At 62.8% G+C, this 56,074-nt stretch overlaps 1 long non-coding RNA gene across 2 annotated transcripts; it reads right to left on the reverse strand.

Moving 5' to 3' along the window:
* Positions 1 to 12,453: 12,453 nt before the first annotated feature.
* Positions 12,454 to 18,800, reverse strand: LOC118655644. Of its 2 annotated transcripts, none has more exons than XR_004967324.1 (3): positions 18,487 to 18,800; positions 14,266 to 15,363; positions 12,454 to 14,098 (listed from the first exon to the last, which is right to left on the reverse strand). It is a non-coding gene; the product is annotated as an uncharacterized LOC118655644 (long non-coding RNA). The 2 variants fall into 2 exon arrangements; XR_004967323.1 differs by lacking the exon at positions 18,487 to 18,800 and adding an exon at positions 17,624 to 18,191.
* Positions 18,801 to 56,074: the final 37,274 nt, after the last annotated feature.

Raw genomic sequence — 56,074 nt, forward strand, 5'->3', positions numbered from 1 at the left:
GGACTCAGGTCCCAGGTGCCATCAAATGATGGCAGTCAGGGCTCAAACTTACGTCTTTTTGAAAAAATCCAGCCTTCCTCCCAGTTATCAAGGTCGTAATTAGGACTGCCCTGGCCAGGTGTGGCTCAGGGAAAAGTTTTGGGTTCAATTCCCAGTTGGGGTGTGTACAGGAAGCAACCAACCAACGTTTCTCTCTAACATTGATATCTCTCTCTCTCTCTCTCTCTCTCTCTCTCTCAAAATCAATAAAAACAGATGCTCGGGCGAGGAAACAATATATATTTTAAAAAGCTAGTCTGGCTCTGCGAGTCGGTGGGGCTGCTCAGAGTCAGACGTGGGGCAGCGAAGGTGGCATCTCAGCCGTGGGTGTCCCGTGGCTTCCGCACCAGTTGCCAGCGGCAGTGCTGGCTGCCGCCCTGCGCCAGGCTTGTCATTTCCCGCCTCCTGCCGGCCGCCTGCGTGCCCAGGTGCCCAGCGTCCGGGTCCGACCTTCCCGCCCGCCGCCCGCCGCCCCGGGCCCTTGCTCCAGGCGACCCCCCGCCGCCCTGGGCCTTTGCTCCAGGCGACCCCCGTCTCGCTCAGGTCACTCCGCCGTGGCTCAGACGCCACGGTCCAGAGGACTGGCCCGCTGCCTCTCGACGCCGGCTCTCTGTCGCTTCCGCCGCCTCGTTCCCCTGGGCGTGCTGATCGCTGCCGGGACCAGACGACCCAGCTGCTTGTCCTGTCTCCTCCCTCAGCCGGCCGCACACCCTGAGAGGAGCGGACTCTGTCCGGGCTTGCCGTGTCCTCGGGGCCCAGAACAGCGCCTGACACACAGCAGGTGCTCGGCATTCGCGGCGAGGACAGTGGGTGAGTGGACTGCAGACCAGAGCCGGTGCAGGCAGACAGGCCTCGGCACAGGAAGGGAAGCGGAGGACGGCCTCCCGCCCCGCCTCCCGCCACCAGGCTTGCCGGACAGGAGGGAGCGGCCACCAGGCTGGGAGCTTCCCGCCAGGGCGGCTGGGGCCCCGACTGCTTTCTGCAGAGTCGCCTGGGGGGTGCCCCTCCTCGTCGAGAAATGGGGCATCGGGTTCGCACTGGGCTTGTCAGAGGCGAGAAGGAGGCCAGGCTGCAGCCGAGGTCACGCCAGGGGAGACCGGCAGGACAGACGCAGATGGGAAGGGCGGCTTTTCTCTCGCTGGGGCCTTTTCTTTAAATCCTCACCCGAGGATATTTCCCATCGATTTTCAGAGAGAGGGGAAGACAGACACATTGATGTGAGAGAAACACGTCGACTGGTTGCCTCCTGCAGGAGCCCCGATCAGGGCCCGGCCAGGGCGGAGCCTGCAACTGCGGTATGTGCCCTTGACCCAAATCAAACCCGGGACCCTTCCGACTGCAGGCCGGTTTCTATCCACTGAGTGTAACTGGCTAGGGCTGTTGCTCCAACATACCTTTTTAAAAATATAATCCCATAGTGATTAATATCTCTCTCTCTCTCTCTCTCTCTCTCTCTCTCTCTATCTATATATATATATATATATATATACATACACACACACACATATATATATATAATCCTATTTAATAGGAGAGTAATATGCAAATTAACCATCACTTTGTGACAAAGATGGCAGCACCCATAGCCACAAAGATGGAGGCGCTGGCCAGAGCCACGGAGCCAGCGGACACACAAGCCCACGGGGGTCCGGACCCCAGCCCCAGGCCCATGGAGGCCATGGTGCTGGGCTGCTGGGGCCGGAGCCAGCGGACACACCCTGCATCCCTAGGTCCCCTCCTCTCATTTCCAGGAAATAAAATGTCTGCTGTGTGCCCACCTGTTGGCACAGCCCCTGCCCACCACGGGCGCCTCTCCCCCAGCAGGCAGCGCCATGCGGCTCCCGGGCACCCGCCTTCCCATACGTTACATGGACAAATGCGTGCAGGCAAAGCCAGGAATTCAGGCCCCTGACGTCAGCTTCCAGCTCTCAGGGCACCGTGGGAGACCGAGGGGAGGGGTGGGGACGGTGGGAAGGAAGGAGGGGAAGGGCACCAACCAGCAGTCGCTCCAGCCCTGCCCAAGTTTCACTTTTTGTCTGTGGGTTCGCTCCCGGGCCCCACGCGAGCTTTCCCAGGATGAGTAGCTTTAGCGAGCAGGGGGACAGCCCAGCACTGCAAGGTAAGGGCTGGTTGCACGGTCCGGGGCGCGGGACACGCTGTGGGGCGCGGGGCTGGGCCTGTCCGGGGCTGGGGACAATGGGAGGGGGAGTGCCTGGGCACCTCCTCCTACGCCTTAGCCTCCGCCTCCAGCCGCCGCTGCCCCCGCTGCCCTGGCTGCCTCCTCCCAGAAGTATTGTTGCAAACCCCCCTTCCTTCCCCCCCACCCTCCACCCACGGGTGCCTCAGGAACCCCCAGCCTCCCTGGGTGCGAGCGCCTCTAGGGTGGCACCAGCACAGGTGCAGGGTGTGGAGTGTGCGCCCTGTCCGGGCGGAAGGGCCCGCAGTGCAATCACGGGGTACACGCCATTGAAGGGAGACCCCGAGTTTTTGGGAAGCTCAGATCGCGGTCTGGGCGGGGTTGGAGCCCTTCCCTGTGTGATCCCAGCCTGGGCCTTTCTGGGCGCCCAGCGGGCGGGGCCACACCCAGCTGCTTAGAGCTTTCGCAGAATCCCAGTTGTCCCCGTGGAAGGGGCCTAGGAATCCAGTATCCACGCCCCCATTTTACAGTTGGGGCAACTGAGGTCCAGAGAGAAGGAGGGCCTCCCCAGAAGTCGGTCACTAAAGGCTGAACTGTAATGAAAATAAATGGCCCCAATTCCTAATTTCTGTTCTCTAGCATTTCTCCAGCACCCACAGGCCGGCAGGGGGGTGCTGTTGGGGGCGATCAGGCCGGCAGGCAGAGTGGTTAGGGGCGATCAGGCTGGCAGGCAGGTGAGCAGTTAGGAGACAGCGGTCTCGAATTGCGAGAGGGATGTCCTACTGCCAGTGTGGGATCAGGCCTAAACTGGCGGTCTGACATCCCCTAAGAGGCCAGGCTGAGGGGAACCCCCCCCCCCCCCCCGTGCATGAATGGCGTGCAGTGGGCCACTAGTACATATATATTTAACATATTTTTGTTGATTTCAGAGAGCAAGGGAGAGGGAGAGAGAAACATCAATGATGAGGAGAGTCATCGATCAGCTGCCTGTGCATGCTCCACACTAGGGATTGAGCCTGCAACCTGGGCATGTGCCCTTGACCCAAATGGAGCCCCAGACCCTTTGGTCCACAGGTAGACGCTCTATCCACGGAGCCACACCGGCCGGGCTGGCTCCAACTTTCCCTGCAGTCGGAGCTCCCTGTGCCGTGGGGACTCCCCGCTTTAGGAGGCTGCTCCTCGCTGGCCCCGCGAAGCTGTTTGCTGCTGTGCAGCTTTTTGGCCTTGGTCTCCCTGTGAGCCCCTGCACAGCTGGCCACCTGGGAGTCCCACTACCGCTGGGCCCCAGGCTATTTGCATCACTAGGTGGGGCCAGGACGGCCGCCCCATCAGCCTGCGGCCTTGCGCAGGCCTGTGAGGCTGCAGGCGCATGGAGCTGGTGACAGATGAGGCATCTCCCTCTCCGGGGTGCGGCTCCCTGTTCCCACAGCGTTTCATCGGGGAGTGGACGCTGCTGGAGCAGTGGCTGTGAGAACCGCGAGTGTGAGGACCGCGCTGGGAAAGAAAGCTCGGAAACCTGCATCTCGGCCGCTGAGCTCCGCGGCACAGTTCACAGCTCCCAGGGGCACGTGCGCACGCACGGCAGGGACACGCTCCTGGCCCCAGGGTGCCAGTTGCTGAGGCCTCAGTGCACACGGCGTGCGGGGCGCACATGGGGCACAGCTCACATCGAGTGGCACCTGGACGCTGCTCTCTGGCTGCCGCGTGTCCCCGTGTCGGTGTGTCTGCGGCAGGGCCTCCCAGCTTGTTGCATCAGCCTCTTCCCGCTTGGAATCAGCGCTGCTCCTCAGCCTGTTGGTGGAGAGCGATCCTCCTGCCTGCGGGCCAAGGTCCCAGCGGCCTTCTATTTCCCTCTGTCCACGCTATTCCCACGCCTCTCATCGCGTGTCGTAATCTCTCTTGTTACATGAAGCCTTTAGACTTCTCCTAAGTGATTGCTTACAAAGACAGAATTTAGAAATTGTTTATCAAGTTATTTTTAGCGGGAAGCCACACAACGAGCTCCAATTGTCGCCTTTCCAAGATTCCAGGGGCTGGGAGGGAATTCTGCCGAATTCTAGGGACCGAGGCCAGCGCCGCCCTCCTCGGGGCCGGTCCTGTGGAGGCCACCACGGCGTCTGCCAGCGCCACCAGGGCCCGGGGCCGCGGAGCGAGCCTCCTCCGTGCCACGCTGCCCGGTGGGTAAGCCGGCCGCGGGACCGAAGGCCGTGAGGCAGGAGCCCGCCGGCCTGGATCAGGCGCAGGGCCCAGCACGGTGCTCAGCAGACAGCACTGAGCGGAGTGTCTGCGGCCTCTGCGGGCCACTGGACGGATGGGTGGGAGCCCACGCACCTGCTGCCTGGCCGCGCGGGTGCCTTTGTGTCTCTCTCGGTTGCGGGGCTGTGATCTTGTGACGCTGTCTTTCGGGAGGAACGGGCTCTGCGGTCCGAGCTGTCAGAGGTCGGCGTGGCGGGCGTGGGGGAGAATGGCGCCTGCGCTGACAGCCTGGCCTCGGTCGGTGTGGAGCTTCAGCAGCGCACACGTCTGGCCTGGGCGCCGTCCTGTGTGTGTGTGAAGGTTTTGTTTTCATTTTTACAAAGACAGACTCTGGAGCTAACTGCCAGTTCAGGTTCGTATCCCGGCTCACCTGTTCGTTTCTCGCTGGGAGCCGGGGACAAGTCCCTTAACATGCTCGTCACAGACCTCCTCCGTTGTCCGTCAGCGACACTCCGTTTGTTACAGGGAGTTACACGGAGGCATCCATGGTAAACACTCAGGAAATGCCAGGTGTGACTATTGTTTTTCAAAAGGTGAGATGTTTCCAGCCTGAGGTGATTGATGACTTGGGACACATCCTGGGGGTCCTCCCCCCAAGCGGGGCCACCCTTCGTTTCTCAAGCTCTAGGTCCTTCTTACAGGTCTCTTTCTATGTTTGCCTGGAATCACCTTCCAAAGAGTTAGCTCTAAGGGTCCCTGTAATGATACGTGTTTCCCAGATTTTTACCTAGAGAAGCTCTGTGAATCCCAGAATCAATAGCAGAGCTTAGAAAATATTCCATCTGTGCTGTCCCATACGGGCCAGGAGCCACATGTTGCGATGTAAAATCAAATGTGAATTAATTAGGAATGCATGAAATGAAAGTCACAAATGCTGCTCCTCACACGCACTGCTCCTCACAAATGCTGCTCCGCTACTCGTGCTCAGTGCCACGCGTGCCTACTGGCTGCCACGTCCGACCTGCACGTGACCGAACTCCCTCACGCAGAGCTTCTGTTGGCTAACATGGCTCCATCGAGCTCCTCACCTCATCCACACGCTTGGAAAGACTGCAGTCCAGAGAGGTAGCATGGTCACCCACAGTCTCTCAGCTGGCGAAGGACAGAGCTGGACTCCATTCGGTTTGTGAAATTTCTTGGTTTCCACACCACGGCATTGGCCACGAAGACTCTGCAGATCCACAGGCCTCCCCTGCCGGCTTCGGAGTGTCCACCCCGACACGTGTCTGCGTTTGAAGGACTATCTCCTTTTACTAATTGGGGACTGCATTGCATCCCAGAGCCTTTCCTCCTGGGACTCAGGGGTCACGGTCACTGCACACAGAGGCAGCAAGTAGAGTCCATGATGGTGGCCGCTACTCACTGAGCATCGACCACACGCGCATCTCCTCACAGTGAGGTGCGCGCTGAGGAAGGCGAGACAGAACGGTTCCTTGGTGCGCAAGGTCGCAGGAGCACGTGGTGGCCTTGGGGTGGGAGCCGGGCACTCCCCACTGCACTTGCCGGGCAGCTGCTGTGGGCCTGTGTCGGGTCCTGGTGAAGCTGGCGCGAGGGAGAGGATGAGCAGGCAGCGCCGCCCAGGCCGGGAGCTGGAGGGAGCGTCCTCACGCTCTAGTACCCGCACCCACGGGGGACGGCGGGTTGGGCTTCTGCATCTCTACACCCCCCCTTGCTCCTCTTCCTTTTGGGGAAAAAGAAAGCCCCAAAGTAAGACTCTCCAATGAGAAATGGCCTTCCGACTGCCCCCCGTGCCTGCTGCAGGCAGTCTGCCCCCGCCTGGTCCCACTGGGGGTGGGGGTGGGGGTGGGGCTCGGAGTCGCTGGGATGGGCTCCCAGGACCCAGGTCCTGACTCAGGTGCAGGCGAGTGGAGGGAGGCGAGCAGAGCGGCCTCTCCAAGCTCTGGTTCCAGTTCTGAGCTCCCGCCCGGCTTTCTCATGAGGCCCCCGAGTGAAGTATGTGACCTGTCGCTGAAGATGAGAGAGTTTATATTTTTAAGAGTTGAGAGATTTAGCTGTTGATTTCATGGCTTGGCAGCCACCGGGTTCCGTTCTTAAACAACATCCTTGCCCACACTTGCCTGTGCGACCGCATTGGCACCGGCTGGGACCAGTGGTGTTTGGACTTGCTGGGCTGGCACCGGGCCCCCGAAACTGCCACAGAATGGGGCTCAGACTCCCAGGCCACCTGCCTGGGGCCTCCTGAGGAGCTGGGCGGGGCCTCCTGACCGGCAGTGCTGCTCTCCGGTCTCCACTCAGTCACCCCCTCCAGGCGCTTCCCCCTGGCGGACCAGGTGGCAGGACCTGGTGGGTGGAGCTGCCCCCCTGGTTCTGAGGGAGAAGGGGGTGGTTTCGGGTGTCAGCTCCTGGGGGCAGGGGCTCCATGGGCTCCTCCACTGCTTGCTTCTGAGTCTTTCACGTGACCTTTGCAAGGGCATAGTTTTAACCAAACATGAGGCTCACGCTAATTGGACGGTTTTAAAGTGACTGCTGTGCCGTCTCCTGAGGTTTATCTGGCGAGTATGTCACTCAGAGGTCACGGCTGGTGCGCGGGCTGGGGGCTCTGAGAAGGGGTGGGGGTGTGAACTCGCGAGCCCCTCGCGCGCGGGCCACCCAGACGCAGGCACGAAGGAATGAACTATTACGACAGCTTTTGGCGTGGGAAGCACGTCGAGGACCCCGTCTTCCTGTGTTTACACTGAGTGGAGCCCTCCTCCGCCCATCTGCCTCGTCCTCAAAGGCACCGTGAAAACCACAGGACGGGGCTAGGCCTCGGACCCTCTGGTCCTGAGTCCAACAGAGGGAGTGCTTCCACCCTCGTCATGTGCCCATGGGGGTGCCTCTGCTCCAGCCCTGTGCACAGAGGGGAGCCCCAGGCCCAGCTGTGCCTGCCGGGGGTGGGTCCCTGGCCTCAGGCCTCAGGCCTCACACGCTGAGCTGTGTCTTGTTAGAAGGTCAGCTCCTGCCCCGGCCGGTGTGGCTCAGTGGATAGAGCGTTGGTTCGCAGACGGAAGGGTCCTGGGTTTGATTCTGGTCAAGGGCAAGCACCTCAGTTGCAGGCCCCTCCCCACCCTGGCGGCAGCCAACTGCTCTCTCACATCGCTGTTTCTCTCTCTGTCTCTCCCCTTCCTTCCGCTCCCCTGAAAATCAATAGGAAAACATCCTCGGGGAGGATTAACACGAAGAAGAAGAACCTCAGCTCCTTGGGGTGGAGCCTTCCCTTCCCCTCCCCAGAGCTTCCTCACGGGAGGGAGGAGGGAAGGCCGTCCTGCGAGGCTGGAGCCTGGGTCGCTGCGCTTGTCTTGCTGCTCTCTGCTCCCCAGACGATGCACGCAGCCTCCCCAGGGCCCTCACGCCGCACACGCGCCTGGAGCCGGCGGGCGGCAGGAGGCAGCTTGCAGGCGGGCGGTTAGAATAGCCGCTGCTGCTCCACAGCCTCGGAGAAACCTTCCTCCAGTGGAAGGTGGTCGCCGGCCCTCGGCGCTCACCCGGGATGACGGACAGGTCCCTCCCTATGGAGAGGAACCTGCTGGGGACCTGCGTGCTCCCACAACGTCCGTTTAGAACCTAGAAAGGTGGAACAAACCGTCACCGCACGGGAGACACCGTTCTCACGGCTGCAGGCTGTCCGTGTCCCGGGACACGTTTCCCCTGAAAACGGCTGCTCCTACCTGGTGTCGGCCTGGCCAGAGGGACGGCCCCCTCGGGGCGTCGCTCACATGTCCCCTTCCCGCCCGCCCAGGTCGCCCCGGTACCGGCAGAGCCGCGGGCTCCCCTGCGCGGGGTCCGTCCCCGTGCACCTCTCGCCTGCGTGGGCAACGCTACAGCCGCGTCTGCTCTCCCGTCGGCTCCGCAGCCGGAAGCTGGGACAATTGCCCTCAGATGCCGTCCAGGTTTCCAGAACTGAAGCCACGACTTCCCGCTGACACTGCGGCCGTCGGCTCAGGTGGACGGCGCGGTCTGTCCGACGCGGGGCCATCGGCTGCTGGCCCGTCCTCAGGTCCGTGAAGCACACCCTGCTCATAGCGCCGTCCGCAGCCCCCGGGCAGGCACCGCGGGCTCTGACACCAAGAACGACGCGTCCCTTCCCTCGTGCGGCACCAGCAGCTCACGGAGCAGCCACGGGCCCAGAAGCAGCAGGAGCTGTGGCTCCCTTTGCGTCTTAATCGTTCACTTGAGTTTACTTTTTTAGTTTTAAAATTAACATTTTTTTTACTTATAAGAGTTTCCTACTCTAGTTGTGGAATATTTAGAAAACATAGAAGGGGATTTTTTTTAAAAAGTAAAGATTGCCCTGGCTGGTGGATAGAACATCGGCCTGCGGACCAAAGGGTCCCGGGTTCGATTCCGGTCAAGGGCATGTACCTCGGTTGCAGGCTCCTCCCCAGCCCAGGCCTGGTCAGGGCTCATGCAGGAGGCAAGCAGTCGATGTGTTTCTCTCCCATCGATGTTTCCTTCTGTCTTCCATTCTCTCTAAATTCAATGGAAAAATATCCTCGGGTGAGGATTTAAAAAAAACACAAAACAGCAAAGATGAAAGGAATCTCACCAACGATCAATAGTATTCAGTTTATTGCATCTCATCACATGGGCGTGCGATGTCTGGACAACACACACACACACACACACACACACACACACATATGTGCACCCCGCTTTTTTAATGCTTTAGCGTAAACATTTCATGTCATTGAAAATCTTACAAACATCACATTTAATGCTGACGGTTGAGTGCTTGTCCCATAATTTACCGGCCCTCCCCCACTAGTGGACATTGAGCTGTTTCTAAATGCTGGCTGTTGTAAATAAGGTTTTCACTAAACACTCTGTGCTTAAAACTTTGTTTATATTTTGCTTAATTTCCTAAGGACGGTGCTCGGAAGCAGCGTTGCCGAGTCGGGTGCGGGAATATTTCAGGGCTCTGGGTACATAGTTTCCAATTGCGTTTCAAATACGTTCCAACGTGTGGTGCCAGTTTGCTCTGCTGCTCGCCAGCTCGTGCCAGTTAGTGGGAGGCTGAGCCATCACAGCGCCCTCGCGTGGGCGTGCGGAGCCCATCCCCCCAGAGGGGACCCGGCCAGGCCTTCGCGAGGGCTGGTCCCGGAGCCCCTGGTAGCTAGTCAGTCAGTCAGTCATTGACCTTTTTCATCCATTGTATCGACTTTAAAAGGAAGGAATTCCTCTGTTGGCTGATAGATTTAACAGAGACTAGGATTTACAAAGACCCCCCCCCCCCCCAGGACGGTCCACTGGACAGTGCCGGGCACAGGGCAGGCATAGTTGCTGCTTCCCCTCCAATCGCAGAGAGGCTGTGAGCTCACAGATTAGAGACTAGACAAAGCAAACCTCCCCTAAAAACATCCTGCTTGGAGGCCCTGCCGGCGTGGCTGCTCAGGGGCTGAGCATCGACCTGTGAACCAGGAGGCCACGGTTCGATTCCCAGTCAGGGCACAGGCCCAGGTGCTGGGCTGTCCCTGGTGTGGGGCGTGCAGGGGGCAACCAGTCAAGGATTGTCTCTCCTCATTGGTGCTTCTCTCTCTCCCCCTCTCCCTTCCTCTGTGAAATCAATAAAAGTACATTTAAAAACAAACAGAAAACCACATTCCACTTTGAGGTCCTTGGCGAACAACCCATCCAGAGGAATAATGGTTTTTATTTATTGTTGTTATGATCTGTCGCTCAGGGCATGGAACGGGTGGGATCTCTCCAGCCCACACCTTGGCCAGAGCGCCAAGCCCGTCTGAGAGGAGCAGCGCCCTCGCTGAGACCTCATGGGAACTCATTCGGGAGCAGTTCACGTCCTCGCCTGGGAGGTGAGGTTGCTGGACCAGGTGGACATTTAGGTTCCTCCAACTCTAACGATGTTCTAGGTCTTTGACCATTTTCAGAAGCGGATGTGTGTGGAGGTTGCAGATTTGAGACGTGGATGCGATGTTGGGGAGAGGACAGTGCAACCGAGTCTGGAAACAGTTGGTTCAACCAGCATCTCCACCCCCAGGAGCCGTGGCCTGGGCTGAGCAGGACCAGGCACTCACCGAGGGGGAGCGGGACCCTCTGCTCGAAGCTGGGAAGGTTGGCTTCTCGCCCGAGTCTAGGCCGAGAGCTGGAGCCGACACGGAAAAGATAATGACAAGACGAGCACCGTGGCCAGCAGTGGTCGGAGTGGCTGCGAGGCCTGGACGTCTGTGCACAGGAAACAGGCAGGTGAGGGTCGGTGGCTTCGCCGGGTCATTGGTAGCAATCAGCCGTGGAGACCCTGGGGGTCAGGCGGAGGGGGCATGGCCTGGATGTCTGGCGAGAGCAGAGTAACATGATGGGTCCCGTGGTGTCGCGTGGACAGCCTGACCAAGGCCAGCGCTCGCCCCGAGCTTGGGAGACGGGCGTTTGGACAGTTACAGGGAGTGAGGCGCTCTCTGTGGAGCCCTCGGTGCTGAGGTGCAGGCGTGCAGCTACTGGACTCACACAGGACAGTCGAGGCCAGGCCGCGCTGCGCGGAGGTGGACCCTGAGTGTCCCGCTCTCTGCGATGACCTCTGGGCCATTGCTGCCCCGCGGCCCCACCCCCTGCTTCTCCCTTCGGGGGCCTTCCAGGCAGAGAGCTTGCTCAGAAAGACCAAGCACCTGACATTGTTTTTAAGCTCCGAGCGAAAGGCCTGCACTTCGCAAGGGCCTGCCCATGTGGCTCAGGGAGGATGCAGGTCAGTTATCGTGGCCGAATTCCAAACAGCAGCGCTGCCTCGCAGCACCGAGCGCCAGTATCTGCGAGGACGTCAAGTCTGCACGTAAAGACTTTAACTAGTTCGGTCTCCGAAGAGTTTGGTCTCAGACCCAAAGGGCGTGCCTCCTCCTGGGGCTGTGGCAGGTCCATGGGCTGAAAGGACCCGCCCCGCCCGCTGTGAGGGTGGTTCCAACGGCAGTCCCCGCCTTCCGCTCCGAGAGGGTCCGCCTGGGAGGAGGCGGTGACCCCGGAAAGACCCCAGGGTGTGGCTCAGCAACGGGGCTGTGATGGATGCCAAGGCACAGGCGGGTGGGTAGGGCCGGTGCCCACGTCAGCAAGTGCTCGCCCTCCCACACGGACGGCTCAGTGCTGCAGAGTCTGACGCGAGGGGGCCAGGAGAGAAACGATGGAAGATCTTCATGAAACCTGGTCTCGCCGGAAAGCGGGGCATGTGGCGGCCAGGACCCTTCCAGACCAGGCAGGTCCTGACAGTGGCTTCGTCTCGAGGTTCGTGCCCGTTCAGCACAGCGGCGGCAGCCACAGCCACAGCCACAGCCACAGCCACAGCCAGAGCGGCCGCCAGCTCCGGCCAGGCCTGGCTTCCAGGTGCCTCCAGGCCAAGCTCAGAGGGTGGATGGCTCGCTGCCAGGCCACACCCAGAGAGACGAGCTGATGCCCGATGCCCGTGGGGAGGCGAGGACCGCTGCCCGCCCTCCTGGAGCGATGGGTGCTGGCAACCGGCCGGCTTGAGAAACGTGGGCCAGGAGGGGAATGTGTTCAAGGCGGCTCACCCGAGAGGGCAGGGCTGCAGGGCCCGCTGCTCTGGGCCAGCCTCGGCCTAAAGGGATGGATCCCACAGAGAAGATCACGGGCTGGAGGCCCAAGGAAGGGAGCCCTTCACTTCCCTGCGGAATCTGGGGGTGTCCCCTGGGCAGGTTTGAGAAGCTTCGAGCTCACGCACACACAGAGTACGCGGCTCCTGCTGTTCTTTGCCCCGTCCCACACAGTCACAGCCACCGAGCTGCCCCGGGGCCGCACGGCTCAGCCCGACAAGCCCGCAGGCCGCGGCCCCGGCTCCCTCGCAGCCACCGTGGCGGGCACATCGCGCCGCCCACCTGGCTACGCAGGCCCCGGCCGCTCTAAGAGCGCTGTCGCTGCGCCTAGAGCAGTGGTTCTCAGCCTTCCTAACGCCGCGACCCTTTAATACAGCTCCTCATGTTGTGGTGACCCCCAACTTCGTTGTTACAAATTGAACATAGTTAAAGCACAGTGATTAATCACAAAAACAATATGTAATTATATGTGTGTTTTCCAATGGTCTTAGGCGACCCCTGTGAAAGGGTCGTTCGACCCCCAAAGGGATCGCGACCCACAGGTTGAGAACCGCTGGCCGAGAGGCTCTGAAAGGCCAGGGGCTCCCGCAGAAGGCAGTTCCAAGCCTGGGAAGGTGATCCGGGGAGCGGACTCCTGGCGGGAGGTGTTTCCGTCGGTGTTGGCGGTGGCTCTCGGCACCAGCATTTCCAGGAGGACATCTCTCGGAGCTGGAAAAGTGTGTAGTGTGTTATTTTGTAAAAGTTGCTCTAAGGATGCACGAGAAATGATTAAGCGCTTAGGCCTGAGGGCGGGCTGAGGCGGCGGGGCATGTCCCTCCCCGTCCGTCCTCCTGCAGCAGCGCAGGGAGGGCCGCTGGCGTGTCTGACACGTGCTGGGCCGTACCCCACGCCCCTCGCTGCACGCCCTCCCTCGTCACGGCCACCTGGCCTGGCTGCACTGCTGTTCGCGTGGGAGCACTCACCTGGCCGCACAGGCCGGGCTGCACTGCTGTTCGCGTGGGAGCACTCACCTGGCCGCACAGGCCGGGCTGCACTGCTGTTCGCGTGGGAGCACTCACCTGGCCGCACAGGCCTGGCTGCACTGCTGTTCGCGTGGGAGCACTCACCTGGCCGCACAGGCCTGGCTGCACTGCTGTTCGCGTGGGAGCACTCACCTGGCCGCACAGGCCTGGCTGCACTGCTGTTCGCGTGGGAGCACTCACCTGGCCGCACAGGCCTGGCTGCACTGCTGTTCGCGTGGGAGCACTCACCTGGCTGCACAGGCCTGGCTGCACTGCTGTTCGCGTGGGAGCACGCACCTGGCAGCACAGGCCTGGCCTAGACCGCATGATGCAGCCCCAGGAGAGGCGGCAGGTGTGGCCGCAGGCACGACGACTCAGAGTCCGCGGGGCGGATGTCGGTCTCTTCCGGGCGGCATCGTGGTGGGTGTCCCTGCGCAAGCTCGCCCCCGGCCCGAGGCGCTGCTGGCCGCATCCCCCTGGCTCCCAGTCTCTTCCCGATGTGTCTCTTGCTCACACCCCTCCCCACGCCCACCCTAAGCCAGCGTCCGCTGCAGGGACGGGGCCACCACGCTGCCTCCAGGCCACACAGCCCCATCACTGCCGTGGTGCTTGGGGGGGAGGAGGGCCGGGAACTGGGAAAGCCACTCAGGGCTGTGAGAGCAGGTGGAGCCGCAGGAAAGCCATCCTCGAGCCCCACAGAACGTACAGGGGACCGGCAGTAAGAGGCGCCAGGTCCCCTGGTCCCCTTACGTACCACAGGCATGGAAGTCCCCGGCCCCGGTGACCAGGACCAGCGCGCCCTTCAAGCCAGGACGGGCGGGTCCCTACTGTCCGCCCCAGCTCCTGTCCTGGGGCTGAGGGTCAGGAACCTGGGGTGTGTGGGTCTGCGGACAGCCCGGGGGCACATGCTGAGTCCACAGGGAGCTGAGCCCCAAACTAGACCTGCTCGCCCCGCAGCCTCGCTGTGACGAACGTTAGACCTTGTTGGCTTCGTGCAGCTGTTCAGGGACCCAGCAGCGTGACATCCGGCAGAATGAACGGCGCTCTGAGGGGTGCTCTCCGAGGGGTGCACAGGGTCAAAGGCCTCGCAGGCGGCGGGAAGCAGACAGGAAGAGACTCTAGGGAAAGGAGGGCGGATATTCACGGTCGCTTTTCCGCGGGGGTGGGGGTGGGGGTGGGGTGTCAGGCGTCACCTATCGATGCTCCGAGGACTCCAGGCCAACCTGGGGGGACGCCCTTTCTGGGAGCGGGGGGGCCCGAATGAAGTCCCAGTTTGATGACTCACGTAGGTGGTTGTGTTCTGGGCCTTGGTCCTGTTTTAACGCGCGCGGAGCTGGCCCTGCTCTGTGCCCTCACATCCTGCCTGTCTGCATGGATTGCTTAAGCGCGTGCTCCGTGCAGTCAGTTCTCACCGTGGCTCCTCTCGCCCGGGGACTTGGGGAACCACCTGCACTTGTGGACTGGTTTCCTGTGGTCAGAGCGAGAGGGCTCAGCGAGACGGGAGCCCAGCTCTGCTCCAGCCCAAGCCCCACAGGGCATGGCCGTCATGGGAAGCCACTCAGAGGAGAGGCGGCTTTCCAGTGTCCATCGTGGAAATTGTGTCCGTGAAAACCGCAGGATGTTGGAAACAAATGCTCTCGGATAAGACGCTTCTGCTGTTTGCCGGGGCAGATGGTGGAGGAACCCCTCACCACGGGGTTTGGCCTGGTGCCCTGGCGTGGCGCCCGCCTCCCGCTCTCTATCCTGGCACTTCCTGCTCTGCCAGGCCCTCCACTCACAGGCACGGCCGTGCCAGGAGGCCAGCTGCCGGGGCGGTGAGCTGGCAGCCACTCCCCCGAGCCCACCAGAGCCTGGGCCCGGCGTGTGAGGAGGGAGAGCCGAGTGCGCGGAGGGCACGGCGTCTAGGAATCCAGTCGTCTGGAGCCAGTGCAACGCCCGCCTCCCTGGGACCCGCTTTCTCAACCCCCTTCCAGGGACTGGAGGGGCCGAGAGCAGAGGCAGCCGCCAGTGTGGGGCGGGGCCAAAGGGCACCCACTGGAGGGGAGCGTTCTGAGGGGGACACGGGCCCCTCGTGTTGAAACCTGGAGCCAGTCAACCCTCCAAGGCCTGGCCAGCCTTCTGCTTCTGCCCTGACCGGCCGTCTCGCTGGGCCAGGGGCTCCCCGGGGGTGCGCCTCTGCAGCCAACCCCGCGGGGGGCAGCTCTGCGGGCGGTTACGAGTCAGATGCACCGGCCGCGCTCCCTCTGCTCCCCGTAACGGTGTGCAGTGCCGTCCGGTCGTCGTCCAGTTCACAGGAACCCTGGGCGCCATGCTGGTTTTGGACAGCTTTGTTCCTGGAATCCTGAACATCCGTAGCTTCAAAATCTGACCGCTGTTCCAGGGTCTGAATAGAGAATGAATATGGACAATTAATGGATGAGCCTGGCCGCTGGGGCTCAGGGGCTGAGCATCGTCCTATGCACAAGAGGTCACGGTGCGATTCCCGGTCAGGGCACGTGCCCAGGTTTCGGGCTGATTCCCAGGGGGGGCGTGCAGGAGGCGGCCGATCCATGCTTCTCTCTCATCACGGATGTTTCCATCTCTCTCTCCCTCTCCCTTCCCCTCTGAAGCCAATGAAAAGGTCTGTTTTTAAATGCACAGCCCGAAGCCATGAAGCGGGCAGCTCAGAGACTGCCGTCCTGGGGAGAGGCGAGCCCACAGTAGGACTCCATGGACGAGCTCAGGCGCTGCACTCACGCGTGTTCGTAAGCTGGCATCAGTACACGCCTACGGATAGGTGGGCAGGAAGCACAGGTGTAGTGAAGTGACGTCCTTGTGCTTGCGTGTTCTAGTCAAACCTATTTGTTAAAATGCCGTGAGCCCGTGGAGGGCAGCAGCCAGGACGGTGGTGATTGGTCACCGCAGCCGCAGGAACGAACACTCCGCCGGTGCCGGAATGATCAGCGCAGCGAAGACCGTGACGGGAGCCTGGCCCCGCAACGTGCGGCGAGGACCACGCCCGCTCGCCGCCAGGGAGGTGGCAGGAGTGCAGGCCCAGGTCCCCCACAGGCCCCCACAGACTCTGCGTGTTAACGGGGTTCCTCGGCCATGAGGGTGCGCTTGCACCTGAGAACACTGAGCCTGCAGCCTGGCCTCCCGCCTGCCGCCACCTTAGGACCAATCAGGCCCCAGGCTGCACCTCAGAACCAGTCAGACCCCAGCCTTCACTCTAGAACCAGTCAGACCCCAGGCTGCACCTCAGAACCAGTCAGACCCCAGCCTTCACTCTAGAACCAATCGGACCCAGGCTTCACTCTAGAACCAATCGGACCCCAGGCTGCACCCTAGAACCAGACCCAGACCCAGACCCTGGTGGCACCTGCTCAGACACGTTCTGGTGACGTAAGGGAAGGCGGAGTCCCATGCACCTCTGTGTCTGGCACGGAGCACAGCTTTGGGCTCCGAGGAGCAAGGAAACTTCTAACTGAAATGAACACGGTTTTGTGGGTCCTTGCTACTCGAGACGGGGTGCTGGCCGGGAACCTGGGTGTCTGCTGGGAGCAGTCAGAATGCAGAGTCCCAGGCCCTACCCCCTGAGCGGAAATCACTGCAGTACGACCCCAGGGGACCCTGTGTGCGGTGCCGGCCTTCGTCAGTTTTGGGGGTGGGGGAGGCCCTGCTGTTGGGGATGAGTGAGAAGCTGGCAGGAGTCGAGGTCACTGTCCCCAGGGAGCAGGGCCAGCAGGGACCTCGACATCAAAGTCTTTGTCTCTGAGTTTTGTCTCTGAGCCCAAGTGGGACAGTTTTGGGACGACAGCGTGAGGCCTGGTGGGACGGGGGGGGGGGGGGGGGGGGGGGGGGCTCTTGGGGCCTCTGCCCGCTCAGCTCTAGCTGGGCCCCGCCTTCGCTCCGAGGAGGCTGTGCCTCTGTCCGTGGCTCCACGCCCGACACACCGAAGCACAGCCCGCCTGGAAGCAGGGTGGTGCGTGCCTGCTCGTCCCCTTCCCGGCTCCCCTGTCAGGGACGTCGGCCCAGGATCCCTCGTGGCTGAGCCAAGACGGAGGGAGAAAGACAAACAGAAACTCCTGGGAGGGTGGCTCGCCTGGCGGAAGCACAGACGCCTTGCAGATAAGCATCTAGGGCACAGCACAGGGATGTTCAAAATATTTGCCAAGAGATTAACCTCAATTTTCTCTCCAATAGGCACAGCTCTCTGTCTGAGCCGCCTGCCATGGCTGCTGACGCGTCCCGAAGCCTCCCTGTGAAGACTGAGGACTCTGTCCGTCTCCCAGCACAAGGTTAACCGCCTCGTAACCCGGTGGAGCCTCGAGGCTGGAGGAGCCGTGGGGTCAGCCGTTGGGGTCAGCGACCTGGGAGCCCAGCGGGATGGACCGAGGGTGGTCAGACTGTGGGAACTGGGAGGTGAGTGTGTAGGAAAGCCATTCACTTTTCTAGAACAACGTCGGCCAAATAAAACACCCCAGTGGTCCCAATATTTCAGAAACCTGAGGTCCAGAAAAGCTAAATTTTCTGCCTAAGATGACATAACTCTGACTTAACCATTGACACGAAGACTCCCCCTCGGACAGCTCCCGGCCCCCCAGGGGCATTTAGATTGCATTTGCACGCACGTCTGTGTGTGCCCATGTGTGCATTAGACTGACCGGTGACCCGTGAGGTCCGAAGGGTTGGCGACCGCTGCCTTAGACCAAGCAGGTTCAAGTGTAATCGCTGGTGATTCTCTGGCGACAAAAGGGGAGCAGCAGCCTCAGCCACGCGAGGAGCCTCCATGATGGAGAAACCGCAGGACCAGGGTCCTTCCCGCCCGGCCACATGGTTCCAGGCTGTACATAATCGTGTTTGCAGAGACGGCGGGTGTTTGAAGCAGTGATGGAAACGCGTTTCAACAAAGACTTCTGATCTTGCAGTTAATTGGCCAATTACTTAGCAAAGGACCCTGTGTTCTGAGGCAACAGTGGCTGTGGCCACATCTGTTCAGCTTGCCCCGCCCTGGACCAAGTCGGCCCAGCTCGATGGCCCAGACCTGGCTTAGTCGGGTGCCCAGGGGAGACTGTTTCTGGCCTCGTGGTCAGCGATGCCTGGGGCCTTTAAGACAGACCAGGCATGCCCAGCCGGCGTGGCTCAGTGGCTGAGAGTCGACCTAGGAACCAGGAGTCACGGTTCGATGCCTGGTCAGGGCACAGGCCGGGTTGCGGGCTCGATCCCCAGTGGGGGGCGTGCAGGAGGCAGCCGGTCAATGATTCTCTCTCATCGATGTTTCTCTCTCTCTCTCTCCTTTCCTCTCTAAAATCAATAAAAATATGTTCAAAACAAAACAAAACAGAGGCCAGTCATTAGTGACTGCTCTTCCGTGAGAAGCTGGAGGACGAGGCCAGCGACCAACCCATCTGAGCCGTTGGAGTGGCCGCAGACGGGGCACAGGCGTCCTGGGCAGCCCGTCCTGTGGGCACACGGGTGCTGTTCGAGGACTTTGTCAGCGTCATCAACAGCGAACGGACGAGCTCACCTGGTTTGGCGGCTCGCGCGCTCTTTCCCGCGTGGGGCGGCGCCGTGGACTGCCCGCTGCGACGGTGAGCGCAGTGGGTTCACGCAGCTCGGTCTTCTCCGGCTGCGGCTGCACGTGGGTCCGTGTGGGTCTCCGTGCCACCCCTCAGCGTCTGTTCTGACGCGCCTGTGGCTTCGTCAGGTCCCGGACATTCTTTCGGCTCCAGGAGCTGGCGGTGGAGGGAGGACCGAGGGCGCACGCGGCCCTCCCACAGGAAGCGCAGTCGGGAAGGAGATGGAAACGGCCTCCAGGATGCGCCTGCCGCTGGCCCCGCAGGAAGCGGCCGTCACCTGGCGGAGGAAGGAGAGCCGAGGGGCGGGCGCGGGACCCGGTCACGCGGCTCTTGGCCTGCAATTATTTCCAAATGAGTTATTTTTCAAAGTTTCCAAGGAGGATCCTCCTCCAGCTTCCAGCCTGCAGTTGGGATTTGAAAGCTCCAGGAAGCCAAGCCCCTTCCCGTGACCCCGTCTTCCTCAGGGCAGGTGCCCGGTGCAGGCGTGGCCCCCGGCCTGGTTGGGAGGCCACCAATCCATGTCACTCCGTCCTCCCTCTAAAAATCAAGGGAAAAACGTCCTCAGGTGAGGATTCACATGAACGTGAAAAACAGAAACAGCACAAATTTATTGAGGAAACCGAAGGTGGGCAGGGCCTTTCTGGCTGCCTCACCTGCCTGTCCAGTGGGCGGTGCCTCGGGCGGGTCCCCTGATGCGGGCCCACAGCAGTCCGCTGTGGACTCGGCACTGGGGGGCGGGCGGGGTGTCTCCCGGACTCGGTGCTCATCGCTTGGAAAGGAGGTTATTGCCACACAGACTGGGCTCAGGTTTAACAGCCTTAACCCAACAAACAGCAGCAGCGGCGCGGGGCAGGCCAGGCTGCGTCTCCCGGCCGGTGGGGGGGGGGGGGGTCGGAGGGGCAGCGTGGGACTCGGCCGGAGCCAGGCGGGCTGTGCCTTCACCCATCTTCTCCCACGGGGGCTGCCTGCTGTCTGTGGACGGTTCCCTGGCTGTGCAGAAGCTTTTCGTTTGATGGGTCCCCTTTGTTTACTTTTGTTTTTGTTCTCAGATCCATAACATTTCTTAGGCCGATGTCAACGAGTTTGTGCCTGTGCTTTCTTCCAGTTTTATGGTTTCTGGTCTTACATTTAAGTCTTTAATCCATTTTAAAATATGTTTTATTTATTTCAGAGAGGAAGAGAGAGAGAGAGAGAGAGAGAGAGAGAGAGAGAGAGAGAGAAATATCAATGCTGAGAGAGAATCATTGCACGCCCCCGCTGGGGATCAAGCCTGCAACCCGGGCCTGTGCCCTTGACCGGAATCGAACCCTGACCTCCTGGTTCTTGGGTCGATGCTCAACTCTGAGCCACACCGGCCGGGCTCTTCAATCCATTTTGAATTTATTTTTGTAAGAAAGTGGTCTGATAAGGGGTTAATATCCAAACTATATGAAGAATTCATACAACTCAGCACACACACACACCAATCCAACTAGAAAACTGGCCGAGGACCTGCCTAGCACTTCTCCAAAGAAGATACACCGACGGCCAGCAGCCACCTGACAAGCTGCTCCATTTTTAATCGCGAGGAAAATGCCAATCAAAACCACAGCGAGACACTGGGGGTAGGGGCCCAGGGGATTGTCAAGGGCGGAGAAAAAGGAGACATATGCAATACCCTTTGTAATACTTTAAGCAATAAAACAATTAAAAAATAAACACACCACAGCGAGAGACCACCTCCTGCCTGTCAGGTCGGCTGTCGTCAAGGACAAGGCAGGAGTATGGGTGAGGAGGTGGGAGAGGACCCCTGTTGGTGCGAACGCAGGTTGGTGCAGCCACTAGAACAGTGGAGGGTCCTCGAAAATGCTGCCCATGGAACCCAGACCGCACTGCAGCCCCACTTCGGGCATCTGCGCTGAGAACCTGAAAACACGAATTCAAAAAGACACGCACCCCCGTGCCCAGTGCAGCGCTTTGCTAATGGGATACGGAAGCGGCCCAGGTGCCCATCAGTGGACGATGGATGGAAAGGCTGGGGTTCGGAGGACAGTGGAAGGGCACTCAGCCGGCAGGATTAGCACCTTACCATTTGCAGCAACATGCAAGGACGCAGGGACGGTGCTGAGTGCAGTAAGTCACGCAGAGAAGTGGAACTACTGCCTGGTTTCACTTGCACGTGGAAGCCAGAAAGACAACAAGAAGCAAACAAATAAAACAGCCAGAGAGGAGGGTGGGGGTGGGCGCTGGGGGAGGGGAGCGGGAGGCACAGGCTTCCAGCCCTGAGACAGGCCGGCCTCGGGGTGTGAGGGAGGGGAGTCCGCGGCAGGGGCCACGCGGCATGGTGACGTGGCTGCTGGACTGGCTGTGCGCCCACTTCGTCAGGTTTATCGACGTTAAATAGCACCTTGGACTCAGCACAGCCGATGTCAGCTCTACCCTAATGAAACAGACAAGAAAGCGGGGACCCCAGGTTCAGAGACGCTGCGATGGCGCTGTCCTGGGAGGAGCTGTGACAGGCAGGGTGGCTGTTCTCTCTCTGGGTGGTCCCGAGGGGGGGCCTTATCGGGCGTGTGTCCCATGGGAGGTGGCGTGTGGAGCGGCAGGGAGGCGCCCACCTCCCCCTGACTCTCCCTCCTGTCTCACCCCACGGCAGAGGGCCACGGCGGCGGCCCGGGTGCGAGTGTCAGCCAGGCACCGGGGCTGGGAGTCAGAGGGTGGATGCGGGTTCGGGTTCTGAGCCGAGGGGGCCTCCCTGAGCGGTGAGCGGGGGCTGGAGGGCCCGGGCCCCTTCTGCCTCTGGCTGTGGCTTCTCCCCAAGCCCTGCTTCCTGTCCTGTGTGTGTGTAGGTGTATACATGTATCATGTGTGTGAGTGTGTATGTACGTGTACAGGTGTGTGTACATTTGTATGTATGTGTGAATGTGTGTATAGGTTTGTGTGTGAGTGTATATGTGTGTAGGTATGCACATACATGTGTATGCATGTGTGTATATATGTGTGTGCATGTATGTGTGTATATGTGCATAGGTTTGTGTGAGAACGTGTGTATATATGTGCACGTACATGTGTATGTGTATGTGCATGTGTGTATGTGTGTGAGTGCGTGTATTAGCTTACACAGGGGTGCTGTGAGCCAAGTGTCAGCTCCCCCGCGGCCTCTGGCTCTGCCCACATCTCGCTGTCGGTGGCCCTGACCAGCAGAGCGCGGGGAGCTCGGGGCTGTGCAGGGCCTGCAGGAGCCGCTCCCGTGTCCGTGCGCGTGGCCCTCCCTGTGAGTCCGCCTGCCAGTGGCTGTCCGCCGGGAAGGGTGTGCTGCAGTCGCACGTAGCCGGGCACACGGCCTGACCGCAGCGGTGAGCTCCTGGCAGATTAGATCAGCTGAAATCACGCATGTACACACATGCATGCCTAGGCACACACGTACACACAACCCATGGCACACATATATGCACACACATGTGGGGCGATACTGGGTTCAAATAACATACGACTTTCTCAGAAACGCCTCGCCCTCTTGCATGTGAGCCCGTTACAGCCTTGTTTCCTGTCTGTATCTCCCTTCCTCCTTGCCTGGGTCCCCTCGCCCGTGGCTGTCGCAGCAGAAGTTAAACAGCCCGAGGGGTTTGGTGAAGCCGGGAAACAGCCTGAGCCGCCACCGCACCCCCAGGCAGGTGGCACGGCCGACACAGCAGGCGCCTCGGGCTCTGGGCTCCCGGCAGAGACCGCAGGACCGGTTCGGTGAGGCCACCGCATCAAGCAGCGACTCGCAGAGGAGGCGAGGGCTCCGTCGTGTTGTCTCTTGTCTCTTATCCCGGCTCCGGCTCCGCAGGGAAAGGAACCATAGCCAAGGCGGGGGCTGGGCGGGGCGGCTCAGGGGCCAGCGCCCCTCCCCAGCGCCCCACCCCAGCGCCCCTCCCCCAGCGCCCCCTCCCCCAGCACCTCCTACCCCCAGCGCTATTGGGCTGGGCCCACACCTCTCCTTCCAGAGCTGAAACCAAACTCCGCCATCATCCTGCCCCTTAGTCAGGACGGAGACTAAGCTGACGGCACGGCTCCCCCACACACGGGCCCCACGAGAGCAGCTCTTTCTTGGTGTGAGCGTGGGTCCTGCTCGGCCTTGGCTGGTGCCCTGTCCCATGTGGCGCGTTTGCTTTCCACGGTTCGCTTCCCCGCACTCCTGGGCTCCCTGGCACTGCCCCCGGGTGAGCTGCTTGCATCGGGGCAGCCTCTGGAAACCCCAACTGAGACCCCCTCCTTGGCTACCCCACGTGTGTCCAGCCTTGATGGTCTGAGGATGCTCTGATCCTGGCAGCCAGGCCTCCCCTTAAAAAAAATAGATACATTTTTATTGATTTCAGAGAGGAACGGGAGAGGGAGAGGGAGAGAGAAACATCCATGATGAGAGAGAATCATTGATCAGCTGCCTCCTGCACACCCCCCACAGGGGATGGAGCCTGCAACCCAGGCATGTGCCCTGACCGGGAATCAAACCTCGACCTCCTGGTTCCTAGGTCGACGCTCAAACACTGAGCCACGCCAGCCCGGCAGGCCTCCCCTTCTCGTCCACCTGCACCTCCGCTGCCCCCTCACTCTAACAGGACCATCTGCACCAGGCACACAGCCGACACCACAGCCCGGGAAGCCAGGCAGAGGGCGTGCGGGCGTGGGGGGGTCTCCTTGTCTCTGTGGCTCCCTGCCCTGCCCAGCGCTCTCCAGGCGGCCGGGTGTCCCGGGGGCCTGGCCTGTGGCCTGTGGCCTGTGGCCTGGGTTTGTGCTGGGTGATGACTGCGCCTGGACCTGAGGCCCAGGAGGACCAGGTCCCTGCTCTGCATCCTGTTGTGACAGTGACATCCTCTTCCCTTTCCTGCCGGCGGCGGGCGGGCGTGTTTTCCAGGAAGACGGACGGGGAGCAGCCTCTGAGAGGGGGGTCCCGGGTGGGGGCGGGAGAGGCGTGGCTCCCCCACTGAACACGAGACAGCAGTGCTCCCCGCACCACGGCCTCCACTCCACACGCACGGCAGGGCGGCTTCTCCGAGCGCCATCTCACCCGCCTGCCCCCGTGCGGGACAGGGAGCGAGCCAGGCCGGGCAGGGCCAAGCAGCACCCCACCTGCGGGCCCTCTGGCCGTGCAGTCGGGCCCTCTGGCCGTGCGGTCGGGGCCTCGGGCCGTGCGGTCGGGGCCTCGGGCTGTGCGGTCGGGCCCTCTGGCCGTGCAGTCGGGGCCTCGGGCTGTGCACTTAGAGCAGACGCTGTGTTTTCTGGGAACCGAGCTCACGGGACAGAGTAGCTGGTGCTGGTCCTTTTTTGTGTGTCGGCTCCGAGTGCGGCGACCCTGCCTGCGGGCGGCTGACGCTGGTGCTTCACGTCCTCCCCCCACACGGTCCGAGGCAGGGCCAGCTCTGGAGGCCGGAGCGACCCCGGGGCCCCGTCTGCCCATCGTTCCCAAGCGGTTCCTCTGGGGTCACATCAGGGCGGCCACCTTCCCGGCCACTGCATTCCCAGGATAGCTCCCCGTTGATTTTTAGAGAGGGGGACGGGGGAGGCAGGGAGAGAGGAGGAGGGAGAGAGAGAGAAACATGGATGCGAGAGAGACATGCGGACTGGCTGCCTCCTGCACTCACCCCAACTGGGACCGGGCGTCGAGCCTGCAACTGAGGTCGTGCCCTTGACTGGATCGAACCTGGGGCCCTCCCGTCCATGGACTGACACTCTATCCACTGAGCCACGCCGGCCAGGGCACAGGTTAATTTTCAGAAAAAAATAATTGGGGTGTTTCGGGGTTCCCACCGAGTCTCGGCGGCTGATACAATCTTGTCCACCTTCACCCCGAGGTCAGCAGCCAGACGGCGCCAAGAGGAAAGGCCGTGGCCCTCCAGGCGCTGCCCCTGCAGGGGGACCCCATCACCCCCTCGCTTTCCTTTCCGCTTTTCACAGGATGACGCCCTGACAGCAAGAGCAGCTGCATCAGCTGGGTCCTGGGACGGGGGAGGGGTCTCTCCCCGGAAACGCGGTTTCTCTCCCGAGCTCCTCCTCCGATTGCACCCTCCCTGGGCTGAGGGCGGTGAGGTTGCCCCATCCAGCGGGGGCGGGCCCAGCTCTGCGGAAAGTGGAGGAGCCGGACTTGCCAGCAGGAGCTGCCTGCTCAGGACTGTCGGGGCTTCCCACGCCCGCTCCTCGCAGCTTCCCCCCACCCCCACCCCGGGGCCTGTGCATGGCCGTGAGCGTCACCAGGGACACATCGCAATCTGGGCCCTCGGTAACCAGCCAGTCATCAAACCAGCCCGGCTCCTAAGGGTCAAGCTATAACTTCCAGAAAGTTAAACCGCCCGGCCGCCTGGCTCTGTGGTTCCGTGGCTGAGCATCGACCTATGAGCCAGGAGGTCACGGCTCAATCCCGGCCAGGGCACAGGCCCTCGGTCCCCAGTGCGAGGCGTGCAGGAGCATCATCGCTGTTTCTCTCTCCCTCTCCCTTCCTCTCTGAAATCAGTGAAAATATATTTAGAAAATACAATTGTGGACAAAGAAACCATAGGAACCTAAGACGTGTTTATTCCCAAATAAACCCATTTAATCAAACATGCCGAGACTTCTTAAAGAGACGTGCCCGAGGGTCGCTAACTCGAGAACGACGGAGCCGAGGGGGACGGACGGAGCCGAGGGGGACGGACGGAGCCGAGGGCACTGCGGGGTGTGGGAAGGAAGCCCGCACAGGCGGCAGGTTTAGAGCCGAACTGGTCGCGACCTCGGGCGAGAGCGTGATCACGGGCGACCTCTGCTGGTTTTACCGACTCCTGTCTCGCTGTCCGCGTTTCAGTCTTTCCGAAATGTCACGAGACACTCTGTACCCGGCTGCTAGGTGCTCGCTGGGCACACCTCACCGCCCACCTTGCATGAGGCTGTGGCTTTAGCCTGGAGGGCGGCTGCTTTCCTTCTGGTCCGACACGGGGGTGTGAGGGTCGTCAGATGCCCGCCCGTTTCCGGGCTGTGCAGGCGCCGGTTAGGGAGGTGGCCGCGGAGGGAGGTGTGGCCGGAACACTGACCACACCGGGTCCCCTCATTCCCAAGGTTATCACAGAATTGAAAAAAAAAATGGTCAGAAAATATTCATAATTCCTAGGAGGAAAAGACATTTTCAGACAAATCTGTAGTTTTCTTAAATACAAGAACGTGATGGATTTTCTCTTTGGCCAATTTTACTAAACTTCCAGGACGGGCTGCATTCGTTCAGGAAAAGCACCCAAACCTTCGTGAGCAGGAGGGAGGCCAGTGAACGCGGTGTGTGTGTGTGTGTGTGTGTGTGTGTGTGTGTGTGTGTGAAGACGCCCACGGACTGTCGGAAATGCGGCTCCCCCCCCCCCCCGGTCCCCCCCCCCCCGCTGCGCGGAGCAGCTCTGGCCTGAGCTCCGTCAAGGGCAGGTACCTCGTGCAGGTCCACGTCTTCGTGGGTCGGGCCAGCCAGGCCCCGCCTCCCGGCGCCCGCTGCGCCGTCTGAGGACCTCAGCCCCGGGCACGGAGCGATGCCGAGTCGTCCGCTCTCAGTAAAAATGACAGAAAACTGCAAGGCGGGGGCCGGCGGGGCAGCGGTGGGAACAGGTGGCCGGAGCGGCCTGTGGAGGCGGCGGGACCCCGGCCGTGTCCCCCCGAGGCAGCAGCCCTCACGCCCGGGCACCCCCCTGCCCGTGCTGCCCAGGAGGGAGGCGCAGCCCTCGGTCAGCTGGTGCCTCCGCAGGCCGGAGCCCACACCGTTTCCATGACGCGCCAGGCAGAGAGCACGGGGCTCGCCGACGGTCTGCCCGGCGGCTGCCGACGGGCCGCGTGGGATCGGCCGGTCAGGGGATGGCGCTGACGGCGGCCCGTGTGCAGGAGGCGTGAAGCCTGGTGGTAGGAGGAAGGGCTGAGGCTGGCCCACCCTCTGGCCAAAGAGGACGGTGGCTCTTCGCTGCGGCCCACACCCCGCAAGCTGCGGTGACTTTTTAAAAACAAGGTTGTGCCAATGCAGTTACGCTGGACGTGCCCAGTGACCTCGGGGCGGCGGGAGGGCCGCAGAGCAATGGGGGTGGGGGGTGGGGGGGACCAGAACCCGCAGGGAAGCCAATCCAGGGGACCCGGAGTCCAGCACAGGCCGCTTCCCTGGAGCGGGGTCCCCGTCTCCCCGGGAGACCAGCTCACACGCCGGGTGTTACGCGGGGACTTCAGGACTGACTTCCCCAAGGAAAGGCCTGGGCGTGTTGGAAGTAAAACGACGAATAAACGTGTGTGTGTGTGTGAACCTGCGCCAGGCGCTGTGCTGAGTGCTCGGCGGGCATGAGCGCATCCAGCCTCGCAGCCGGCCGGCCGGAGGTGGTGCGGGTCAGCCTTTCTCTGGAGGCGGAGACAGGCTCGGAGATGAGGCGGCCGTGGCCTCCGAGGGCTGGACCTGCGGGTGTGACCACAGCACCCCCTGTGGTGTCGGGAGGACGGCTGCAGTCCGTTCCACAGCCACAGCCACGTGGAAACTGGGCTTCGGGCAAACAGGGCAGAACAAACCAGCAGGCACGGCAAGTAGAGAGAGAACTGGCCGGCCGGCGTGGTGGCTCAGTGGATAGAGCGTCGGCCTGCGGACTGAAGGGTCCCGGGTTCGATTCCGGTCAAGGGCACGTACCTCGTTGCAGGCTCCTCCCCGGCCCAGGCTCTGGTGGAGGCACATGCAGGAGGCAGCTAATTGATGTGTTTCTCTCACATCAATAGCTCTCTCTGTCTTTTCCTCTTTCTTCCACTCTCCCTAAAAATCAGTGGAAAAATATCCTCGGGTGAGGATTTAAGAAAAAGAGAACGTGGTCACCTCTCAGCTCCATGCTGTGTGCTGCGTGCGGTGGGCTCCAAGGAGCAATGAGCAGCCCTGCAGGCGTGTGCTGCGTGCCGTGGGCGCGTGCTGCGTGCGGTGGGCGTGTGCTGCGTGCCGTGGGCCTGTGCTGCGTGCGGTGGGCGCGTGCTGCGTGCGGTGGGCCTGTGCTGCGTGCCGTGGGCGTGTGCTGCGTGCCGTGGGCCTGTGCTGCGTGCCGTGGGCGTGTGCTGCGTGCCGTGGCGCGTGCTGCGTGCCGTGGGCGTGTGCTGCGTGCCGTGGCGTGTGCTGCGTGCCGTGGGCGTGTGCTGCGTGCCGTGGGCCTGTGCTGCGTGCCGTGGGCGTGTGCTGCGTGCCGTGGGCGTGTGCTGCGTGCCGTGGGCCTGTGCTGCGTGCCGTGGGCGTGTGCTGCGTGCCGTGGGCCTGTGCTGCGTGCCGTGGGCGTGTGCTGCGTGCCGTGGGCCTGTGCTGCGTCCGTGGGCGTGTGCTGCGTGCCGTGGGCCTGTGCTGCGTGCAGTGGGCGCGTGCTGCGTGCCGTGGGCCTGTGCTGCGTGCCGTGGGCCTGTGCTGCGTGCCGTGGGCGCGTGCTGCGTGCGGTGGGCTCGTGCTGCGTGCCGTGGGCCTGTGCTGCGTGCCGTGGGCCTGTGCTGCGTGCCGTGTGCCTGTGCTGCGTGCGGTGGGCGCGTGCTGCGTGCGGTGGGCGCGTGCTGCGTGCCGTGGGCCTGTGCTGCGTGCGGTGGGCGTGTGCTGCGTGCCGTGGGCGCGTGCTGCGTGCCGTGGGCCTGTGCTCCGTGCGGTGGGCGTGTGCTGGGTGCCGCGGGCTCCAAGGAGCAATGCACAGCTCTGCAGGCGTGTGCTGCGTGCGGTGGGCGCGTGCTGCATGCCGTGGGCGCGTGCTGCGTGCGGTGGGCGTGTGCTGGGTGCCGCGGGCTCCAAGGAGCAATGCACAGCTCTGCAGGCGTGTGCTGCGTGTGGTGGGCGTGTGCTGCGTGCTGTGGGACTGTGCTGCGTGCCGCGAGCTCCAAGGAACAACGCACAGCTCGATACCTGGCACCATGGGCCCGTCGGGCCTGGCTTTGAACTTCGTGCCAATGAAATGACTTGTGTGTGTTCTTGGTGTCTCTGGTGTCTGGCTTCTTTTGCTCAACACACTGTGAGAGCCATCAGCCTGGCTGCGGTTTGCGCATCCTCGTGGTCCCGCTGCATAGACACACGTGGCGTATCGTGTGCCCACAGACGCTGTCGCCAGCCTCCTGTGGACGGTGGTTGGGTGGCCCCTCGGCTGTGACAGGTGGTACCGCCGTGAGGGGCCCTGCCTGCGTCCTTTGGCAGTCACGCGCGCAGCCCTGCTGGGCCCAAATGCAGGAGTGGAATTGCTGGGCCACTGGGCTGGTTGTACCAATTGAAAGGCATTATGGTCACAGACGTTTGAAAAATACCCCTTTGTGACTCCTGTGGGAAAACGCTGTCCTCAGGGGACCAGTACGGAAATGCTTATGGTCCATCCACCCCGACCTTCTCCCACCCCATTATAAGCCCGAGCCAGGCTGAGGAGGCCAGAGGGGAGAGGCTACGGCTCCTGAAGCAACTTCAGGGCAGAGCAGGAAGTGTGTGACCCCCTGGCTGTGGCCCAGCTCACGGCCCACTCACAGGCCTGCTCTCTGCGACTAGAATGAACCCTCGTGGCCTCCCGCTCTAGTCAACCCTGAGCCACCAGGACAGCGGAGACACCCTGCTCCCGGCCACCTCCCAGCCTCCTCCCTCCAAGCCCACCTGGTCCATCAGCTCCCAGCCTCCTCCTCCCTCCAAGCCCACCTGGTCCCATCAGCTCCCAGCCTCCTCCTCCCTCCAAGCCCACCTGGTCCATCAGCTCCCAGCCTCCTCCTCCCTCTAAGCCCACCTGGTCCATCAGCTCCCAGCCTCCTGACTCCGAAGGTCCATTCCAAACAGATGTGCTGCAAGTGTAAAATACGCAGCAGATTATGAAGAATTACTGAAAAAAGTATAAAATATCTCCTTAATAATTTTTGTATTGTTCCTGTTGAAATGCTAATATTTCGGATACACTGAACTAAAAGGAGTATATTATTGAAATTAATTTCCCCTCTTTTGATTTACTCTTTAAAAATGCGGCTATAGCCCTGGCTGGTTTGGCTCAGTGGATAGTGTCAGCCTACGGACTGAAAGGTCCCAGGTTCGTTTCCGGTCAAGGGCATGTACCTTGGTTGCAGGCACATCCCCAGTAGGGAGCATGCAGGAGGCAACTGATCGATGTTTCTCTCTCATCGACGTTTCTAACTCTCTATCCCTCTCCCTTCCTCTCTGTAAAAAATCAATAAAATATATTTATAAAAATGCGGCTATAGATTATTAAATTCCTGAGACCAGTGGTTGGCAACTGCAGCTTGCGAGCCACATGCGGCTCTTTGGCCCCTTCAGTGTGGCTCTTCTACAAAATAACGACTTCTGCACACGGGCCACGAAGTTTCAATCGCACTGTACGTGCGCGCCCGCGCGTGGTATTTTGTGGAAGAGCCACATTCAAGGGGCCAAAGAGCCGCATGTGGCTCACGAGCCGTGGTTTGCCGACCACAGCCTTAGACTAACCCACCTGGGCCCAGCTCACTGTGCTCTCGGGATGCACTTAACTTCTTTGCACCTCAGTTCCTGCCTCTGTGAACGGCATAATCACGACCCCCTGACCCTGTGGTCGGGAATCAACGTGTTCAGAGACGCAACGTGTTGAAAACAGTGTGTGCGTGAGGTAGCCCTTCCCTAGACGCTGGGCATTGCTGTTCTTCACGCCGCCCCCCCGCCCCCGCCCCCAGTGGGAAGGACTTCCCAGCCTCAGGAGCGGGTCCTCCCTCTGGTCTCGGGGAGCCCAGGGCGGCCAGTGCCCGTCGATGCAGAGGGATCCACCACAAGGTGAAGGTCGCACCCCTGAGCGCGCCCGCCTCTGATGCGCTTGCCGGTCGCAGACAGGACCCCTGCGCCCTTACGGCGGGCGCCCGGCCCACGCTCTTCGGATGAAACCAGGTGGAGTCTGACTCACCCAACACCGGGCGCGGGAAGGATCCTCTGCCCCAGCGAGTTTAACTTATCAGAAGAGCCTGGTCTTCAAAAAAAGAAGAAGCCGGGCTCCCATTGGGAAACAGATCTACACATTAAGAAGGAAACTGGACCCGCCTGGAACCTAAGCGTATTTAATCTAATCTCGAGCTGCGTACAATGGGCTGTTATGGATTTCCCCGGAATCGCATGCAAGACCCTCGCTCTGGGCTACAATGGCGCCTGTTGTTCTCGACTCATTGAAAAACAAGTTCTGGTCTTTTCCTTTTAAAGTATTCTGTTTCCAGAGGCTGGTCTTGGGAGAGAGGGAGAGAGAGAGAGAGAGAGAGAGAGAGAGAGAGAGAGAGAGAGAGAGAATGAAAAAAAAAAGCTACCCTCTGCCATGAGCCGGAGGCTGCGTTTCCCCAGTGAACGGCGCACGGCCTGCTCCCTGGGTGAGCAGATGAGAGACGAGTCTCTCGGGAAAGAGAGCGAGAGGAGTGAGCTCACGGACGAGGCCCACAGAGTGTCCAGAGGTGGTTGCCGACTCGCGCTCAGGGAGGCCTGTCGAGGGGTAAGAACACTGCGTGAATTACCGTCTCGGGGAGAGAAGCGCATTTCCACATGCACTGCGAGTTACCGAGGTTTGACTTCTATGTTCTGGTTCTGCAGAGAAGGCGGGGTTCTTCCCCGTGAGCTCTCAGAGCCAGGCGTGGCCTCCCCACGTGGCTTCGCCAGCCGCTCTGCTCCTGCTCAGACCCCTCCCTCCAGGGACGCGTCAGCCCGGAACGGCGTCTGTGAGGAGCAGAGGAGGCAGAGAGGACGGACTCTGGGTTGGCCTGAGCGTTGTCTTCATTCAGTCAACGGCATCACGCTGGAAAGGCCCGCCTGGGCGGGAAGTGTGCTCTGCAAAAGCGAGGGATTACCAGGAGCACAGCAGCTCCTAACACGTCCTCCGTTCTCACCAGCAGGCTAGCACCCAGGGAGCAGGTCTGTCCCCTGGGACCACAGCTTCTGAAAGGCCCTTCTTCCCCTGCACCTGCCCCGCCCCCCGTTGACCGGCCATCTTCCAGATGCCTGACTTCCTTCCAGACAAAGCCATGGTGGTGGGGGCCGAGGCAGAGGCAGTTAGGGGCGATCAGGCAGGCAGGCAGGTGAGCGGTTAGGAGCCAGTGGTCCCAGATTGTGAGAGAGATGTCCGACTGCTGGTTTAAGCCCTATCCAAGGGGTCCCCAATTGGAGAGGGTGCAGGCTGGGCTGAGGGAACCGCCCCCCCCCCACCTGTGCATGAATTTCGTGCACAGGGCCACTAGTTTTTTATAAAACTTGAAATAGTTTTAAAAATAAAATAAATATTCTCTTGAAATTCCTTGACCGTGAAAACCTAGCTTATGAGCAGGATATTGGGAATCTTTGAGAGGGAGGGACATCTCCCGATGCGTTGCTTCTAAATGTCATGGTTTAAATGTCTGCAGTGAAGCAGATATGCCGCTGGCTGACAGTTAATTAATAGCTTACTTTGTGCTCACAGGTTGGACTGTACGCGTTAGTGTGGACGTAACTGCTGAGCACATTATGATAGAAACGTACTCGGTCTGGGGCTTCCCAGTGCTCATCAGCTCGCAGGCGCCAGGCCCGGGCCCGGGTGACCCGTCGGTGACACGGCGCTTGGTAGGTACTCCCTGGTTTATCAAATAGGAAACAAGTCCCAGTCTAGTCCTCTTCTCAGAGCTTGCGAAGGAGGGAGCAGCTGTGCCTGAACTTCGGGGGGACCCCTCATCTGGTGGTTAATTGCAGGTAGGGGTGTCCCCCACGCTGGGCCAGGGGCATGTGTGTGAATAGAGGAAGCCGCTGCGGTCCCATCCAAGTGGCCGCTGTTCCCTCTGAAAGGGAGTGTGACGCGCTGCAGGGGGGCCGGGCTGCCCTGGGGAGGGTGTCCTTTTGCTGGTCTTTTGAAAACAAGGCAATGGATTAACCAGTGGATCAAAATATAGGAGAAAGACTTGCCCACCAAGTTAAACAGCAGAAAAGACTGGACCAGAGTAGAAATAGCGCCGACCGGGGATCAAGAGGAGCATTTGTCGCGGGAAGAATGGACGTGGCCGGCTTCCACTCCGGCCACTGGCGCCAAGTGCATCTTTGTGCCGCGGGCGGCCGGCCCCGAAAGGCTTCATTATGGAGAAGCCCGGCCACGCGGCCCCTCCACGGCCAAGCCGCCTCCCCGAGTCTTGGGTTCATGACTCAATTCTCCGCATTAGCCGTGGGGCCAGGCAGCGAGGCCAGTGCAGGGCCGCGGCCGAGACTGGACAGGGAGCGGGCTCCTTTCCGTGTAAAAACGACAGTTTCTATTGTAGGAGCCACGAGGGGTGCTGAAGCGGGGTTGGTGGGAGGGGAGGGGAGGGAAGGGGAGGGGAGGGGAGAGGGGAGGAGACGGGAGGCCGACTGCAGGATGGGTCCCGGAGTGAGTCTCGTCCGTCCGCTGGATGGGATGGATGAGGAAGAGACAGAAGGAAGAGGTCAAACCCTAGATCAGTGGTTCTCAGCCTTCCTAATGCCGTGACCCTTTAATACAGCTCCTCATGCTGTGGTGACTCCCAACTTCATTGTTACAAATTGAACATAGTTAAAGCATAGTGATTAACCACAAAAACAATATGTCATTATATATGTGTTTTCCGATGGTCTTAGGTGACCCCTGTGAAAGGTTCTTTCGACCCCCACAGGTTGAGAACGACCCATAGGTTGAGAACCGCTGCCCTAGATGGTGGGACCGATGGTCACGGTCAGACTAGGGCGGCAGACACGACCCCCTGGGCCTGTGTGCTTCCTGTTCCCGCTGGCGACCAGGCGCCGGCTCTGGCGAGGATGAGGCACAGGCTGGAGTTTGGGAAATTACAGGACTAACGGGTGTGAGGGCTGTGGGTGCAGGAAGGGCAGCTGCTGACCGGGGCTGGCTGTGCGGACACCCGGGTGGTCAGCGGCTCCCCGGCCGGCGCCCCACGTGCCCACGGCGCCCCCTCATGGAGACAGCGAGCATGTCTGCAGATGCCGCCTGGCCTGGGCGGGTGGGGAGAGCAGCCCTCGCTGAGAGGCGGGTGCAGAGTGGGGTGGCCGGAGGAAACGGGGCTCATGCGCCGACCATATTAATGGCCAGTGACCCCGGCAGCCCCGGGAGAGGCTGGGGCGGCCGCTGCTGCGGGTGCTCCTCGCGAGGAGCCACGTCTGGAATCTGCGTCGAACCGGCGGCCCCTCCTCATGGTGGAGGGTGTGCGCATCACTGTCACGAAAGGGGCTGTCACCCCTGAGCTGTCACTCTCCACTTCGGGGGGCGGGCAGAGGCCCATCCTCCCTGTTTTACACAAGGACCCCCGGCTGCCGAGCTGGGCCGGGTGTTCCAGGTCCCAGGCGTGGCCTCGGTTTCCCCACTCGTCCGCCTCTGTGCCCGAGGAGAGTGAGCCACGGCTGTGCCCGGCCTCCCGCTCCTGGCCTCCGGCTCCTGGCTTCACGCTCCCGGCCTCCGGCTCCCGGCCTCCCGCTCCTGGCCTCCGGCTCCCGGCCTCACACTCCCGGCCTCCGGCTCCCGGCCTCCCGCTCCTGGCCTCCAGCTCCTGGCTTCACACTCCCAGCCTCCGGCTCCTGGCTTCACGCTCCCGGCCTCACACTCCCGGCCTCCCGCTCCCAGCCTCCGGCTCCTGGCTTCACGCTCCCGGCCTCCCGCTCCTGGCCTCCGGCTCCCGGCCTCACACTCCCGGCCTCCCGCTCCCAGCCTCCGGCTCCTGGCTTCACGCTCCCGGCCTCCGGTTCCCGGCCTCACGCTCCCGACCTCCCACTCCTGGCCTCCCGCTCCCGGCCTCCCGCTCCCGGCCTCCGGCTCCCGGCCTCACACTCCCGGCCTCCGGTTCCCGGCCTCCGGCTCCTGGCTTCACGCTCCCGGCCTCCGGCTCCCGGCCTCCCCACGCTGCGCCTCAGAGCAGCGCCGGCCCCAAGGCTGGAGCAAAGGGGGGATCTCCTTCGAGAAACTGCTCCCCACAGCCCCTCGCCCTGGGGCGATCCATGAGTCACCCCGAAACGTGGCTCTGCTATTGGACGTGTTACCCCTCGTGGATCTGAGAGTTACTGGGGCTCTTTTTTCAAAATGGTTCCCCCTCTTTCTAACCACGTCATCTTGAGAAGCAGAGGTGTCCTGCCTGGCACCCAGGGGCCCTGCCCCTCAGCCAGCAAACTCGGCCTCCTGCTGGGGGAGGGGGCTCTGGTGTCACACTGATGCTCACTCACCGGGAGGCGCGAGGGCCTCAGGCGCTGGCGGGAGGGGGAGGGGGGAGGGGGGAGGGGGGCGGCTCTGGTCGGGCCAAGAGTCCCCCCAGGGCGTCCAAGGTCCAGAAGTGCTGTCAGGGGGCTCGACCTTCCCAAACTATCAAACGGGGGTCAAACCAGCTCTAACAGCTCTGCGGCCGATGTGAACACAGTTAACAGTAGACGGAGTCTCGCTCTCAGTGAACGGGACGAGCCCCATGCTTTCCTCTAATCAGGTCATAGATTTGTAGCCGACAGATAAATATTCCTGGAGCTGTGGCCGTTTCCGTGACCATGGACGCCCTGGACACGCCCCCTCAGGTCCTCCTGAGGGTTCCACGGGTGGTTTGCCAGGTCCTTTCCTTTAGGCCCCAAACCTCCACGCTCAGCCTCGTGCCCGCAGGCCACCCACCCTGACTGTTCCAAACACTTGAGACAAGACAGGAATCTTTTTTCATGCGCGTTTTGAAGCTTTGATCTTCATTATCTTAACATTCAAGACATAGAGTTGTGGGTTTTATCATCAAAGCCGTACAGGGTTCTGCCCGGACGCCTCCGAGCCAGTCCAGGTTTCAGATTCCGTCAGATTCCTCCCCGGGAGCAGTGTCCGCAGCCCCGGCCACATTCCTCAGGCGTGTCCTCTGCCTGTCCTCTCCCTCCCCCTTCTCCCCCGCACCCTCCCCCCACCCCTCCCCCCTCTCCCCTGCTCCCCTCCTCTCCCTCCCCCTTCAACCCCCTGCACCCTCTCCCCTCTCCCCTCCCTCCTCCCTCCTCCCCCCCTCCCCTCTCTGCACCAGGACACACGCTTCTTCCAGATCAGAGCACAGGGAGCAGCAGAGAAAAATCCCACTTCATGGCCAATCATTTAATTCCTTGAGGCTGAATTTCATCTCAGAGACAGCATTTCATTCATGTTTCTGAACGGACACCCTCTCCGAGCAGAACGCCCGGAACAGTTCGCGGTGCCCTGGCCCCAGCAGGTAGCCCCTCGCCCGGTGCCGGGCAGGTGAGGGTGACGCGTGCCCCCCCCTTCCTACTGGGTCAGCTCCCTGGCCATCTGTTCAGCAGAAGGGGGGTGGCCTCCGTGGATCCTGCCCCAGTCCCTCCTCGCTGCTGCTGCAGAATAAGCTCCTTCCTCAGGCCCCGGGGGCTCCCCCTCCACAGCTGCTCCCCTGGGGAGACCTCAGGCCCCTGGGAGCCGGGTGCCCAGTGGGGCAGGAAGAACACACACGAGTCACCCGCAGGACACGGAAAAGGGCGCGAGGGGTCCCCCGCCCGCCGGCAGGCCCCCTTCGAGCCCGGGAAACAGGCTCCTCTTTGCCTCTTGTTGGCCCCTCTGCCGGCCCCGGCCAAGCTGCCAAGCAAGGGCGTCTGGCTCCCGCGCCAACTCAGGGCGCCCGCGAGGCTGCGCTGCCCGCTGGCTCTGCAGGGACAAGGCCTCTGGGAACCATTAACGAGCTGGCGGCTGCGCCCCAGCCCTGCCCTGAAGGCCCGGGACCCACATGTGGGCCTCGTGGGGCCTGTGCTCACACCTGGCCTCCCCCGGAGGGAGACCCTCACGCACACGCCCACCAGCAGGAGCCGGGCGTGCAGCCTGCTGGCCCCGGGCGGCCGCGGGACGGCCGGCTCTCCCCTCCGGGCGGCGACAGCGCGTTCCACGGTGGCATTGCCGGGGGCGTCAGCCTCAGGGACCAGGGGCCTGGGCGGTTCAGCTGGGTCACCTTTCGCCACTCGGCTTGGAGCCGCCGCAGGGTCACCTGCTGGGCACTGACTCAGGGACGGTTCATCAACAACCAGGGGACTTTCCACCAGGAAGCGGCCGCACAGGGAGCGTTCCTGTGGCCGAACTTCCTTCTGAGTCAGAGCGGCCTGGAGTCAGTCATGCCTGCCGGGCAGTGTGCTGCCTCCTCTGCTGGATTGTCAGCCCTCGGCTTCGTGGGAGCTCCCCTGTGGGCGTCAGAGGCGCCTTCGTGAAAGCGACGTGAACCCGCCTGGAGCTGCCCCCCCCCCCGCTTCCCCGAGGTGTCAGCTCTGCCCCGGGCCCCCCAACACCTGCTCCTCAGCCTTGTGGTCGTTGGTCTGATAAATCTTCACGCTCAGCGTGAAGGAAGCCCTGCGTGCCGCGCGGACATGCCTGTGCGCTGCTTCTCGGCGTGCTCGTCCGTCATGTTTCATTACGGCCGTGTGTTAGCGTCGCCTGAGAGCAGGTCGCTCACAGGACAGAAAACAGCACTTTCCTCGGGAGGCAGCGACGAAATGCAGATGCACACCGCGTGTGCGCGTGCAGGTGTGTGCCCGCATGAGGGTACGTGCACGTGTGTGCATGCAGGTGTGTGCACGTGTGTGCACGTGTGTGCATGTGCAGGTATGCATGTGTGTGTGGATATGTGCGTGGGTGCGTGTGCGTGTGTGTGTGCACAGATTTTCAGATCTTTCTCTGTCTGCCATTGCGTGTCCTGGGAAATGGGTTTCCTCGTGTGGAACTTCCATCAGAGACATTGCTTCTTAGAGACCGACTCGCAGAGTTGTTGCCAGAGCCAAATGGTGTGCAAGCACAGTGCCTGGCACGCCCTACACGTTTGTTTGAATTTTGTTTTATTACTAGAGGCAGCCTGGCCGGCGATCAGGGTCGATTGGGGCCTTCCTTCGTTCCGTGCCGCCCCCTGGTGGTCAGCGCTCGTCATAGCGAGTGACGGAACTCCAGGTCTCCAGGTTGAGCTCCTAACACTCGCATATTTCATCTCCCACAGACTCAGGTGCTGGCAAAACCTTGAGGACTACAGATGCCAGCTTTCCTCCCCCAACTCAGGCTCCTGGGGAACCTACAGGCTGGATGGTTGGTGTCTCCAAGTCCCTCAAAGTAGGAAAGGCCCCTCAGGGTCTGCAGCTGGCACTTCTGCGCCTGCCACGCCCGCTGCTGTTCGCAGCTGCCCAGAGCGTCCCTCCTGCCCCATGGCTGCTCTGCACCTTCCAGAGGCCTCTTATTCCCCCAAACCTTGGGGCTCCTGGAGAGCCCCCCCCTGTTCCCGAGGGCACCCCACCGGCACCCGGCAGGCGCTCACAGGATGCCTCTGTGGGAGGCACACGGGACGCGTGTCATTCCGTGATGAGGCTCAGCGTGTGGGAGCGTGTCTGATGTGGCAGGAAGGAGGGTTCAAGGAAGGTGTCCCGGTGATGGTGGGAGGCGTGTTTGGAGGATAATTAGCGATGAGCCGGGAGGGAAGCGGAAGGCGCACACAGGCTGCCGTCAGCCTGGGCAGAGCCAGGCGGCGTCGCCCCTCGAGGACCGGGGCGCGGGCCTCCCTCCCCCTGCGCCCTCCTCTCTATCCCGGCTGTTCCGCGGCAGCTTCCCGGGGCCCGGTGACACGCGGACGTGCCAAGGGCTTAGCCAGCGTCTGACCTCAGCGACGCTGCACGGCAGGCCTGCTGCCTGCGTTGCTCCTGGCTGGCCCGTGGCTACGCCGAGCCCTCACCTCGCCGTCCACCAGGGGAGGGTGACTTGGACGATGGCGAGCGGACGTCCCTTTGGAGGGGCCCTCACTCCTGGACACACAGACTCTCTGCTTCTCGGGGTGCGTTTTCTGAAAGCCCCGTTCCGGCCGTGTGTGGGGCCGACGCACCGACGACCGTGAGCAGGGCCGTCGTGTCAAATCCTCCATCAGCGTCTCTGCTGACCCCAAGGCTCTGATGTGTTTCAGCCTAAAACTGGGGCCTGTCTTCACGAGTCTGGGGAGTTCTGCTGACGGCACTCGCACCTTCAGGAGGGCCTGGCCGGGTGGCTCGGTGGATGGAGCATCGGCCCACGGACAAAGGGTCCCGGGTTCGATTCCGGTCAAGGGCACCGACCTTGGCTGCAGGCTCGATCCCCGGCCCTCGTTGAGGTGCGTGTGGGAGGCAACCAATCGATGGGTCTCTTTCATATCGATGTTCTCTCTCCCTGTCTCTCCCCTCCCTTCCACTCTCTCTAAGAATCAGTGTAAGGATCCCTGGTTTGTGTTCATCCAAACCAGGACGATCAGGAAGAGCAGCTGGAATGGGACGCGGAGGCTTTCAAGGACCGCGTGTGCGCGAAGCGTCACCACGATGAGGTCGGAGGGCGCCGCCACCCCAGGTCGCCGGGGCTCGGGCTGAGGGCGGCGCTCCTTCCTGGGTCCATCGGCATCAAACGCGATGCCTTCCCTGGAATTTGCCTGGTCCCCCCACTCCCGTGGGGACCAGAGGCACACGGAGGAGGGGAGGGAAGAGGGTGACTCTCGCCCCTGAGTTGGGTTTGTTGAGACCAGCATTGAGCTGGGCGTCCAAAAGGCAACAATGGGCCGACACCAGGACTGCCCCCCAAATCGCTGCTGGCAGAGGACAGGCAGGCCGGGGTGAGCCCGGCTGGTGGGTCTCACTGTTCCTGTGGCTTCGTCTTTTATAACGTGTTCACTGTGAGAGTAAAGTATATTCACCAAGGGCCGTAGAGATTATGGGACGGTGCCCCCAAACTAAATTAAACCACGTATCGCGGTCGTACTATTCAGCGGTAACCACTGCTAATCTTTTTATTTCTTCCAAAATAAAACAGTTTCCTTCCCACGGTTGGACCCAGGCTGCTGAAGTGAGCAATGCCCGAGGATACATGTTTTGATTTTAGAGAGAAAGTGAGAGAGAGAGAGAGACATTGATGTGAGAGAGAAACATCGATTAGTTACCGCCCATATGAGCCCCAACCTGGGATCAAACCCACAACCCTTTTTTTTTTTTGGTGAATGGGACCAGCTCTAACCAGCCAACCACAGGCCAGGGCTGAAATAAGACCCTTTTCCTGTAAAAGACAGATGAGCCAAAGGGTAGCCCTCCCCTTTGAGTGACACTGAGCGCTGGTCCGCACCGAGGCTGACCTCTGCCCAGACCTGGGCGTCTCAGCTCCCCACCCAGACCCCACGCGCTCCTGCGAGTGGACGGCGCCTGGGCTGCCTCCTGCTGCGGGCGAGCAGTGACATGGGGAAGGAGCACAGACATGCTCTTCTCGGACAGTGAAAGCTCATCCGATGTAATAAAAGGCCAATATGCAAATTGACCCAATGGCGGAACGACCAGTCGCTGTGATGCATCCTGTCCACCAGGGGGCAGACGCTCAGCGCAGGAGCCGCCCTCTGGTGGTCAGTGCGCTCCCACAGGGGGAGTGCCACTCAGCCAGGAGCCGGGCTCGTGGCTGGTGAGTGCAGAGGCGGTGGCGGGAGCCTCTCCGAGAGGGCACAGGCCGGGCTGAGGGACCCCCTGCGTGCCCACATTTCGTGCACTGGGCTTCTAGTTATAAATAACATTTAAAACCCCGAGGTCTCACTGTTCTAAGTACTTCGAACCTAGTAACTCGTTTAATCGTCACAGAACCGGAGGACCCGCCCGCAATAGAAGAGAAATTGCTCCGGCCACTCCGACCCGAGCTCCTGGCCCAGAAGCCAGAGGACATTCTTGTGCCGTCGACACGGAAGGAGGGTCCGGACGGGAACCGCGAGCGTGACATTCAGGTCTGACTCGGCTGCGGGTGAAGCCACCTTAGAGAAAGGGTGAGCTGGCCACGTCGGCAAAGGCTTTGTTGTGTTTTAACACTAGCACCGTCCGTGGAAATGGCACGTCGGTGTTCTATATTTTTTATTTTTTTCATGTTTTTGATAGATGAAAGGAAGAGTGACGTAGGAAAGCGTGCCTTGTTTGCCTGGGCTCATGTCCCTCAGAGAGACCCTTGCCCAGGCCACAGGCCACGGCCACGACCTAACGGGGGAAGACGTGGTCTGGGTTCCAGCTCCTGCTCCGTGGGCTGCAGGTGAGGCTTCTGAGGCGCCCGGTTCTCCTTCCTCCCAACAGGGACATGGATGGTCCTCCTGGCGTATGTCTGGGGGATGAATAAAGCCGGCACCTACCGTCCCGGCGACAGAAGTCACTTCGGAAATGGTAACTTTTTATTGATTTCAGAGAGGAAGGGAGAGGGAGAGAGAGAGAGAGAGATCAATGATGAAAGAGTCATTGATCAGCTGCCTGCACACCCCCCACTGGGGATCGGGCCCGCAACCTGGGCACGTGCCCTCGACCAGAATCGAACTGTGGCCTCCTGGTTCACAGGTGAACACTCAACCACTGAGCCACACGGGCCGGGCAGGAAATGGTAACTTGTGTTGTCTGTGCTTCTCCTGGTGGTTTACTGAGTTCCACCATCGCACACAAAGGGAAGAGCAGCCTCCTGCGTGTAGCCGTGGTAACGGGAGCCCTCCCACGGCGATGTGGTGGGGAGGGTGGAAGCAGAGGGTCCGGAGAAATGGCACATCGTCCCGTCCCTGACCACCGCTGGGCCAGGAGGCTGGGAGCCCAGGCCCTTCTGAGTCCAACTGGGACCAGATCAAAGGGGCGAGCAGGGACAGAGTCTCTCCCACAGGCTCTGCTAACCCGCCTTCCAAAGGCTCTGGACCTCCCCGCCCCCCCCCCCCCCCCCAGCCTGCCCGCCAGCCCCGAGTGTGATTCGGCTCGTTGTGACTGTACAGCCGAGAGGTCGGGCCCAGAAAGGCGGCGGGCGGCTGAGGAGACAGCGCCCCCCCAGATCCTGCCTCTGACAGCTCTCAGCCGAGGAGTCCGACAGCCGAGCCAGAAACGCTGCTCCTGCTCCCAGCGCTGCTGAGAGGACCGGGGAGGGGGGTGGGAGGATGTGGGGGGACAGGGAGGCCCTGCGGTGCCAGCCATGAGCACCAGGAACGGCTCAGAGGAGCGGCTACCACGTGGGGGGCCAACGCTGATGCATGAGCTCAGAAGTGGAGGCAGAGGCTGTGGCTGGGGCCGGGGCCGAGGCCAACCCCAACCCCAACCCCAACCCCAGCCCTAGAACCGAGTTGTGATCAGAGCCGAGTGAGGCGCAGCTTGAGTTTTGTTGTTGCTGCCGTTATCCTCACCCAAGAATATGTTTCCACTGGTTTTTAGAGAGAGTGGGGGGAGGGGGAGAGAAACATCGATGTGAGAGACACGGTGACTGGCTGCCCCTGCAGCGCCCCGACCCGGGCGGGGACCGAGCCGGCCACCGAGGTGGGTGCCCTTTGACTGGAGTCAAACCTGTGACCCGTCAGTCCACGGCTGACACTAGCCACTGAGCATACCTGGCTGGAGCTTGATTTTTTTTTTTTTTTTACTATTTAAATGCGCTGCTTGAACTTTCGGGAGAGGCGGTCCGGACCTGCCTGCAACCCTGGGGGTGCTCCGTGGGGGAGGGGCCCCAGTGCCTCTGCCTGCGATTCCAGGTGATTAATCTGCTCACGTGACCTAAGGGTCATGGCTGACCACGGCCGTGTCCCGGGGGCAGGAGGCCAGGGAGCCCCTGGATACAACTGCTGTCCTTGGGGGAGACTGAGCCCGGCCGCCCACCCCGCCAGTGCCAAGGGTGCACAGGACACCTCCAGGGGGCAGCCTGGAGCCAGGAGGGCAGCTCCTCTGAACCGGCTCCAGGATCCGGGATCGGGCAGAGCCGGTGTGGAGCCTCCAGGCCGGAACCGCCCTAAGGGGGTGCCCCCCCCACACCCCCAGGGGCTCCCGAAGGACAGCTGTGCCCGGGGTGTCTGTGTTGAGTCCCGGCCGGGCTCTGGGCTGTGCAGGGAGGGCCCGCGGGCCTGGCCTCCAGCTCCCCTGGGAGCACTTGGGCGCTGACGGGGTGGGGATGGGGGTGGGGATGGGGTGGGGGGGTCCTGCCCGGGCTCCGGGGACAGAGCTGTGCTTCGAGGAGCGGGGTGGGGGCGGGAGGGCTCAGGCGGGGTCGTCCGAGGCCGGGTGCGGTGCTTCCATCCCCGCGTGGCTAAGCGTTAACAGTCAGACTCCGGGAGCCGAGGAGGGACACCGAGAGCCAGGCACCTGCCGTGCCCGCGGGAGTGTCCTCAGCCCAGGGCCTCGGCGTTCTCGGCGTTTCCTCTCCGTTACCCGCTCAGCGGCGGCGACAGGACCTGCCTCCTGGGCTGTGATGAGACGTGAACGAGAAAACGCGTGTCCGCGCTCGGCCCCTCGCGAGCCCGTGAACCTCAGACGGGCAAACAGGAGCCACAAGGCGCAGGTCGTCGGGGAGAGCGGCCTGGGCGGGGCAGCGGGCGCAGCGATGGCGCCGAGAGGCCGGTGGGAAGGAGGGGGAACCGGCAGGAGCTGTGGGCAGCCACGTGTCAGCAGGACTCGGACGAGGGACTCAGAGCGCGGCTCCCTGGTTCCGAGGCTCCCCAGACGGTCCGTTTCCAGGAGGGCGTCCCTCCTCCAGGCTCCCTGCACAGCCCTGCCCAGGCCTCTCCCGGGGACTCTGCTCCCCTGGCTCCGTCTTTTGGTTTAAATTCTCCTCTGGAAGCGACAACGCGTCCGATCCCCTGGGGTTCGGGTGGACGTGGGCCCTGGAGACGGGAGACTGTCCGCCTCCCCGAGGGGCCGGTGAGGAAGGGTGGCCGCGGGGCTGGCGCTGAAGGGACATCAGCCCCAAAGCCAGGCTCTTCCTGACGGCCTCGCCAGGCCCGTGGCCAGGAGGGCGCTGGGAGATGAAAGGCTTGGCTGACAGCGCAGATGACAGGCGGGGGGTGGGAGGGGGGGGGTGCGGGAGAGACCAGCCGCCAGGGCCAGGGTGGGGGGCGGGGGATTGGCAGCGCCCAGAGCCCTCGCTGGACACCATCCGCCCAGACCAGCTGGGCCCTCAGCCTCCGGGGGGGCGCCTGCCAGGAAGCAGCTCCATGGGGGAGGGGGCGCCTTGGCAGAGCAGGTCTGCCTGGAGGGGTGCCCAGCGCTGAGGGGGTGGGTGAGGAGAAAGCGCCCCCAGGGAGAGAGGGGCTGGAGCCGGTGCCGCTGACAGGGGAGCTGGAGCCCTGGGGGATGGGGCGCTGGGGGGGGGGGGGGGCGGAGAAGCCCGGCTCTCAGGGGAGCTGTCGTGTCTGTGTCCTCTGGGCCGGCCCACATGGTTCCTCACCGACCTTCGAACGCAGGGCCGTCTTCCCGCGCATCCCCCGCTGCCTGTCTCCCTAGCGAGCGCTTCCCTGCGTCTCAGGATAGAGCCCGTCCATGTGCGACGGTCATGCGAGCGCAGGCTGCCCGCGACCCCCGGGACAGGCCTTTCTCTCCTCCTCCTGCGTCTCTGGCTCCGGCCTTCAACCACTGAGCCACTCAGTGCTTCTCTCTCTCCTCCTCCCTGTCTAGAACACATCGCGTAGGAAATGTCCTTTCACCCCTTGCTGGCCCTGGTTCGGAAAGACAGCGCGATGGGACTGTGACTCCTGCCGAGGGGTTCGCGCCGGAAGATCCTGCTCATCAGTGTTCCTGTTCCCCTCGGTCCGAGCCTCATGGTGCCGAACGGTTCTCTCTTAGCCCGGCCTGGAGCCATCGCCGTGCTGGTGTGTTCAGCACAGTCAGCCTCCGGGAGAAGGAGCCGACGTGCAGTGCTGCTCATCGCTGTGGTGTAAAGGCTCCCACCCCAGCCAGCGGCCAGCGGCCACGTGACCCCACTGCCCAGGTGACAGGGAGAGGTGCACAGAGTGAGCCCCTCCAGGGGGCCTGTGTGCCTGTCAACCCCTTCGGCCCGCCCACCCCTGTCTTAGAGAGAAACTCGGTTCTCCCAGGGGACGATGGTCAGGGACTAGACCAGAGCCTGGCTCCTGCCGCTGCTTGGACACCACCCTCTGCAGCCAGCACCCGGCTCTGGCGGGAAGCCAGTGAGGGGGGTGGAGCAGGGGGGGGCCAGGGGGGCTGGGGCAGGAGAAAGGAAAGGCTGTTTGCAAGCAAATGGAAGTCACATGCGCCCTTCCTGGTCCAGCTCTGAGGTCGGCCACCTGCTGTGTTTTCACGGTCCTGCTCCAGGGGAGCTCCAGCCACTGGGCCAGCGGGATCTGTGGGTGTCAGCGGGATCTGTGGGTGTCAGCGGGATCTGTGGGTGTCAGCGGGATCTGTGGGTGTCAGCGGGGTCTGTGGGTGTCAGCGGGATCTGTGGGTGTCAGCAGGATCTGTGGGTGTCAGCGGGATCTGTGCGTGTCAGCAGGGTCTGTGGGTGTCACAGGATCTGTGGGTGCCGGGCAGGAAGCGCAGCCTGAGAGGCTGTGAGGTGTGGAGCACCTCTGACCCCCTCTGGCTGCTGGGGTGCATCACACTCAGTGTGGCCCAGCCCTGCAGAGCCTGCCTCCCTGGCTGTGCCTGAGGCCTCGGGGCTGCCCTTTGCTGTGTCGTCAAACTTTTCTCTCTTCTGCGTCTGCCTCTCAGTGACGTCCTGAAATCCGGGATCTGTTCTCTGGGCGGCAGGTGTTTCTACCTCTTACATTGTGTATGGATGTCATTACGTCCTGTGGACGGATGTTGTGCGTGAATGTTGTGCGTGGATGTTGTGCGTGGATGTTGTGCACGGATGTTGTGAGTGGATGTTGTGTGTGGATGTTGTGCACGGATGTTGTGCACGGATGTTGTGCACGGATGTTGTGTGTGGATGTTGTGTGTGGATGTTGTGCGTGGATGTTGTGCGTGGATGTTGTGCACGGATGTTGTGCGTGGATGTTGTGCACGGATGTTGTGCACGGATGTTGTGTGTGGATGTTGTGCGTGGATGTTGTGCGTGGATGTTGTGCACGGATGTTGTGAGTGGATGTTGTGCGTGGATGTTGTGCACGGATGTTGTGCGTGGATGTTGTGTGTGGATGTTGTGTGTGGATGTTGTGCGTGGATGTTGTGCACGGATGTTGTGCGTGCATGTTGTGCACGGATGTTGTGCGTGCATGTTGTGCACGGATGTTGTGCGTGGATGTTGTGCACGGATGTTGTGCGTGGATGTTGTGTGTGGATGTTGTGCACGGATGTTGTGCACGGATGTTGTGCACAGATGAGGTTGTCATGCCTGTGCTTGCTCCTGTGCTGGTCCTTCTGGTGACGAACAGCAGGAAAGCTGCTTGTTTATACGGAGCCTCCAGCCACCTGCCGGGGAAGCACTGAGGCTGCCTGTCTCGGGGTCCCTCTGGGAGCAAAGCACCAGCTGCTGCGACAAGCAGGCCCTGGCCAGGCCCTCAGTCTGCACAGGGAGTCAGGGCAGTGATGAGGCCTGGGCCAGTGGGACACAAAGCCCCGCCCACAACCAGGGGCCTCAGGAGCCCAGGTCAATCCTCTTTGGGGCTTCGCAGGCCGTCCGGCCGGTGGGGACCGAGCAGTTTGGTGCCTCTTTGTGGATCATGAAAACGAGGGGGAAGGAAGCCGAGTCCGGGACCGAGGCCCCGTTCATCAGGGACCGAGAGCCCCGGCGCTGGGCGCGGGCAGGTCGGACCCGCGGCCGCGGCTCATGTGCCCGCACCGGCTTCCTCGCCCTGTTCTCCAGGGCGCCACTCGCCAGCCTTCCTCCGGCTCGCTTCTCCCCTCCGCAGGCGGTGCCCTCGCTGGGCGGGAGGGGATCGCTCTGCCTCAATAGATGTAATTATTGCCCCGCAAACCGCTGTGAGTCCGCTGCCCATGTCCCAGGAAACTGGGGGCGTGGGGGGCAGTGGGCCCTCCGACAGGGACTGGCTTTGCTGAGACTAGCTCGAGGGTCAGCCCTACCTCTCCGCGTCCGTGAGACCAGCCGAGCCCTGGACGCTGTGCCCTCGGCCGTGCAGGGAGCCGGGGAGGCAGCGTCAGGCACCGGGAGCGGCAAGCACGACCCTGAGCACAGCCGACTGTCTCCCGGGGGGACGCGCGTCACCCACAACCAGTAAGAGGGTCGAGCCCCAGGCACTCGAGACTCTAATCCTTTTCAAAAGGCTCGGCCCCCGATGTGCTCTGCAGCTTTGGTCAGTCACCTGTTCGATGATGGAAATATCACTGTGGACTATGTGCACTGTCTCTTTAAATCCTCAGGACAGCTGTCCGGTGGGAACTTCTGTCATTCTCATTTTAAAGACAAGGAAACTGAGGCACAGAATAACCCCCAGGGACTGATCCTGGCCCTGGAGGGCCCAGCGGTCTGCCTCATCCAAACACGGGAGTTCTGAGACGGCAGAGCAAGGCGGGAGGCCTTCCTGGAAGAGGCGTCCTGCAGAGACAGGTGGTCAGGGCAGGGGGGCAGGAGGGAGGCAGCGGGCAGGGCAGGGACATGCGCCGGCATGCTGGGGGGTGAGCCTGCGGACGGCGCCAGCCTTGTGCACGGCTCGCTGGTGGGGCAGTGGCCAGGGACACGCCCTCGAAGCCTGTTCCTGTGGAAGGCCCTCCTTGAAGCCGCCCTCAGAACGGGCTGCAGGACGACCAGCAGGTCACCTCCGTGACTCCCCGGGAGGTGCCGACGTGGGGCTGGAATGGCAGGAAACGCCCCCAGAGAGGGTGTCCCCGGGGCGCCCACACGCCAGCCCCAGGCACTCAGGACTCTAATCCTTTTTAACAAGCATCGGCCACTGATGTTCTCTGCAGCCTTGGCCCAGTCACCTGGGAGTAGCCTCTGTCTCTGACAGGTACGTCCGAGTCGTTGCCCTGCACCCCCCGCCCCAGACCCGGGAGTTGGGGTCACCATCATCAGTCATCGTCTCATCATCAAATGTCCACGGAGGAAACGGGCTCCAAGAGCAGGTGCTGAGTGGGCGCTTCCCAGGAAGGAAGCGGCCGTGACAAAGCCCAGGTCTCACGCAGTCCTCCCCACGTGGTCCCCCCCACGGGGTCCCCCCCACGCGGCCCTGCCCACACGGTCCTCCCCACACGGTCCTCCCCACACGCTGCAGAGCCTGGCCGAGCGCCCTCCCGCAGCCCGCACCTGCGTGGAGGAACCGGCTCCGCTCGCGCTCAGGGCGCCTGGCGATGGCGTGGTAAACGGGACAACGCGGGGTGATCCTGACTCGACGCTGAAGCAGGACGAACGAGACCCCGCGAGCACTTTCCAGCGTGAAAAGGCTCGTGGGCAGGCGCGTCGGCTGCCTTCCTGGGGGGAGGGGAGGGGGGGATGTGCCCCGAGTCTGGTTCCCGCCATTTGCCAAGGTCATCCCACCCCTTCCAGCTCCTCAGGCCACAGAGGGAGCCGGGCGGGTCCAGCCTGCCTCCTGCGGGCGCCGAACAGAACCGCCCGGGTCCGCGTGACGGCAGGAGGGTCCCGCAGCCCGCCTCCCCTCAGCCTCGGGGTGACTGGGTGGACGCCCCACAGCCGCTCAGCCGCCCCGGCCGGTGGGGGCAGGGAGGGAGCACCGAGGAGCCGACAGGCGGCCCTGGGCACCTGTCCCCTGGGCCGCTCCCTCCCCAGCTGGGTCGCTAGCGCATCGCTCTCAGCACCGCTAACCTCAGGCGTGTCTGTGACCGGAGGCGCCAGCGATGAAACACGCTGGCTGGTGGGTGAGTGAGCAAAAGAATGAAGACAACACGCAAGTACATGCCTGCTGGTTGGATTAGAAAGCGATACGTACGGCACCTATTGTGCCTGTGGCACCAAGACACACACAGATGGCGGCTGTGAGGGCCTCAACAGAGCAGAAGTCCATAGGCTTGTACACGGGCACGCACGCACACATGCACGTACACGCATGTACATGCACGCACACCACATGCGCACACACATGTACACACACCACATGCACACACATGTACATGCACGCACACGCACACTCGCGCATGCACACCCTCACAAAGGATGTGTGCCCAGGAGACATGTTTTTCCATTCTATGACTTGATAGGAAGGCGGCACAGTTGCTTTAACCGGGCAGGAGCCCTGAGCAGGCAGGTCCCGGAGGTGACAGTGCTCCGAGCCTCCCTCAGGAGGGAGACGCGGCTTGGAAAGCGCATCAGACACCATATGCTGCTTAGGGTCCAGAAACGCCAATGTTTCTCCTTGGAACAGCAGTTGCACAGCCCGGCCCGGAGCGCCAGACGGTGGGCGGGAGTGGGCGCCAGTGCTTGCAAACAGCAAGGCTCAGGCGGGCTCTGTGGGCTCCTCTCGCTGGGCTGGCGGCTGCCAGCTCCTCCGCTGTGGCTGGTGAGTCACCCCCGCCGGTGGGAAGCGTGAGACGCTGTAACAGAAACCTCGCTCTTCAAGTCAAACTCGCTGCTCGGTTAGTGAGAACCACCCCAGCTCACGTCTCCACCCGCAGAGGCCCGTTCGACAGTCCCTCCTCCTGCAGACACTCGGGGACGGCACGGCCTGCAGATCAGGGCGTGGAGGTCAGGGCTCATCCGCAGGCTGACCACGTGGTGGTGTGTCTGTTCAGTGAGCAGCGAGGAACCCCCGTGCAGGGAGCACCGCAGGGAGAGGGCGGGGGAGAGGGAGGGGAGAGGGCGGGGGAGAGGGCGGGGGAGAAGGAGGGGGAGAGGATGGGGGAGAGAGTGGGGGAGAGGGAGGGGGAGAGGATGGGGGAGAAGGAGGGGGAGAGGATGGGGGAGAGGGCGGGGGAGAGTGGGGGAGAGGGAGGGGGAGAGGATGGGGGAGAAGGAGCGGGGAGAGTGGGGGAGGCGGTGGGGGAGAGGCAGGGAGAGGGAGGGGAGAGGGTGGGAAGGAGAGGATGGGGGAGGCGGTTGGGGAGGGGAGAGGGAGGGTCCACGGGAAGTGCTGTGAGCTGCTCCCACTCCAGCCCCCGCCCTCAGGACCCCCTTGCCGTTCTCTGAAGGGCGACCTCAATGAAATCTGACGACCTGATTATTTCAAGAGACTTTTCCATCCCCACGTGGCTGAGGTGCCGGCTGAGCCGGAGGTGCTGTGTGAGGGGCCTGCACGGAGGCGGGGAGCTGGGGGCTGCACACCATTAGCAACCCTCCCTCCCCCGCGGCCCTCCCCCTCGCTGACCTGACGGCTTGTGTCTGCCCTCGGTCCCCACGGGGTGACTCACAGGGCGACGCCGCTGAGTGCAATGCCCCTCAGAAGGCCGCCTGCCCTCTCCCACCGCTGAGGAGGCTGACGCGGTCAGGCCCGCGGCGTGGACAGGAGACTGGCCGCCAGGGCGGAGGCCGGGGCGAGAGCTTCCGTGCGTGGGTGACAGACTCCATGTCTGTTGCGTCACAGTGTGAACCGGACCCTTAAATGGTACGTTTTGTGGTGTTTCCCCACAACTAAAGGCCAGAGGTGTTTTCGGACGGGACTCGGGGATCCATCAGCGAAAGTGGGAGAAGCTGCTTCTTTGCTGCCACAGCCGCTAACGGGGTCACGAATCGGAGCGCGTGACGCCGGCGACTGTCGGGATGGAAGCCGCCGCCGGTCCTGCCCAGGTCACACGCTCCTGCGGCGACGCTGCTCAGCCTCCCTCACGGCTGTGGTCCCCGGGACGCGCTCCTCTGCTGGGAAGCCTGTTGGCCGGGAGCCGTGTGATCCCGTCACGACACTTTAAATCCGTGTCACTTGGGGCTCCGTCACAGGTTTCCTTGCCCGTCTGTGCATTTATCCTGAGAAAGAATCGCCAGGTCACTGGAGGGGTCCCCGGCCGGCGCCTCTGCTTGGCCGGCAGCCCTTTCTGGGGAGCCCGGCTGACGGAGCCCATTGTGACGGGTCCCAGGGCGGAGGAGGGGGACACAGGGACGGGAAGCCAACCAAGGCCTCTGTCCAGTGACTCCTCCTCCCGGAGCGCCATCCCTCGCCTGTCCCTGGAGCTGCTGCTGCCTCGTTCTCTCGGGCTCCTGAGCGTTAAATAAACACCCCCCCCCCCAGGTGCAGCCAGCACGGCACCTGCCCCCGCACTCCGCACCGTGACCCGTGAGCAGGGCCGTGCTCCCCGCGTGAGGGCGTGGGGCGCTGCCGCCGGGGAGGCGTGTCGTGGGGACGAAAGGGAGGCGGACGGCAGGGAGACGGGCCGCGGGCTGGCTCCGTCAGGGCACAGCCTGGGGGCCACATGCCGCAGCCGAGCCTGTGAGGCGACTCCTGCCTCCTGGCGTCGCCCAGCTCTCGGGGTGGACGCGCCGGCCGGTGTCGCTCCCAGGAGGCCCCTGGCACTGAGCCCAGCTGGTCGCCCCCACAGGCCCGGCCTGGGCGGCACCCGCGGCCTTGACCTCCGTTGTGAAGTCGGGGTGTGGGCTGGGACCCTCTGGGGCCCTGGGAGGAAGCTGTGCTGCATCACGGAACTGGGTCTCAGCCCAGCTGCCTGCCTCCCGAGCCATGGGCACCCCGGCAGGCGGTTCCTGGGCACACGGGCAGGCGGTTCCTGGGCACACGGGCTGGTGCGTCCTGGGCACACAGGCAGGCGGTTCCTGGGCACACGGGCAGGCGTGTCCTGGGCACACAGGCAGGCGGTTCCTGGGCACACGGGCAGGCGGTTCCTGGGCACACGGGCAGGCGGTTCCTGGGCACACGGGCAGGCGCATCCTGGGCACACGGGCAGGCGGTTCCTGGGCACACGGGCAGGCGGTTCCTGGGCACACGGGCAGGCGGTTCCTGGGCACACGGGCAGGCGCATCCTGGGCACACGGGCAGGCGGTTCCTGGGCACACGGGCAGGCGGTTCCTGGGCACCCCGGCAGGCGCGTCCTGGGCACACAGGCAGGCGGTTCCTGGGCACCCGGGCAGGCGCGTCCTGGGCACACGGGCAGGCGGTTCCTGGGCACACGGGCAGGCGGTTCCTGGGCACCCCGGCAGGCGCGTCCTGGGCACACAGGCAGGCGGTTCCTGGGCACACGGGCAGGCGCATCCTGGGCACACGGGCAGGCGGTTCCTGGGCACACGGGCAGGCGGTTCCTGGGCACCCCGGCAGGCGCGTCCTGGGCACACGGGCAGGCGCATCCTGGGCACACGGGCAGGCGGTTCCTGGGCACACGGGCAGGCGGTTCCTGGGCACCCTGGCAGGCGGATCCTGGGCACACGGGCAGGCGCGTCCTGGGCACACGGGCAGGCGCGTCCTGGGCACCCCGGTAGGCGCGTCCTGGGCACCCCGGCAGGCGGTTCCTGGGCACACGGGCTGGCTCCGGCAGTGGCCGCGGGAGGTCGCCGTGAGGACCCCGAGCAGCAGGAGGGGGAACCGGCATCGGGGACAGGTGGGGGCCAGGGGCAGACGGGCACGGAGCTCGGGCTCCTCAGGACAGACCCCTGTTCTGCTCGCGGGGCCGGGTGCAGCGGGTCGGAGCCTGGGCAGCGCGGTGAAGCCGGGACGTACAGTGGTCTCGGCACCACCTTGTGCCGGACTCGGTGAGCGCCCGGCACGCCGGCCCCGTGGTCGGGAAGCGCCGGACGCAGGTTCCCGCTCGGCCTGGGCGGTTCCACCAGAGGGAACGGTGGCCCTGTCGGCGCGGTCAGCCGAGGGCTGGACGCCCAGGACGTCCCGCGGGCAGGACGCTCAGGCGCGTGGCCTCGGGGCTCCAGCCAGGCCCCCGGGGACCGTGGGGAGCTGTTCCCTCAGCTCTCGGCTCGCCGATCGCACAGCAAACCCTCCCCGAGCTCTGCCTCCTGAGTCACCACAAAGAACATTCTAGTCAAGTGACCGCCGGTTCCTACGCAGACGGGGGTCCGTTTGTCTGTTTAACTCAGCGGTTCTCAACCTGTGGGTCCGATCCCTTTGGCGGTCGAATGACCCTTTCACAGGGGTCGCCTAAGACCCTCCTGCATGTCAGATATTTACATGACGATTCATCACAGTAGCAACATGACAGTGATGAAGTAGCAACAGAAATAATGTTATGGTTGGGTCACCACATGAGGAACTGTATTTAAAGGGCCAGAAGGTGGAGAACCACTGGTAACTGGATGACGGAAGCATTTGGCCTGTTGTCCGGTTGGAGATTCGGAGATTAATTCAAAACTAGCTCTGGAAATTATTACTTTTAAAATATATTTTTATTGATTCCAGGGAGGAAGGAAGTGGGAAAAGAGAGAGAAACATCCATGATGAGAGAGAATCATGGATCGCTGCCTCCGGCACGCCCCCCACTGGAGACCGAGCCGCCACCCGGGCCTGTGCCCCGACCGGGAATCGAACTGTGACCTCCTGGTTCCCAGGCTGATGCTCAACCCCGGAGCCACGCCGGCCGGGCAGGTGTCACAGCCCACTCCTCCAGCCATGGAAACCTAAGGGCGGCCGTGGGACCCTCAGAGCCGGTGTCCGTCCGTCCGTCCGTCCGTCCGTCCACCCCCCGCAGAGGGTGCGCAGTGGCACGGGCTCCGGGGCTGGTGGTCAGGAGGGAGGAAAGAGCAGAGCGAGGGGAAAGGAAAGTGATTTGGGTGAGAAATTGCTTGGTTTTCAGGCTGAAAGGTGTGAACATGTGGTTGGGGGGGCGCGAGGGAAGGGATGGTGAGGAGGGGAGGGAGGGGGGAGGGGGAGGGGGGAGGAAGGATGGTGAGGAGGGGAGGGAGGGGGGAGGGGGAGGGGGGAGGAAGGATGGGGAGGAGGGGAGGGAGGGGGGAGGGGGAGGGGGGAGGAAGGGAGGGAGAGGGAGGAGGGGGAGGAGGGGAGGGAGGGGGGAGGGGGAGGAAGGGAGGGGGAGGGGGAGGGTGCAGCTGCCGGGGAGAGGCGTGCGGTGGGGTGGGTGGGGATGGCCCCAGCAGGGGGAGCAGGGACGCCTGGTGGACGCGGTGGCCCCTCCTGCGGTCTCTGCGCGGCCGGGCAGACAGCCACGTGCTCGGGTCTGACAAGAGGGAGGGGGCGGCGCTCACAGGTCCCTCGCGAGGCTGGGGTGGACCTGCGGGATGGAGGCCCGCCCCTGGGGTGCAGCCTGCCTCTGGGGGGCCGCTGTGCAGGACGAGGGGCGCGCGGGGGGCTGGTGTCTCCGGAGAAGAGACGCCCGCCTCTCAGCAGGAGGGTCGGGGGGCGGGTCCGGGGAGGACGGAGGTTCGGGGAGGAGAGAAAGGCCAGCAGCCCGGCTCTCCCCTCCGCCTGCCGGGCCGCCTGCTGCTGTGCCGGCTGTGGGAGCCTCGGGGGCCGGTCAGCGGGACCGAATGGAAGAAAACTGCCCTTTAAAGGCTCCCAGCCCCGCGGGGGGGGGGGCGCCCCTGGGACCGCCGCCTCCGCTCAGCCGCGGCTGCCCCTGCCCTGGGCGGGCTCACGGGGAGAGAACAGGAGCGGAGATGTGGCCCGAGTCAGGCCGCTTCACCAGTCAGGTGCCCGGGGCTGCACGGCCATCGCGGCGCGGGGGGCTGGTGCCAAACTTTCTGCTGTGCCCCCCCCCCCCCCCGAGCCAGGGACAGGGACAGGGACCCCGGGCTTCCGGCTGGGATGGGAATCGGAAGGGAAACGACTTGGAGAAAGAAACGTTTCAGAAACATCAGCTTGCGAAGTTAGAGCGGCCGAACCACTCTGTGCACGGCCGTGCGGACCGCGGCCCCGGCGCACACGCCTCCCGCCTTCCGGGACCAGGTGGGAAACCTTTGCATTCCCGTCGGGCCAGGTAGGCGAGAGCGCGCCCGCCGGCGAGCCAGGAACGGGGACGGCGCGGCTTCGGCGTCCGCACACCGGTCCTCGGCGCTCGCCGCCCGCGGCCCCGGCTCGGCCCCGGCTCGGCTCAGGCTCGGCCCCGGCTCGGCCCCGGCTCGGCTCAGGCTCGGCTCAGGCTTGGCCCCGGCTCGGCCCCGGCGCGGCTCAGGCTCGGCCCCGGCTCGGCTCAGGCTCGGCTCAGGCTCGGCCCCGGCTCGGCTCAGGCTCGGCTCAGGCTCGGCCCCGGCTCGGCCCCGGCTCGGCTCAGGCTCGGCTCAGGCTTGGCCCCGGCTCGGCCCCGGCTCGGCTCAGGCTCGGCCCCGGCTCGGCCCCGGCTCGGCCCAGGCTCGGCCCAGGCTCGGCCCCGGCTCGGCCCAGGCTCGGCCCAGGCTCGGCCCCGGCTCGGCTCAGGCTCGGCCCAGGCTCGGCCCAGGCTCGGCTCAGGCTCGGCCCCGGCTCGGCCCCGGCTCGGCCCCGGCTCGGCTCAGGCGCATGTGCGACGCGGAACGTGAGCACGCGTTTAAACTACTTGCTGTTTGAATCCTCCTGATGCTTAAGGGTGCGTTTCAGATCTCGGGCTCGATTTAGGGCGAGTTACGCACGCGACCTGCGTGTTGCCTGCCTTCCAGGCGTGTTGAGATGCGGTTCGTGAGAGACCACAGTCACCCTCCGAGGGCTCGGCCGGACATGACAGGCGACTGCGGGGTGACCGTCCCCACGACACGGGGACAGGCGCACGGCCATCGGCCATCTCAGACGGCCCCCCGCCCGGCCCCCGCCCTCGGAGGAGCGCCCGCGGCCTCTGTGCCGTCGCGGGCCCTGGAGATGGAGGGCGTCCTCCTTCCTCGCGGGGCGGGCGGGGGGCCGCTCCCCGTGGGGTGGGTGGTAGTGCCGCCGCGGGGGACGTGCCCACGGGTCTGTGGGAGCAGGCGTTCTCGTTGAAGGAAGCGCCAGGGGGTCGGGTGCTGGGCCACGTCTCCGTTTAATTTTGTAGGAAACAGCCGCGCCGTCCTCCCCGCGGCGGGCGCTGCGCTCCCGGTTTCGGTCCACACGTCCCTGCCGAGGCGGAAGCGAGGGTCTCCCACGCCCGGCCCCTGCCCCCCTTGGCTTTCCGAAACGCGGGTCTATCACTGAGTTTGAAAATTCTTTTCTGCTCTGGCTGCAGCTCCTTCATCGGGTTTTTCACAGATATGTTCTCCGGGTCGGCGCTCGTCTTCCGTCACGACCTTCTGTCTCCGAGGCAGACACTTCGTTAGGACAGAATGCAGTCCCCGTCGCCCCTGTGGCCGCGCACAGGAAGGTTAATTTTATTTCATTTTAATTAAATTTGTGAAAAGCCACGTGTGACCAGCGGACATCCCAGCATATTCGCGCCTGAGCGGACCGTCGGTGAGCCGTGCGCGTTGTACCCTGTTTTGTTTTGTTGGCGTGACCGTGTGCCTGCTGACTCTCAGCAGAAACTGGGGCTCGGCCCGACTGGTGCGGCTCAGAGATTGAGTGTCGACTGTGAACCAGGAGGTCAGGGCACAGGCCCGGGTTGTGGGCTCGGTCCCCAGTGGGGGGCGTGCGGGAGGCGGCCGATCCACGATCCTCTCATCACTGATGTTTCTCTCTCTCCCGCCCCCTTTCTCTCTGAAATTCATAAAAAGGTTGTGTGTTTTTTAATTGGGGTTTGCATGCTGTAAATCTTATGTTTTCTTCTTATTCTATTACTAGTTTTTATCAGGTTTCATTAATGTCTTGGTCCCTGGTGTCTCGGGAATCTCGAGGCCTGGTTCTCTGCCCGGGTTTTAACTATAAATATAAAGTGACGGACACGTGTCCTGGAAAAGCCCGAAGACACAAGGTGGACGGATGAGGTGGTCTCTCCCCCTCGGGGCAGCCCCTGCAGGACAGCGCGGAGCCGCGGCGTCTGCTCCTCCCCCACAGACCCACCTGCGTGCCAGTGGGTGCCGCTGGCCTCCGGCTGTGCACAGAGAAACAGGTGACCTGTGCTCCTAGCGACGGGTTGGAGACCCCACAGGTGAGTCTCCACAGTGAACCCCGAGTTTCACCTGGAGCGTGAATGCACCGCCTTCTCCCAGCTGCTCCTGGAGGACGGGCGGACGCACTGCGCCC

The sequence above is a fragment of the Myotis myotis genome, unplaced genomic scaffold, assembly GCF_014108235.1.
Source record: "Myotis myotis isolate mMyoMyo1 unplaced genomic scaffold, mMyoMyo1.p scaffold_m19_p_5, whole genome shotgun sequence".
In the NCBI taxonomy this organism is placed as follows: Eukaryota; Metazoa; Chordata; class Mammalia; order Chiroptera; family Vespertilionidae; genus Myotis; species Myotis myotis.